This window comes from Natator depressus, chromosome 13 (assembly GCF_965152275.1).
Source record: "Natator depressus isolate rNatDep1 chromosome 13, rNatDep2.hap1, whole genome shotgun sequence".
In the NCBI taxonomy this organism is placed as follows: domain Eukaryota; kingdom Metazoa; phylum Chordata; order Testudines; family Cheloniidae; genus Natator; species Natator depressus.
In genome coordinates this window covers 36,405,041-36,466,586 of record NC_134246.1, presented here as the reverse complement: position 1 = coordinate 36,466,586, position 61,546 = coordinate 36,405,041, and the positions used below count along the sequence as shown (strand labels likewise).

General features: G+C 50.5%; 2 protein-coding genes and 1 pseudogene across 2 annotated transcripts; 1 reads left to right on the top strand and 2 right to left on the bottom strand.

Annotated features, from left to right (window-relative positions):
* Positions 1–13,471: 13,471 nt before the first annotated feature.
* On the top strand, positions 13,472–24,035 carry LOC141997100 (mast cell protease 3-like). Its single transcript, XM_074969410.1, has 4 exons — positions 13,472–13,538; positions 20,413–20,560; positions 22,433–22,568; positions 23,886–24,035. Exons 1-4 carry the CDS (start codon positions 13,472–13,474, stop codon positions 24,033–24,035), a joined length of 501 nt encoding a protein of 166 aa, XP_074825511.1.
* A 12,986-nt stretch (positions 24,036–37,021) lies between these two features.
* LOC141997099 (mast cell protease 3-like) lies at positions 37,022–50,236 on the bottom strand (annotated as a pseudogene).
* A 6,196-nt stretch (positions 50,237–56,432) lies between these two features.
* On the bottom strand, positions 56,433–60,463 carry LOC141997098 (mast cell protease 3-like). The gene is made up of 5 exons (XM_074969408.1): positions 60,400–60,463; positions 59,167–59,311; positions 57,928–58,063; positions 57,335–57,598; positions 56,433–56,582 (listed from the first exon to the last, which is right to left on the bottom strand). Exons 1-5 carry the CDS (start codon positions 60,461–60,463, stop codon positions 56,433–56,435), a joined length of 759 nt encoding a protein of 252 aa, XP_074825509.1.
* Between the last annotated feature and the right edge of the window lie 1,083 nt (positions 60,464–61,546).

Genomic DNA, 61,546 nt, shown 5'->3' with positions numbered 1-61,546 from the left:
CTACCCCTGCCTCCCCCCCATATTGAGAGATTGTTCTCAGGTCCCCTCTTAGCCACCTCTTCTCTAGCAGAAACATACCCCTTTTTTTTTCACCTTTCCTCTTAGGTCAGGTTTACTAAACCTTTAATCATTTTTTTGTTGCTCTCCTCTGGACTCTCTCCAATTTCTCTACATCTCCCAGAATGTGTAGAGTGGTGCCCAGAACTGGACACAGTACTCTAACTGAGACCTCACCAGTGCCAAGGAGAATGGAACAATTTCCTCCTCTGTCTTACATATGACACTTCTGTAAGCACCAACCCTTCTGGGTTTCCTGACTTCTTTGAAGGTTCTGTTGCACTAAATCCATCATACACAGTAAATTCTCCTTCAGACAGGACATACTCTCCTACTGGATGTCTTCTCTCCACAACACTGCCTTCCCTAGATCCTTGAATCAAATCGTGGGTCCCCTCACTTGCCTCCCATACAGGAGATCAAAGCGGGGCAAAGCCAATAGTTTCCCGAGGAACACTTCTGTAGGCATTGTGACAAGATGGCCAATGTTAGTATGGTGGGTCCTGCACTTTTCTTGGTGGGGGGCTAAGATGCCACCCCTTGCCCCTGCTCTTTGGGCACCGAGGTTCCCCCCTAGTGACCCGGAAAAGTGGTAGAGGAGGGAAGCAGGGGTGGGGTCTGGGTTTTCTCCTCACTCTGAGCCCCAGCCCCTCTCACCCCCAGCGGGCTCTTACCCTCTTCCCCCTTGGTTGGGGTACCTGTAGTCCTTAGATGCTGGGGAAGGGTCTCCCCTACTTCAGTTCTCTGGTTTTCCAAAACACACCTCCAGGCTCCAGTCTCTCTTTTTTTGCCCCTCCTCCCCCCCTCGACTGCCTGAAGCAGGGGGTTTTATTAGGTTCCTGACAGGGCCTTAATTGAGAACAGGTGCTCCAATTAACCTGTAGCAACCCTCCCTAGTCTACAGGGGAAACCACACCTTAATTAGCCTAGGGCTTATATATTTCCGCTCTAACACTCCACCACTAACCTCCTCCTAGCCCTAGCTAAAACAGCCATTTATAAAACCAGAGAGGGGAGGTTGGCTAATGAAGCGTCCTGCGATTGTAGGGCCATTTTCCGATCTTCAGTACATTCACGTATCCGGGCGGAGTTCCTCTGGGCGGTGTCCACCGACTCCCTTGATGCCTTCGAGGAGCGGTGGGCGCTGTCCGAGGTTCTCTGCTCGGTGACCCCGTCCGGTTCCCTCCGTCTGACCCTTTGATAGAGGGGAAGAGCGAGAGACCCCAGCCCCAGCCGTTGCCACTGTGGATACCATCATCACTGTCACCTAGGAGGGGTCCTATCACATGTGGGTGTACGTCCCCCCCCACCCCCAAACCGCCCACCCCGCAGCCATGCCCATCTTGTCGGGCACTCTCAGGAGAGGAATAATCGGTGACACTGGGCGTGGCACTAGGTAACTCGAGGGGGTGGAAGACCACGAGTGTCGAGGAAGCCCCCCAGCTCTGGGCCCAGGCTAGCCTGACGACTTCTCCCTCCTGAAGGCTGCTGTGTTATACCTTGTGTTTGCTTTTGTTTTGTTGCATTATCCTTTTTGGTGATTCTTTGTAAGTGTTACATAAATAAAATTCTTTTCTGCTTCAAAAAAAATAACACTCTACCACTGCTCACTGGCCCTCCTGTCTCACAGCTTATAGAAGATAAGGGAGACACACGTCCCAGTCATTCTCATGCCTGGAGATATATATTCTTAGCATAGCTTTTAAAGTCCCATGAAATCGTTCCACAAGCCCATCCATTTCTGTATGATTGGGAGCAGCCTTTATTTGTTTTACTATAATTCCCATAACTTTTTAGAGACTGCAGACATGAAATTTGCTCCACGGTCTGTCAAGATTTCTCTGGGATCCCCCGGGGGGTGTCCCCTTCTGGAATCCCGAAGAGATGATGCTCAAAGATGTTTTTCCACACACTAGGGGGCCCCCAGAGTCGCCCTGTGAAATAAAACAAGCCACAGATGGCACACAGCTCAGTGAGTCATTCCTGATCATGCACAGCTCAGTGACATTTGTTTCAAAATCTAATGCTGCCCTCCAAAGTGTTATCAGCCCCTCCCAGCTTGGTGTCATCTACAGATAAGTACATTGTCCACTCCATCATCTAAGCCATTAATTAAAAAATTACACAGTAGCAGACCCAGGACTGACCACTGCAGGACCCCACTAGAATTGTTCTCCCAGTTTGACACACTACCACTGATAGTTTTTTAGTACGCTTTTTCAACCCATTTTGCCATCACCTTATGGTAATTTCCCTAGTTTAGTTATGAGAATCTCTTGTGGCACTGTATCAAAGGCCTTACTAAAATCAAGATCTGTTATGTCATAGCATCATAGAATCATAGAATGTTAAGGTTGGAAGAGACCTCAGGAGGTCCTCTAGTCCAATCCCCTGCTCAAAGCATGACAAACCCCAACTAAATCATCCCAGCCAGGGCTTTGTCAAGACAGGTCTTAAAAACCTCTAAGGATGGAGATTCCACCACCTCCCTAGGGAACCCATTTCAATGCTTCACCACCCTCCTAGTGAAATAGTGTTTCCTAATATCCAACCTAAACCTCCCCCACTGCAACTTGAGACCATTGCTCCTTGTTCTGTCATCTGCCTCCACTGAGAACAGTAGAGCTCCATCCTCTTTGGAACCGCCTTTCAGGTAGTTGAAGGCGACTATCAAATTCCCCCTCACTTTTCTCTTCTGCAGACTAAGTAAGCCCAGTGCCCTCAGCCTCTCCTTGTAAGCCCTGTGTCCCAGCCCCTGAATAATTTCTGTTGCCCTCTGCTGGACTCTCTCCGATTTGTCCACATCCCTTCTGTAGTGGGGGGGACCAAAACTGGACGCAATACTCCAGGTGTGGCCTCACCAGTGCCGAATAGAGAGGAATAATCACTTCCCTCGATCTGCTGGCAATGCTCCTACTAATAAAGCCCAATACGCTGTTGGCCTTCTTGGCAACAAGGGCACACTACTGACTCATATCCAGCTTCTTGTCCACTGTAATCCCCAGGTCCTTTTCTGCAGAATTGCTGCTTAGCCAGTCGGTCCCCAGCCTGTAGCGGTGCATGGGATTCTTCCTTCCTAAGTGCAGGACTCCGCATTTGTCCTTGTTGAACCACATTGGATTTCTTTTGGTCCAATCCTCCAATTTGTCTAGGTCACTCTGGACCCTATCCCTACCCTCCAGCATATCTATCTCTCCCCCAGTTTAGTGTCATCTGCAAACTTGCTGAGGGTGCAATTAATCCTGTCATCCAGATCATTAATAAAGATGTTGAACAAAAGCAGCCCCGGGACCGACCCCTGGGGAACTTGGCTTGATACCGGCTGCCAACTAGACATCGACATGTCCACTGCTTTCCCCTATCCACTAGGCCAGTAACCCTGTGCGAGAAGGAAATTAGATTGTTTTGGCATCATTTCTGCTTGACAAACCCATCCTGGCTATTTCTTATAGCCCTATTATCCTCCAGAGGCTTCCAAATTGATTGTTTAACAATTTGCTCCTGTATCTTTCCAGGTATCATCGTTAGGCTGACTGGTCTATAATTCCCTGCATTTTCTTTATTACTCTTTTGAAATATAAGTTCTATGTTTGCCCTTCTCCAGTCCTCTGGGACCTTATATCTCCTACAGAGGTTCTTGAACATACTTCCTAATGATTCCAAGATTGCTTCAACCAATTCAGTAAGTACCCAAGGATGAATTTCATCAGGCTCTGCTAACTTGAATACATCTAACCTATCTAAATATTCTATAAATTCTTCTTTCTCCATTTTGTCTTGTGTTCCTTTCCCCTTGCTAATATTAATTGTTAAGAGTATCTGTTCACCATTAACCTTTTTAGAGAAGACTGAAGCAAAACTGACATTAAACACATTTTTCATGTTCTTGTTTGCTAGTTCTCCTTCCTGGCTAAGTAGCAGGCCTACACTTCTCTGAATCTTTCTCTTGCTCCTAATGCATTTCAAGAACCTCTTCTTATTGTCTGTTATTTCCCTTGCTAGGTGAAACTCATTTTGTACCTTAGCTTTTCTGATTTTGTTCCTACATGGCAGTCCTATTCTTTTGTACTCCTCCTTAGTAATTTTTCCAAGTTTCCCCTTTTTGTGGGATTCTTCTTTGGTTTTCAGGTCATTAAAGAGCTTCTGTTGGAGCCACTTGATTATCACTACAAAAGGTTCCCCCCTCCTCACTCCCCAGCCCCCGCTCTCCTGCTGGTAATAGCTCACCTTAAGTGATCGCTCTGGTTACAGTGTATGGTAACACCCATTGTTTCATGTTCTCTATGGATATAAATCTCCCCACTGTATTTTCCACTGAATGCATCTGATGAAGTGAGTTGTAGCTCACGAAAGCTTATGCTCAAATACATTTGTTAGTCTCTAAGGTGCCACAAGTACTCCTTTTCTTTTTTCCTGTTCTTCGCGTCTTTCCTTTGCATAGGAATAGTTTGCAGTGGGCCTTTAATATTGTCCTCTTCAGAAACTGACAGCTCTCCTGAACTCCTTTAAAACTTATATTTTCTTCATGTGGGAGCTCACCTATACTTTTCTGAACTGGTTAGTCTGCTTGTTTAAAGCCCATTGTCCTTATTCTGCTGCTCTGACTCCTGTACACTTCCTGGACACTACAGTGCTAATAAACGATGGTCACATAAACACCACCCTATACCGGAAACCTACTGACCGCTTTTCCTACCTACATGCCTCCAGCTTTCACCCTGACCACACCACACGATCCATTGTCTACAGCCAAGCTCTTCGATACAACTGGATTTGCTCCAACCCCTCAGACAGAGACAAACACCTACAAGATCTCTATCAAGCATTCTTACAACTACAATACCCACCTGCAGAAGTGAAGAAACAGATTGATAGAGCCAGAAGAGTTCCCAGAAGTCACCTACTACAGGACAAGCCTAACAAAGAAAATAACAGAACGCCACTAGCCGTCACCTTCAGCCCCCAACTAAAACCCCTCCAACGCATTATCAAGGATCTACAACCTATCCTGAAGGATGACCCAGCATTCTCACAAATCTTGGGAGACAGGCCAGTCCTTGCCTACAGACAGCCCCCCAACCTGAAGCGAATACTCACCAGCAACCACATACCACACAACAGAACCACTAACCCAGGAACCTATCCTTGCAACAAAGCCCGTTGCCAACTGTGCCCACATATCTATTCAGGGGACACCATCACAGGGCCTAATAACATCAGCCACGCTATCAGAGGCTCGTTCACCTGCACATCCACCAATGTGATATATGCCATCATGTGCCAGCAATGCCTCTCTGCCATGTACATTGGTCAAACTGGACAGTCTCTACGTAAAAGAATAAATGGACACAAATCAGATGTCAAGAATTATAACATTCATAAACCAGTCGGAGAACACTTCAATCTCTCTGGTCACGCGATTACAGACATGAAAGTTACGATATTACAACAGAAAAACTTCAAATCCAGACTCCAGCGAGAGACTGTTGAATTGGAATTCATTTGCAAATTGGATACAATTAACTTAGGCTTGAATAGAGACTGGGAGTGGCTAAGTCATTATGCAAAGTAACCTATTTCCCCTTATTTTTTCCTCCCCCACCCCCCGCCCATCAGACGTTCTTGTTAAACCCTGGATTTGTGCTGGAAATGGCCCACCTTCATTATCATACACATTGTAAGGAGAGTGATCACTTTAGATAAGCTATTACCAACAGGAGAGTGGGTTTGGTTTTTTGGGGGGAGGGTGTGGAGGGTGGGGGAGAAAACCTGGATTTGTGCTGGAAATGGCCCATCTTGATTATCATACACATTGTAAGGAGAGTGATCACTTTACATAAGCTATTACCAGCAGGAGAGTGGGGTGGGGGGAGAGAAAACCTTTTGTAGTGATAATCACCCATTTTTTCATGGTTTGTGTGTATAAAAACGTCTTCTGTATTTTCCACAGTATGCATCCGATGAAGTGAGCTGTAGGTCACGAAAGCTTATGCTCAAATAAATTGGTTAGTCTCTAAGGTGCCACAAGTACTCCTTTTCCTTCTGACTCCTTCATTTCATTAAGATAAGGAATTCTATATTTCAGGATCACTTCCACCTAAATTGCCTGCCACCTTCAGATTTACAACCAATTCCTCCTTGTTGGTCAGAATGAAGTCTAAAATGCCTCTCCCTCCCAGCATCTTTCTCCACCTTCTGACATAAAAAGTTGTTCCCAAGCCATTCCAGGCACTTATTGGAAATGTGTCTTGCTTCATTACTTTTCTAGCAGATGTCCGAGTAGTGAAAGTCCCCTTTTCTCCCCACCATCTGACCTCTTTACTTGTTAATTTCACAGGCTGGTTTGTGTCCTCTGGAATCAACACAGAGTTTTATGAAATCCCATCCCTGTGAGTGTTTCCTTCTCTCCTGGTGCTCTGTCAGCCGGGCAAGGGGAGCCCCAGCCTCTCAGTGGTTAAGCCCAGCAGTCTGAGCTGTCTGTCAGACCAGGGCTGTAAGAAAAACAAATCACTAGGATCCAGCCACTTGATTTGCATCCACCTATGCTGTCAGAGGTAATGGGGAATACGAGATGGGGTCTTTCCCCTCTGAGTGGCACTGGCTCTGATTAGGACCCATGTCCGGGGGACTGACTGGCTTGCGGGGAGCAGGGAATGCTACAGAATCTCAGCTGAGGCCTGGAATCCACAGGTCAAAGCCTGCACTAAGTTGCTCTTTCTAAATCCCCATCTGCATCTCCAGTTGGAGCCGCATCCCGTCCCCTTCATGTGAGTAAGCGGGCGGATGTCTCACGTCAATAAAGAGCATTAGCCACATTCATCATCAGACCAGTGCGGGTGGGGGTGCACTTGTGTGTGGAAGGACCTCCCATGGGCTGCAGAACTGCCCGAGCTCAGCTCTAGGTAGGCCTGGCTCCAGCTGTGCAAGGCCCCTGCTGTGCATTCCAAAGCTCCAGCTGTGCATGGCCCCTACTGTGTGTTGTATACCTCCGGCTGAGCATTGCATACATCCAGCTGTGCATGCCATAGCTTCATCTTTGCATGGCCCCAGCTGTGCAGCGCTCTAGGCTGTGGGCTGTTCCTTACCAAGTGGCCTTATCCCCTGCATCTTGAATGTGAGAAAGAAGGAACCACAGCACTTGCATGATGACTCAGAGGTTTCTGAGGGTTTCATCCAGAAGCCACATCCATCCCCTAGAGGACTGTGCATGTGTCACCTGGGTTTTCTGAGGGGCTGAACTTCTCCATTTCCTTCTTCCCCTGGCTGGGACTCTTGCGTGGGAGGCATTGTCCCAGTTACGTCTGACCCAGCCCTGCCATGCAGGCTCTACCCCGTCGCAAGCAGACCCACGTCCGACCCTCACATGCTTGCATGTCAGATGTATCTGGGCCAAGCCGAGCCACTGTCCCTAGCTGTGGGGCTCCCAAGGCAGGCTCACGGGGTCAGGCCTACCACCAGGCACCTTTCCTAGTGGCATGCGATACCTCATTCCAGCTGCACTGGACCAGTGCTGTGACCACAGCAAACACCTCCCATCACTCTTCAGAGTGCACTGGGAGCTTCCTGTGACAAGTTGGACCACCTGGGGTGTCACTTGGGGTGCTGGGACACCCACTGAGCCAGACTCTCCTGCTAGCATGGGCCTCCTTTTCACCTGGACTTGCTGGGCTAGGTTCCCTCCAGCTTTTTCCAGCGAACCACACACAGGCAGAGCCACACCCAGCTGCACATAGAGACAGAGATGTACTCTGAGAAGACTCAGCTTGAGGGACTTGCCCACAGCACCCAAATGTCCACCCCTCCTAGGAGTTCAAGCCCAAAATTATATTAAATTCGCCTCCCCCCTCCGTGTGGAAGAGAATATGCACAGACTCCTTGCTCCACCCCAGGTAACAATTACTTACACTGGGTTTATTAATAAACAAAAGTGATTTTATTAAGGATAAAAGGTAGGATTTAAGTGGTCGTAAGTGACAGCACACAGAACAAAGTAGGTCAGTAAGCAAAATAAAACAGAACACGCAAACTAAACATAATACACTAAGGAACCTTGTTCCATGTAGACGAGTTTCAGAGTGGTAGCTGTGTTAGTCTCTTTCAGCAAAAGCAATGAGGAGTCTTGTTAGTCTTTAAGGTGCCATAAGACTCCTTGTTGTTGTTACGTGCAATATGTCACCCTCACAGTTGTTCTAAGAATCTTTGCACAGGCTCCAGGCCCTTCCAGTCTGGGCCCAAGTGCTTGTCCCCAGTTCAGTCTTTAGTTGTTTCTAGCCGTCATCTTGGGTGGGGTAGCAGGGGAAAACTGACAACCAAGACAGGTTTCAGAGTAGCAGCCGTGTTAGTCTGTATTCGCAAAAAGAACAGGAGGACTTGTGGCACCTTAGAGACTAACCAATTTATTTGAGCATGAGCTTTCGTGAGCGACAGCTCACTTCATCGGATGCATGCAGTGGAAAAATGAAGTGAGCTGTAGCTCACGAAAGCTCATGCTCAAATAAATTGGTTAGTCTCTAAGGTGCCACAAGTCCTCCTGTTCTTTTTGACAACCAAGAGTATCTCACTTCCCACCCTTAAATAGGATTTGCATAACGTGAGACTCCTTTGTCTCCCAACTCCCTTCTAGTGGAAAAGTACAGAATTCAAGATGGATTCCAGCATCAGGTGACATGGTCACAGGTTGTTGCAGAGCCAGTAGCCATTTCTGACAGGCTAATCCTCACGCTTACAGGAAAACCAAGTTTTTGCATAATCCGCTGTCTCTCTTGCTAACGGGCCATTAGCTCTGTGTCTGGCTTCTTCATTGTTGTACCTGAAGGGCCGGTAATTGGCTCTTTCCTACATGAACTCATTGATAATAAATTAATAGTCAATATTCCTGACTCCAGATACAGAAATGATACATTCATACAAATAGGATAAACATATTCAGCAAATCATAACCTTTCCAATTATACCTTACATCAAGTATATTGCATAAAGCATATTCCAGTTATGTCATATTCATATTCATATGCATATTTCTATAAAGAATATGGAGTGCAAAATCACACTGCTGTCCCCCTGACTTCCCATCTGGAGCCAATTTGTGTGCAGGACAGAGGAACTAAGACTGGAGCCGAAATAGAGAAGGGCTGTGAGGGCGCTCAGGGGACCAAAGAGCCGGTCCAAAGAGAGAAGAGTGAAAGAGCATGGTTGGATTAGCCTGAAATGCAGGCTGAGATGGGGTCTGATTATTCTCTATGTTGGTGGCGTGGAGAGTGGAAGGTTTGTGGAATATCAGTCTATCTTCTAAGGGGAGAGGGGACTGCAGAGTTTGGATGGCCTCCTCCTCAGGAGAAGGGGGACCAATCTCCATGGGAACAGGCTGGCTAGAGGAGCCAAGAGGGGGCTAAACTAATAGCCAAAGGGGAGGTTAAAAAGGGGGAAGAAATGAGCTCTCAGCACCATAGGTGCTGGCTTCCTCCGGGCCCTGGAAGTGCTCAACCCCCCACTCCATCCCACCTCTTCCTGCCCTGCCTCTTTCTGTCTGCTCCCCTATGCATTCCCCATCCCCGCTCCTCCCGCTCCCTCCCAGACCCTCATGCATGCCGTGAAACAGCTGATTGTGGTGTGCAGTAGGCATTGGGAGGGAGGGGGAGGAATTAATCGGGAGGGCCGCCGGTGGGTGGAAGGTGCTGGGGGGAGGGGTTGGCTGCCAGTGAGTTCTAGTCAGTGCCTATGGTCAGTACAAAATCAAGAACAAAAGTAATCCAAGAACCCCAATTAAATGAAGACAAGAAATTCTTAACTCGCCTCTGCATCAGTGCTAGGAGTCTGGGGAACAAACAGGAGGAACTGGAATTGCTCCTCTGGGAGCATCACTTTGCTCTAACTGGTATGACTGGATCCTGGCGGGATGACTCCCCTGAGTGGATGATTAGAATCCATGATTACCACCTAGTCAGGAAGGGTCATGTGGACAAAAGGGGCGGGGACATCCGCTCAATGTCAAAAATGCCACCAGCTTCTTCCAAGTCACTGGTAACTCAGAGGAAAATGACCCTGGATGCTTGTGGAGCAATGTGCTACCAGATAAAGCACAAGAGAGGACATGAGTTGGTGTCTGCTATAGACCCTCACATCGCACTTGGGAAGAGGATACCTGGCTCCTTGTGCACCTGGCTCTAATGTGTAGGGGGAAAAACATGTGACCTGTCCTGGGTCCCAGGCTAGTGCATTAACCATGAGCCCAGCCTTCCCCTGTAGGGTTAATTCCCTCCTGAGCTCTGGCAGGTTTAGTGGCTGCTCTGGATTTTGTGGGCTGTGTTGCTCGCTCATTGCCAGAATCACTTTTTTCTTTGCTGGCTACAAAGCAGTGAGTGAAATGCATCCAGCCATGCAGCAAAGCGTAGCATGGGAGGTAGGAAGGCGATCAGCGACGAGGATTGATCTGTGATCAGTTCTGTGTAGCCCTTCTCTGAATTCCCTGCAGTTTTAATATGACTTATCAGGTCAAGGTAATGACTCGACTGGCTGAGATGAGGGAAGAGCTACAAACTTCTGGGTCTTTCTCAAGGTTTCATTCATGTCTGTTATCCCAAGGGAAATAAGCAAGCTGTTTCCCTCGCGAAGAGGCAGCCTAAGGGTTGGGATTTCCAAGGGAGCCAATAGGAACTGGCTTTGAACCTGGCTCCTAACTCCTCTAGGCTCCCTGCCCTGAGGTTCATGGGTTGGTTGCTGCATAAATGGAGCTATGGCTTGACAGGGGCTCTGTCTTGGAAGGTGGGGCGGGGGGCTCAGCCCCTCTGCAAGGCAGGCCCTACATCTGGGCCTCTCTGAAGGACATTTGGGAATGCTACTTTTGGGAATGCTACTTCTCAGCTAATACCTGTAAACATGCTTGAAGCTTGTCACAGCAGAGAAACCATAATAATCCTGGTCTGCTGTGTGGAAGGGGAAACTGAGGCATATCACCTCATGACATAGATGACTAAATGCCAAGATACCTACACTTTAGAAAACATTAATATAGGCACTGAGTTAACACCACTTAGAACAGAAGAAAGGTTAACAATGCTGCATATTTACAAGAGATGCTTTCTAGTAACCCAGAGAAGGCACACTGGCTAACTTCTGAGCTCTCTAGGCTGATTCACAAAGGGTTAAAAGGTACCCAGAAGTTTGTAAGAGCTCATGTGGGTAACACTACAATGTTTAGCAACACTCGGGAGTTGCATGGTCAAAACCTAAAAAGGACTTTGGGCCCACTGCCTCCACATTGTTCAGTTGCTAACACTCTTTTAATAAACTAAGGGGGGAGGTGTGACACTCTGCACTGAAAGTAGCACCCTGGAACTCACAGAATGGCCACTGGCTTATAATTATGATGTCTTTTGTTCAAAGTGTGCCTTGTTAGGTATCATTTTAAAAGTCTTCATCTCTTGAACATTAATACCCTGTGGTATGTGCTATCATTAAATGGGAAGTTATGGAGTATTGCTGTATGAGTTTGTGAAACATGTGGTGAGGTTGGGAACACCCACAACCAGCCTTTCACTTATAACCAGGGAGTAGCCATTAACGACATCTGGCCAGATGGCGTTAATGGCTCATCAACACACAATCCACTATCACAGAAGCTTTTCTGACAAGGCCTGTATGCCATGGGGCGGACTAACCCACATTGCAGCATAGACCTATCCAGCAAGCTGGAAAGAAAGTATAAAAGAGGGTAAGTGACATTGTCACTTGCCATCCCCCCGCCCCCATCCAAACACCTGGAAAGACGTCTGGAAAACAAAGACTTTGAAGTGGGGGAGGGAGGTCCCAGGCTGCAAAAGAGACCCAGCCTGTGTACTGAGGAACTGTAACCTGCTTGTATCATCTGTCAGGATGAGAAACTGCTTGATTCAAATCCTGTTCAGTTTCCTTGCCAGTGAGTTTGTCTAAAGTGCTTAGGGAATCTCAGCTCAGTTACAAAGGCTGGTGCATGTCCACTTTCCTGTGAAGAAGCAGGGAACTAGGTAATGAACTTACTCTGGCCAGGCTTCTGACCAGTTCAAGGTGGTACAGTTCTGGGGTGCAAGGCTGGAGAGCTGTAGAATAGCATGTTGTGAGGCAACACTGTGCCTCACAACATGAAACCGCCACATCCCCTTCTCATGGTCACAGACTCACTTGGGGTCTTTCTGGGCTGCACTACACAGTTAGGTCAGTGTAAACTAGCTTACGTTGACCTAACTGTGTCAGTGAACACACTACAGCCTTGTCGTGCTGATGTTAAGTGCCCTACTATACCGACATAACTCAATCTCTACAAGAGATATAGGGCTTATGTCGGTGTAGTTAGGGGGACACAGTGTCTGTGTAGACACTGTGTTCCTTACATTGGGTGTTGGCTCTCTTGTGAATTTCATAGCTCCACTGGATCCATGAAATTGACAAAAAAGCCTGGCTCCTGGCTCCCCACTCCCCAGAGAGGTTGCTGCCAGCTTTCTGCTCCAAGCCAGGTTTTCACAGAGGCTCCTGGCTTGGGCTACCACCTGGGATCCCTGCTACTGGCAGGGAACAAAGCTGCACCGAGGTTCCCAGCTCCACACTCTCAGCTGGGAACCTAGCCACCCCGACAGGATCTTGGCTCCTTGCTGGGAGGATGGCAGCTGGCCAGACTTGGGCATGGATCTCCCCACTGGAGGTGAGAATCCCTGAGTGGCTTCCACCCTGTTCCCAGCTGGCACCAGGAATGCGAGAAGCCCAGGGAGCAGCTGGACTTCCAGCAGGGAGCTGCGTGGAACTGAGATCCCTGGCTTTCAGACCCTCCCTCTCACACTACCCCTCTTCAATCAGTGGAAGTGCTCCTGGTGAGGACGTGCACCACAAACAGAAGTGTGGACATCAGCCACCACAGTAATTACTGCAGTGGCTGTAAGTCAGCCTAACCTAGTTTGACTTAAGATTGTAGTGTAGACATGCCCATCAAGAAACCCTCCTGCCACTGTCTCGGTGATCAGGGCTGACAGCTGGTCTGCCCAACCCCAACCTGCTCACGGCTGGGCCACCCTGAGAAAGATCAAGGGGCCATGTTTTCACTTGCCACCAAGATCAGTCAGTCCCCACCACAGAGACAAGGTCAGGGAGCTGAGTGAGGATGGGACTGGGTAAGTAAGAGCCCCAGATGTGCCTAGCTGCCCATATGTGAACTGGTACCCAGCCCTGGATCCTGATAGACACGTCCCCATCGGGGTCTTCTCAGTCCAGTGGTGTTTCATCCATCCAGCTGTGAAGGGACCCAGACATGCAATATCCAGCCACCTTTGGAGGATCCCCAGCTGTCCCCCACCTGATCTAGATGACTGTCTAGGTGACCCTGAGGTTTCCTCCCCCTGCTACTCCCCCTTTCGCAAGCAGATGCACTGTCCCTGCACTGACTCCAAACATGCAGGTACAGATCTTGCTCCTGCTCCCCGTAGCCTTTCTCCTGTCCCCAGGGCTTGGGCTGGTGAGTACAGCAGGGATCAGGGCCTCCTGGATTTGGGGTGAATGGGGGCCATCTCAGGGATTGGGTTCAGTGGGTGGTATCTAGGGGCCTGTGACAGTCTGTACCCCATCTTCACACCTTTTACAGGACTATGATAAATTTCATACAAAGTAGACCTTGCAAGGTTGTGACGGGATCCCCCCAGGGTGCAGCTTGGGACTGTGGGAACACTGGGCCCCCTGAACTCTCTCCAGCCTGGGTTGTCTCTCACAGTGCCTTGCTAATGACCAGCAGCAACCCCTCCAGGTGCTGTTATCACTCAGCACAACTACACGTGGAGACCCCACACCCAGCTAGATTGCATGAATCCTCCCAGAGCCACTCATGAATCACACAGAGAAAGGCACCAGCCAAATCCTCTCTGCTGCCCCAGCTCCCAGCACTGTACCTCAGGAATATATCGTCTACTTTATTAATTGGTTCACCACTTCATCAGTGGAAAGTGGATATACACCAGCCTTTGGTACTTGAGCAATGTACCATTCACTTCAGGCAAACTCATTGTCAAAGTTAAACAGTTTATTGACCAAAAAAATATAGATTTTAAGTGGTATTAAGTGATAGGCAAAAAGTCAGAGTAGTTGCCGAAATAAAATAAAATATAAGCACGGAGTCTAAACTCTCAACCCTATTACACTGGGCAACAACTAGACTAAGCAGTTTTTCTCACCCCACTGGATATTGCAGTTCATAGTATACAGATTTCACCTTTGAAATCTGGGCCAGTCCCCTCAGTTGGAGTCTCAGGTCTTCAGCGACCTTCTTGCTTGCAGCGTAGGTGGGTGAAGGAGAAAGGCCCCACATGTGGCCACTTTGTTCTGTTTTATACCCTCAGTCCCATGTGCTTGGCAAGCACAAGTCCAGGCATGTCTGGGGGCCTTGCTGAGTCCCCAGGCCAGGCTGAGCAATTCCCCTGGTGTGGCTTCTTGCAGGTGAGTCATTGATTTGTAACTCGCTTGCTGGACAATGGCTGTGATTTCTGTTCAACAGCACCCACCAGAGTGTTGGTTACCTCCCTTGTCATTGTCTCTGTAGAGCCAGTATCTGGGCACCCCCAAAACCCACAACATATTTTAGTAACAACCATATAACTCAATCTCATAACTTTTTATGCATTAAAGATATGCATATTTAGATAGAACAGTGACTTCAAGCCGATCAGAACCCTTCCCCAGATGCCTCACAGGGCCTGCTTTATATGCAATATCACAACTAGATACAGATGAGGAATATGGGGGTGTCATAAATATAAAGGGAAGGGTAAAACCCTTTAAAATCCCTCCTGGTCAGAGGAAAAACCCTTTCACCTATAAAGGGTTAGGAAGCTAGGATAACCTCGCTGGCACCTGGCCAAAATGGCCAATGAGGAGACAAGATACTTTCAAAAGCTGGAGGGAGGGAGAAACAAGGTCTCTCTCTGTCTGTGTGTGTGATGCATTTGCCGGAAACAGAAAGGAATGGAGTCTTAGAACTTAGTAAGTAATCTAGCTAGATATGTGTTAGATTCTGTTTTCTTTAAATATCTGAGAAAAGAACTGTGCTGAATGGAATGGATATTCCTGTTTTTGTGTCTTTTTCTACCTTAAGGTTTTGCCTATAGGGATTCTCTATGTTTTGAATCTAATTACCCTGTAAGGTATTCACCATCCTGATTTTACAGAGGTGATTCTTTTATTTTTTCTTCTATTAAAAGTCTTCTTGTAAGAAAACTGAATTTTTTTTCATTGTTTTAAGATCCAAGGATTTGGGTCTGTGGTCACCTATGCAAATTGGTGAGGAGTTTTATCAAACCTTCCCCAGAAAGCTGGGGGGGGTAACATTTGGGAGGATTTCTTTGGGGGGGAAGACGTTTCCAAATGGACTCTTTCGTAAGAATAATACCGAATAGAAGTTTGGTGGTGGCAGCGAAAGTCCAAGGGCAAAAGGTTGGCCCTAGTTTGTACCTTGGGGAAGTTTTAACCTAAGCTGGTAAGAATAAGCTTAGGAGGTTTTCATGAAGCTCCCCACATCTGTACCCTAGAGTTCAGAGTGGGGAAGGAACCTTGACAGCAATTCAGCCAGTAAGATTGCAGAAACCTGTGGTGAGAAAGACCTCACAAGACCTAATTTCTACAAAATTTATCACCATCCTGTAAAGTGGTGAACAGACTGTCACAGGGGATCAGGGCTGTTGTCTCACACCCCCTCCCCTCCACCCCCAACACTGATACCAATCCTAGAAAGCCCCTTGGTTCCCCATTCAGGATTGCATTTTGTGCTCAGTTGGCAAGCCAGCTTTTAACCCATTTCACATGGGCCATATTGATGTTACAGTTTCTCAGTCAGAAACTCATGTGGCACTTTGGCAAATGCCTTCCAGGAGACCAAATCTCTCTCTTCCCTCAGCATGGTCGCCTCTATCAACCAGCCTTGTAATGTTGTCCAAGAACGACATCATCTTCATTTAACAAGGCCTGATGTCCATGGAATCATATTTATTGGTATCATTTATATCGCTCTCCCTTAGTATCTCTACTGATGAAGTCCCATCTCAGCAATTCCACTACTTTGCTTGGGATTCTGCTAATGGACTTGGCATGTCTGACAGATGACAGATGGGATCAATCCATTGCCATGTAGACCCACGATTGCCCATCTAGAGCCATTCCAGACTCTTTGAGATCCATGTTTAAGCAAAGCAGATGCATAAATATGCTGCTGGATCCATTTAGGTCTATTCGAGATTCATCTTGATCAAGCAATTCCTGTCTAGATCGAGCCACATCTACAGATACGTGTACATCAGATCTGGATCAATTCACATCTATGTGCTTCCATTCTAGATCCATCTAGACTAACACCATTAGTTTCTACACCTATCTCCCCACCCTGTCAGTGCTGGACCTGCTGCTATCTGGATCCCACAGGCAGCTACAGTAGGGGTCACCAACTGTGCTCCAAGGCCACCAGGGGATTGGATGGGAGCATCCAGTACTGGCCCCAGTGGAGGCGGGATGGAGGAATGGCTGGACCACTGATGCTCCCTGCTCTGTGTATGTGAATCCCACCATGGAGAGGGCACCTCCAGTGACAGGGAGGGAGGGAGGCTGTGGATCTCAGGGAAGCCTGAGGGATTGGGTGGCCTAGCTCCCACTGGCTCCTTTGGGACCCCACTGCCATGCCATGCCCCACACAGGGAGGCTGGCCACAGGACTAAGGCACCGGGCTGGGACCCAAGAAATTTGGGACCAGTTCCCAGCTCTGCCAGGCTCCCTGTGGAGACCTTGGACCAGTCCCTGGGGCTGGGATTTTCATGCACTGCTGATGGGAACTGGACACCCAAACCCCTCAGGCAGGTTTTGGAACAATCTCCCTGGGCCTCAGTTTCCCCATCTGTACAATAAGAAGAATGATTCTGTCTGTGTCTCTTGATCAGGAGAAGGCGTTCGATAGAGTGGACCATGGGTACCTCAGATTCGGACCTCAGTTTGTGAGTTTTCTCCGGGTGCTGTACGCTTCTGCGGAGTGTCTGGTTAGGCTCAACTGGACCATGACCGAACCGGTCAGCTTCTGGCAAGGAGTACGGCAGGGTGCCCCCTCTCAGGCCAGCTGTACGCTCTGGCGATCGAGCCCTTCCTCTGTCTCCTCCGAAGGAGGTTGATAGGGTTGGTGCTGTAGGAACCGGAGCTGTGGCTGGTCCTGACCAACCTCCGGACATTGATTCTAGAGTTCTTTTGGTCAGGAATGCACTGGGCCCCTGTTGGGGTTCTTCATCTACCCCTCAAAGAAGGAGGGCAGGGCCTGATGTGTCTGCACACTCAGGTCCGTGTCTTCTGCCTCCAGGCCTTACAGAGGCTCCTTTATAGTGCAAGTAGTTCGATGTGGAGCATACTGGCGCACGCCTTCCTGAGCAGCTTCCAAGGGCTCCAATACGACCGGCAGCTCTTTTATCTCTGTCCGTGAGGTTTTCCGCGAGACCTCTCCAGGCTGCCTGTCTTCTACCAGGACCTCCTCCGGACCTGGAAACTGTTTTCAACGACCAGGTCCGTGGCGGCCACCGTGGGAGCAGATCTCCTCACGGAGCCCCTGCTACACAACCTTCAGCTTCGTCTGCAGGTGGCAGAGTCCCACTCGGTGCGTCAGAGTTTGGTCCTGGTGGAAGTCACGAGAGTCGGAGACCTCCTGGACTATGACCGGGGAGACTGGCTGGATCCCCTGATGCTCACTCGGTTCATGGGGCTCTCCAGACCTCGTACCCCCGGCACGTACTTCAGGAGGTGAAGGCCGCCTTGACACCCGCTGCTCGGGCTTATCTCAAACGAGCCCTGCATGAGGGCGCACCCCGCCCACCTTCTACCCCAGGCCCTCCAGAACTTTCAATTGGGCCCCTACCCCATAGATCCCAACAAACCCCTCACCCTTTCACTGCAAGCCGGCTGCATGAACTGCAGCCGGTCAGCTTCCAAATCGCGCCATGGAAACATCTATACACACTCACGCTTCACACCCTTCACGCCCACACCCTGGTGTCCCGCCCCGATACAAAGTGGCGGAACCTCCTGCCACCTTTAGAGGGTGAGCAGCCCCGGTGGGCCAGCCTGTATTCCACCTTGGTCCCGAGGCCCGTCGGAGACATTAGTTGGCGGCTCCTTCACGGAGCTGTGAGCACGGGCGTGTTTTTGAAACGGTTCACCCCCATCCCAGATACTTGCCCTTTTTGCAACGTGAGGGAAACCCTGGCACACATATATTTAGAGTGTGCCAGGCTGCAGCCCCTTTTTCAGCTCCTCAAGAATATTTTATTAAGCTTTTGGCTACACTTTTCCCCTCACCTTTTTATCTACACACTCCCCATCCGTGGCCCCACAAAGTCGCGGGATCTCCTGGTTAACCTTCTCCTAGCCCTAGCTAAAACAGCCATCTATAAAACCAGAGAGGGGAGGCTGGCCAATGAAGCGTCCTGCGACCGTAGGGCTGTTTTCCGATCCTCAGTACATTCACGTATCCGGGCGGAGTTCCTCTGGGCGGCATCCACCGACTCCCTTGACGCTTTTGAGGAGCGGTGGGTGCTGTCCAAGGTTCTCTGCTCGGTGACCCCATCTGGTTCCCTCCGTCTGACCCTTTGATTGAGGGGAAGAGCGAGAGACCTCAGCCCCAGCTGTTGCCGCTGTGGATACCATCATTACTGTCACCTAGGAGGGGTCCTATCACACGTGGGTGTACGTCCCCCCACCCCCAAACCACCCACCCCGCAGCCGTGCCCATCTTGTCAGGCACTCTCAGGAGAGGAATAATCGGTGACACTGGGCGTGGCACTAGGTAACTCGAGGGGGTGGAAGACCATGAGTCTCGAGGAAGCCCCCCGCTCTGGGCCCAGGCTAGCCTGAACACTCCTCCTTCCTGAAGGCTGCTGTGTTATACCTTGCGTTTGCTTTTGTTTTGTTGCATAGTTTTGCTTTATCCTTTTTGGTGACTTTTTGTAAGTGTTACGCAAATAAAACTCCTCTCTGCTTCAAAAAAAAAATTACTCTCCTGTAGCCTTCTGGCCCGACCCTGTCACAGCACCCAAACCCCTTAGGAACAATCTCCCCTGGTCTCAGTTTCCCCATTTGTATAATGAGAAGAATGATGCTGCCTGTGTCTGTTTGAACTGGATGCTCTTGGGGGCAGTGACTGTGGGTCTGTGCAGCACCCGGAACAATGCGTGCCCTGATCTCAGTCTCGGTGCCACCCTAATGCAAATGCAGTAGAAACTCAGAGTTGCGAACACCTTGGGAATGGAGGCTGTTCATAACTCTGAAATGTTCTTAACTCTGAAATGTTCCTAACTCTGAACAAAACATTCTGGTTCTTTCAAAAGTTTACAACTCAACATAACGTAATCCAGCTTTGAAACTTTACTCTGCAGAAGAAAAATTCTGCTTTTAACCATCTTAATTTAAATGAAACCAGCACAGAAACAGTTTCCTTCCCTTGTCATGTCTTTTTTTTAAAAAACTTTCCTTTTATTTTTCTGTGATTTACATTTAACACAGCACTGAGGTGTATTTGCTTCTTTTTTCTTTTTCTTTTGGGTTCTCTGCTGCTGCTGGATGGCACATTGCCTGTTCCAAAGGAGGTGTGTGGTTCACCGGTCAGTTCCTGACTCTGGAGTTTATAACTCTGCGGCTCTACCCTAGCAGCCATGTGTTACAGGTGGGATTTTCCAACACATCCGCCCACCTGGGTGAAGACTTGTTGAGAGCTGATCACAGAAGGTTTATTATTTTTCCATGGGAAAAACCCCAAAGTGTTTCTTTTACAGTGAGCAAAAACTGAAAACTTTCCCTTAAAAATTACCAAAACCAGCGGCGGGGAGGGGAGTCAGTTTCACCACAATAATTCAGACAGGTTCAAGATGAGGCTTTCTGGGGAAAAAATACCTTTAGTAAAAACCACAATTTTCCACTAGACCAAATGTTTGGCAGGTCATCCTTGGAGCAGCCCTGGCTGGTCACTGTGGGCTGATGGAGAAGGAGAAGCCTCCACAAAGGACCTGTCAGTGCCCTTCTGGGGCTGCCTGGCCTAATCTGGAGTGACTTTGCCCCCCAAAGCTGTTAACTCAAGGCAATGTGATTACTGATTCCCTCCTGGTGCGTTTCGCACCGATTCTCCACCCAATAAGATCTGAGCTTTAGATTTACCCTCCGGTCCATGGAGTGTCCAGTCTGGGGCAGAGCTGAGCAGGGGGCAGAGTTCCAGTCACAGGGATCCCCCAGGGAGAGCATCAAAGAGGGTGGGTTGAGGCTGTGGGGAGCTTGGTCCCAGCCTGGCCCAGGGAGACGATGGGGCCTCTTTTTGTGAACCTCGTCTCACCCCAGGTGAGATCATCGGAGGCCAGGAAGCCAAGCCCCACTCCAGACCCTTCATGGCCTGGCTGGATATACAACGCAGAAACAAGCATTACAGATGCAGAGGGTTCCTGGTGGTGGAGAACTTCGTGCTGACGGCCGCTCACTGCAATGGAGAGTAAGCGCCTCTGTGCTGGGGATGTCGGGGCAGGTCGGTGTTAGCGGGTAATGGGGGAGCCGGGAGCTCTGGTGCTGTTGTAGGTTGCAGGGAAGGAGCAGTTAGTGCTACAGGCTGGGAGAGCAGAGCCCAGGGGTCTGATCTGCTCAGGGGGCATCGCCGTGTCTCTGGGGGCCTCTACAAACAATGGTCCAGATCCAGCGCTGGGTAAATCAATGGAACTACGGCCCTAGGGTGACCAGACAGCAAGTGTGAAAAATCAGGACAGGGGGTGGGGGGTAATAGGAGCCTATATAAGAAAAAGACTCAAAAATCGGGACTGTCCCTATAAAATTGGGACATCTGGTCACCCTATACGGCCCATTGACACCAGCTAGGGTCTGGCCCCATTGCCCAGATTGGAGAATCATAGAATCATAGAATATCAGAGTTGGAAGGGACCTCTGGAGGTCATCTAGTCCAACCCCCTGCTCAAAGCACAACCAATCCCGATCTAAATCATCCCAGCCAGGGCTTTGTCAAGCCTGACCTTAAAACTTCTAAGGAAGGGGATTCCACCACCTCCCTAGGTAACGCATTCCAGTGTTTCACCACCCTCCTAGTAAAAAAGTTTTTCCTAATATCCAACCTAAATCTTCCCCACTGCAACTTGAGACCATTCCTCCTTGTCCTGTCATCTGCTATCACTGAGAATAGTCTAGATCCATCCTCCTTGGATCCACCTTTCAGGTAGTTGAAAGCTGCTATCAAATCCCCCCTCATTCTTCTCTTCTTTAGACTAAACAATCCCAGATCCCTCAGCCTCTCCTCATAAGTCATGTGTTCCAGACCCCTAATCATTTTTGTTGCCCTTCGCTGGACTCTTACCTATTTTTCCACATCCTTCTTGTAGTGTGGGGCCCAAAACTGGACACAGTACTCCAGATGAGGCCTCACCAATGTCAAATAGAGTGGAATGATCACGTCCCTCAATCTGCTGGCAATGCCCCTACTTATACATCCCAAAATGCCATTGGCCTTCTTGGCAACAAGGGCACACTGTTGACTCATATCCAGCTTCTCGTCCACTGTCACCCCTAGGTCCTTTTCTGCAGAACTGCTGCCGAGCCATTCGGTCCCTAGTCTGTAGCGGTGCATGGGATTCTTCCGTCCTTAGTGCAGGACTCTGCACTTGTCCTTGTTGAACCTCATCAGATTTCTTTTGGCCCAATCCTCCAATTTGTCTAGGTCCCTCTGTATCCTATCCCTACCCTCCAGCATATCTACCTCTCCTCCCAGTTTAGTGTCATCCGCAAACTTGCTGAGGGTGCAATCCACACCATCCTCTAGATCATTAATGAAGATATTGAACAAAGCCGGCCCCAGGACCGACCCTTGGGGCACTCCGCTAGATACCGGCTGCCAACTAGACATGGAGCCATTGATCACTAGAAGGAGGACAGCTCTGCAGGGCTCTGGGCTGGGGAGAGCTGGGCATAGAAACCTGACTGGATCTAGCTAGGGAAGGGCCACTGGGATGGAGAGGAGCTGAGACCCAGGGGTGAAGCAGCTCATGGGAACAGCACAAGGGCAGGTAGAGACACAGGCTGGGACCCCAATGCCACTGGGCAGGTGCTATGTGCTGCAGCCAGCACCCCTAGAGGGGAAAGGCCTCTTGTGTCATTTCCCCCCTTCCTGAGCCACCCTTTCCAAGCCCTGGGGCTTGATGAGAGCTGGCAATGTGTACAGTGGTTTATATGTTTTTCCAAGCCAGAAGCTGAGTTGTCTGCCCCCGCATGTCACTGTTCATGAGTCAGACTCACATGTGCCCATCCCCCACCTCACGTATGCTCCTGTCCCCAATGCCCTGTGGATTGCACTTGGCTTTCACAGCGAGATCACTGTCACACTGGGAGCCCATAACATTAGAGAATGGAAACAGAGCCAACAGACAATCTCCATGCGCCACCGGATCCCCCACCCACAATACAACAATGAGACCTGTAACAATGACATCATGCTGCTGCAGGTCCTTCCCCCACCCCATAACCCAGCCCCCAGTGACCTCACACTGCTGCATGCACCACCCCCATCCATCACCTTGCCCCCAGTGACCTCACACTGCTGCAGGTACTGCCCCCTCCCATCACCTTGCCCCCAGTGACCTCACACTGCTGCAGGTACTGCCCCCTCCCATCACCCCGCCCCCAGTGACCTCACACTGCTGCATGCACTGCCCCCATCCATCACCTTGCCCCCAGTGACCTCACACTGCTGCAGGTACCGCCCCCTCCCATCACCCCACCTCCACTGATGTCACAATGCTGGAGGTTATGCTCAAGGTGGCACATAGCATGACAGTGTTGCACAGTTGTCATGAGGATGCCCCACCTGGTCTCATCTGGCCCCTGCCCTCCAAGAGGAGTTTGATTCCCTTCTCTCTCTCCCCCATCACAGCTGAGTCACAAGGCCAGGTTGACCCATGCTGTGGGAACCATCCCCCTGCCCAAGTGAGAGGTGAAGTAGGGGGCTGTGTGCAGTGTGGCCAGCTGGGGCCAGACTAGTACCAAGGCAAACATCCGGCCCTCCCTGACACTGCAGGAGGAGGAACTGAAGGTAATGGGCAAGGACATCTGTCTGTCTCAGCCCTATATGCACTACCACCCATCTAGGATGATGTGCATGGGGGAACCCTAGGAGAGGAAGGCGTCGTTCTGGGTGAGTGTGGGACGGGGCACACAGTGCCCGGGACAAGGTGCTGCTAGAACAGGAGACCGACAGGGCTGGGCAGAATCCCAGGGAGAGTCAGGATCCATGTTGAGCCAGGCACATCCTAGGAATCAGGGATGGGAACCAGCAGGATAACAGAAATCAGGGACAAGAATCAGCCACATCCTGGAAATCAGGGATGGATTTTAATGGTCAGGGACAGATCCTAGAAATCAGGGATAGGAATCAGCTGGATCATCAGAGTCAGTGAGGGGAATTGCTGAATCAAGAACCCAAGGGTGGATCTGAGAAATCAGCAGGAGATCCTAGAAATCAAGGGCAGGAGTCAGCCAGATGTGGGAAATCAGGGTTAGGAATCAGGGACAGGAACTGAGCAGGTTAAAGAAATCAGGGATGGATGCTAGAAATCAAACACCGGAACTTGCCAGATCCTAGAAATCAGGAATAGGGGCCAGATGGATCCCTGGACCTTTTGGTGGAAGCGTCAGACAGGTCTTGGGCCATGAGTCCCCGGGAAGCAGGATACAGAGGTGGATTTCAGAACATGAATAAAGAATGCAGCCCCCCCTTTGCTTGTACATCTGTAATAACCCCACACATGGAATTTGCTTCTCAGGGCGACTCTGGGGGCCCCCTGGTCTGTCATGGGAAGGCCCAGGGCATTGTATCCTACAGCAGATTTGGTGGATCCACACCCAGGGTGTTCACCAGGGTCTCCAAATATGTTTGCTGTATCAAGAAAATTCTGCACACTCTGAAACCTTAGAGGGGAGCGTCCATCTCCTCTAGTGTGACTGGAGAGAGAGCTGGGTATTGCAGAGGGCTGGCTGGCTGGGTAGGAGGGATGGATGGATGGACGTGTAGCCAATGATTTTAGTTTATTGTTCATTTACTGTGTGATGCTATGATTAACTAACAAGTCATGTCATATATAATCTTTGTATGCTTATTAGAGTTAAATTGTAAGGTTACAGAAGTATAAAATTGATCAGTAAAATTAGAAGGGATAATTAAGTTTCAGGTGTCTAAGTAAGAAGGGCTCAAATGTAAGACCTATAGGCTGTAAGATTTTAGCTTAGCCGTACTAGGCCATTAGCTTAAGAAATGTTTGACATAAGTATGTGACCAAAGAATGATTCTATGCCACAAGATTACAGGAAAAGATGCACCAATTTGAAAGAGTAGGGCAGGCAATCCCCAAAGCCAGTGTTTATTCTTATACTTACATTATCAGCCCAGCAACGAAACAGCTTCTACAGTACCTTACTGGATACCCAGAAGCCCAAAACACAGTTTTCTTAAAGCAACCCAGCCTTGGCTCCCACCCAGACACACATGTCAAATATGATGAGGACTACTGAAAATCTTATTCATCATATAAAATTTCTACTAATCCCAAAGGATTGGACACATTCCCCTTCAGGTTAATGAATATCTCAGATCTTACCCAAATACACGCTTACAGCCACGTCTTATTAACTAAAATAAAATGTATTAAAAAGGAAAAGAGAGAGAATAGTGGTTAAAAGATTGTTATACAAAGAAACATGAAAAGAATTCTTTGGTCAGTTTCATAGTAAAGATGGTGATCTTTAGAGTTACAAAGAGGTTTTTTCCAGAATTAGTCTATAGGTTCAGGCCAATGTTCAATTTCAGAGTGCTCCAGAATGGAACTGGAGACCTCCATCGTGGGGCTCAAGCTTCCCTGATGAAGCATGGCAGATTTGAGATAAAAAGGATCAGGTCCCAAGCATTTTTTATAGATTTTTTTGTAGACCCTTGACATCATACAATCCTTGGGTGAACAAATGGCTTTTCAAATAACCTTCTATTTCCTAAGCATCACTGGTAATTAGCTACATGGATTAACATAAGGTAATTGCCTATCTCCCACCATTTGCAGGTGGTTTGCTATAGACTTCAAAAAGAAATTAAGTCAGTGACATCACTACAGTCACAGTTCATTTAAATGTTAATATCTTCTTTTGATCTCTGAATTAACAGAATACAGAGATAGATAGGAATTATTTGGTTACATTATCAACCTCAAACAATATATATGTAAACACACAAAAACACAAACATCTACTAATATGTTTCTAAATGTTGAATCTGGATCAATTAGCCTAGTAACCCTGCCTGGCCCTGTCTACATGAGGGTGTTTACCTTGTATTGGGGTCTTCTGGCATGATCCTTCTCGAATGTGTTTACATAAATACTTAGTGCCTAGGAGTGCTTGTGTTTTTGCCATGCCAGCCCTGTTTTTGGAAAGTTCAGGTATCAGATAATGAACCTTTAAGCAGGCATCTGCTTAGGAAGAAGGCCTGACTTTTGCTGATAACCTGCCTATTGCTAACTTTACTTTACCTTAGCAGGGCCTAATTTTAGTTCAGGCCTTAGGGCTTACACCAGGCCCCGTATAGCAGGCTTCATGTCTCAGGATCTCTCTTTCTCCTACATCCTCCATGTCTATCCACCCCTTCCATCTATCCCTACCTTTCTCCCTCCCCATCCACACCCTCTATTAATCCATCCCCTGACAGTGTTACCCACTGCTGTAATATCTCAGCCCTGTTGGCGCCTTCACCTTCTCCTTGTTTGCTTGTTAATTTCACTCCCTGTCCTCTGTTTGCCAGAGTCAATGGAGTGTAGTGATGTTCAGCCTTCCTGAGCATTTAATTCCTTCCAGGACCTTTACAGCTGACCACTGCTATCGCACACAGCCAGGCTGGGATGTTTAAGGCCTCCTGTGGAAGTGAGGTGTCAAAATCCCATCCTGCCAAGTGCTGGGAGATAAAACGAGAGGAGATAAAATACCTGGGCAAGTTAGCCTAAAACACAGGCTGCGTGGGGTTTGATTGCTCTATAAATACACGAGGAGGGGGCAGGAACACCCGGGAGGGAGACGAGCTGTTGAAGCTAAAGGTCAAATCAAATGTGAATAAATGGGGCAGGGATCAATGATGGCTAGAGGAGAAGGTTTCTAACCATCAGAGGGGGAGGTTCTGGAACAACCTCCAATGGGAGCAGTTTGGGGGAATAACCTAACAAGGATGGAGACAGAACTTGGTAAGTTTACGGATGGGACGATACAATAGGGCTGCCTGGGATAACGGGAACTCGACTCCATGACACAGTACGAGACGTCCGGTCCTGTGTCCCCACAGTGGCATGAGGCTCCTGAAATACAACTCCGATGATGCACCATAACTAGACATTTTTGGGCTTTGAGTTTTTAGCAAAATGTTCCAGGGAAAATGTTAATGAAAATGGGGAACACCCCCCTCCCCTCATCATCACCACATTTTCTGAACCTCTCTCCCCTCTCGATTTCATTTCAATTTTCTTAAAGCAAAAATCAAAAATTGATTGTTTTCTGTGGAAAATTTCAATTTTGTAGAAACTGCCTTTTCCATGGGCACATCATTCTGGCCAGCTCTAGATTTCTCTCTCTGCTGACCCATTTCGAGCCTGGTTCTGTTTGTTGGCAAGGGCTGGGCAGTCACCAGCAGAGAACAAATGTCCCACATGCAATCTCAGATCTCTGGAAGACAGGCTGGGCTGGGTGATGTCAGTCCCTGATGTTATTCTCCTTATTAGCAGGGCAATTCCAGCAGGCCCCTGGTGTTCGATGGGGTGGTCCAGGACATCATCTCCAATGGAGATCCAGATGGGTGCCCCACCCTCACCCCCCGGCAGTGTATACACGAGAATCTCCAAATTCATCCCATGGATCAATGAAACTCTGCAGAAACTGAGTTAAAGGAGATGCTCCCCTTGAAAGGGCCCATTTGGCCATAATGGGCTCTGTGCCTACATGGAACCCCCAGATGCTTTAGATCAGAGTATTTTTTTCTAGTGTTAGAGAAATGCTACAAATGGCTCAGTCCTGAAATCCTTTTGTGGCTAGAAATACCCCATTGATGTTTGACATTTTGTTCTAGTCTATTATCTCCCCAAGTGGCTAATCAATGTTTGGGACCGTGTGGTGTTCCAGCTAGGAGCAGTAATTGATGATGGAGTCTGGCATTTCCTTTGGTACGATCTGGTTTATTTACAAGGACTATCCGAAGTCCTGTTTCCCTGAAAAAAGTTGTAATCAAACAGCAGCAGACAGCTCCTCTGTCCCAAACCTGCCTCTTCAGCCAAGACTGTGCACAAAAAGCTACTTCTCTTAGCTGTTTCTCAGGGCCACATTCCTGTGCTCCCAGGTCATATATGCCTGGCTTTTTATCTCCGTCTGTCTCTCTTCTGTCTCCACGTCTCTCTGTATTGTATCTGTCCGATCCACATGCCCCATTATTCCAGAACAATATTTGGTGACGACCTTTCTTCTTGAATCATTAGAATTCCTACGTATGCATAGGGTTTTACACAGTGATGAGCTGCCAGAAGCTCAAGAACTGGTTCCTTCACTCGCCCCAGGTCTTCGGCAGCACTTCGGTGGCACGTCCTTCAGTCCCTCCGGGTCTTTGGCGGCACTGAAGGACCCACCGCCAAAGTGCCGCCGAAGGCTTGGAGTGCCGCCAGGTCAGTACAAATTCACATGGGAGCCTCCCCAGGCAAGAGCTCAGGCAGGACGGACAGGATGGTCCCGTGGGCCACATCCTGTCCGTCCCACCTGAGCTTCCCCACCCCTTTAATAACCGGTTCTAAACAGGCTTCAAAATTTAACAACCGGTTCGTGTGAACCGGTGCAAACCGGCTCCAGCTCACCACTGGTTTTACATCAGCTTAGGGTACTCTGGAGCAAGAGTAGAATTTTCTCTGTTGAATTCTATACACCCTCTACAAATGCTGATCATTTTTATATCTTTTGCCTTCTTCAAGGGTTTTCTACCATCAAAATTCCTAGCTGCAAAGTGACATTGGTGTCTTTAAAACTTTCTTTCACCCAACCAGAGAGCAGGAGCGGGGCCATGTGGCTTTAGTGGCCAACATATCACCACGAAGCATAGCTAGCCAAATTAAATAGCATATGAGAATAGGACATTGAAATGGTTCTGTGAAAAAAATTGAAATTTTGAATGTTTTGTTTCACGTAATATGAAGGGCACCTGACTTTTATGTATTTTCATAGAATCATAGAATTATAGAATATCAGGGTTGGAAGGGACCTCAGGAGGTCATCTAGTCCAACCCCCTGCTCAAAGCACGACCAATCCCCAAGAAATCATCCCAGCTAGGGCTTTGTCAACCCTGACCTTAAAAACCTCTAAGGAAGGAGATTCTACCACCTCCCTAGGTAACACATTCCAGTGCTTCACCACCCTCCTAGTGAAAAAGTTTTTCCTAATATCCAACCTAAACCTCCCCCACTGCAACTTGAGACCATCACTCCTTGTTCTGTCATCAGCTACCACTGAGAACAGTCTAGATCCATCCTCTTTGGAACCCCCTTTCAGGTAGTTGAAAGCAGCTATCAAATCCCCCCTCATTCTTCTATTCTGCAGACTAAACAATCCCAGTTCCCTCAGCCTCTCCACATAAGTCATGTGTTCCAGTCCCCTCATCATTTTTGTTGCCCTCCGCTGGACTCTTTCCAATTTTTCCACATCCTTCTTGTAGTGTGGGGCCCAAAACTGGACACAGTACTCCAGATGAGGCCTCACCAATGTCGAATAGAGGGGAACGATCACGTCCCTCGATCTGCTGGCAATGCCCCTATGTATACGTCCCAAAATGCCATTGACCTTCTTGGCAACAAGGGCACACTGTTGACTCATATCCAGCTTCTCGTCCACTGTAACCCCTAGGTCCTTTTCTGCATATTCTCCTAATCCCGTTGACCATCTACAAGTTTTTGGAAGGTGGTGGGTGCTTTCCGCAGCCCGAAAGGGAGGACATTAAATTCATATAGCCCAACATGGGTGGTGAAGGCTGACCTTTCCGTGGTGGATTCATTTAGCAATACCTGCCAGTACCCCTTGGTTAAGTCCAAGGTAGAGATGAACTGGGCCCGTCCCAGTTTCTCTAATAGTTCATCTGTGTGTGGCATTGGATAGTTGTCTGGGCAAGTTACAGCATTTAGCTTATGGTAGTCCACACAAAAACGTATCTCCCCATCTGGTTTGGGAACTAGAACCACTGGAGATGCCCATGAACTGCCGGAAGGGCGGATTACACCCATTTGTAACATATCCTGGATCTCCCCTTCTATAGCAGTTTTAGCCTGAGGAGACACCCGGTAAGGTTGGACTTTAATTGGGTGAGCATTACTTGTGTCAATGGAGTGGTATGCCTGTTCAGTCAGCCCAGGGGTGGCTGAGAACATCGGCACGTAGCTAGTGCACAGCTCCTTGATCTGCTGTTGCTGCATACGCCCAAGGGTCATGGAGAGTTTCACCTCTTCCACGCCACCAGCACTTTTCCCTTCGTAGTAGACACCTTCAGGCCGCTCAGCGTCATCTCCTCCCTGGGCTGTAAACTGACAAACCTTTAATTCTCTGGAATAAAAGGAGAATTAATATGGTACACCTTAGGCTTTCGGTTGGAGGTTGGGAATCCTATGAGATAATTAACAGCTCCCAGGCGCTCCTGGACCGTGAATGGCCCTTCCCACGACGCTTCCATTTTATGGGCCTGGAGCGCCTTTAAGACCATGACCTGGTCCCCTGCTTTGAAGGAGCGCTCTCTGGCATGTTTATCATACCAGGCTTTTTGCTCTTTTTGAGCATCCTGTAAGTTTTCTTTAGCAAGGGCTGGAGAGGTTCGGAGGGTGTTTTGTAGGTTGGTTACAAAGTCCAGAATGTTAGTTCCTGGAGAAGGGTGTAAATCCCTCCCATTGCTGCTTCACCAACTGTAATGGCCCCTTAACCTCATGGCCATATACAAGTTCAAATGGGGAAAACCCTAAACTGGGATGTGGTACAGCTCTGTAGGCAAAAAGCAACTGCTGCAACACTAGGTCCCAGTCATTGGAGTGCTCATTTACGAATTTACGTATCATGGCCCCCAAAGTCCCGTTAAATTTCTCCACCAGGCCATTTGTTGGTAAGGGGTGGCAGTCAAGTGATTCACCCCATGAGCTTCCCAAAGGCTTTCCATAGTTCCTGCCAGGAAATTGGTTCCTGCATCTGTGAGGATGTCGAAGGGCCAACCTACCCTGGCAAAAATGTCTGCTAGTGCCTGGCACACACTTTTAGCCCTGGTGTTGCTTAGAGCTACTGCTTCCGGCCATCGGGTGGCAAAATCCATGAAAGTCAGTATGTACTGCTTTCCTCTGGGTGTCTTTTTCAGAAAAGGACCCAGAATATCCACAGCTACTTGCTGAAATGGAATTTCAATGATGGGGAGTGGCTGGAGAGGGGCTTTGACCTGGTCTTGGGGTTTTCCCACTCTTTGGCATACCTCACAAAACTAGACATAGGTAGAAACATCCTTGCCCATTCCCTCCCAGTGGAATGACCCCCCCAAATGGTCTTTGGTCCTGTTCACCCCAGCATGGCCACTAGGATGATCATGGGCTAAGCTCAAGAGCTTGACCCAGTACTTAGTTGGAATTACCAACTGTCTCTGAGGATGCCAGTCTTCCTGGTGTCCACCAGAAAGAGTTTCCTTGTATAAAAGTCCTCTTTCTACAACAAGCCTGGATCGATTAGAAGAGCTGAGAGGCGGTGGGTTGCTCCGTGCCGCTGTCCAAGCTCTCTGGAGGCTTTCATCTGCTTCCTGTTAGGTCTGGAACTGTTCTCTTGATGCTGGAGACATCAGTTCCTCATTGGATTGTGGACCTATGCTTGGTCCCTCTGGAAGCGATGTAGGGGATTGGGCTGTTTCCGTTGACTGTGAACCGCTCTCTGCTGGGGCACTATGTTGGGGTTCAGGCTCCAACTGAGCCTCTGGTGTAGGGTTATCGGCTGCTGCCGGTTCAGGTTCGGTGGGGCCCTCTGGTGTTGGGGTTGCAAGTACTGGATTCAGTGCGGGCAATGGGTCTGGTGCTAGTAGTTCCGCCGGTTCCGGTTCTGGGACTGGCTCTGTCTGGGTCTCTGGGACTGGATCCACTACTGCTGTTGCAGACATTGGCCTGGGGTCCGGGTCCATCACCTCTGATCGGGTCCTGGTAGAAGTTTCCAGAACAGAGCTAGGTGTCACGGCTTGTTTAGCCTGGCTGCGGGTGGCCATTCCCACCGTCTTGGCTAGCTTCACACTATTGGCCAAGTCTTCTCCCAACAGCATGGTGATGGGATAATCATCATAGACTGCAAAAGTGCACGTTCCTGACTAGCCCTGGTACTGGACAGGCAACTTGGCTGTAGGAAAATTGAAAGAGATGGACTTGAAGGGTTGAATCGTCACTTGGATCTCTGGGTTGATGAAACTGGGGTCCACTAAGCAAGCATGGATAGCTGACACTTGTGCTCCGGTGTCCCCCCACGTGGTGACCTTCTTCCCGCCCACACTCACAGTTTCCCTCCGCTCCAAGGGTATCTGGGAGGTATCTGGGTCTGAGGATCTCTGGTGTGATTCCGGTGCAATGAACTGTAATCTGTTGGGGTTCTTGGGGCAGTTGACCCTTACATGCCCCGACTTGTTACATTTAAAACATCGTCCAGCTGACGGGTCACTGGGGCAAGGTGGGTTGCTGGAGAATGGTGTGGCGGGACGATAAGGTGTCTGTAGGGTTCCTTGGGGGGTAGGTGGGTCCTTGGGCAGATCCCAATAGTAGGGTGTGGTCTGAGGATGTCCCTTCTGGTATCCGCTCCAATTGCAACCAGTTTTTTTCTTTTCTGCCACCTCCACCCATTTGGCTCCAATCTCCCCTTCCTCGACTACAGTTTTGGGCTTCCCATCTAGGATGTATCCTTCTATTTCCTCAGGAACACCCTCTAAGAACTGCTCCATTTGCATTAGGAAGGGCAAATCTTCTGGAGATTTAACACTTGCTCCTGATATCCAGGCATCCCAATGTTTCACAATGTGGTAGGCATGTCAGGTAAATGACACGTCTGGTTTCCACCTTAGGGCTCTGAACCTCCGACGAGAATGCTCAGGTGTTATCCCCATTCTGACTCTCGCCTTGGTTTTAAATACTTCATACTCGTTCATGTGTTCCTTAGGCATTTCAACCACCACCTCAGCTAAGGGTCCACTGAGCTGCGGCCTCAGCTCTACCATATATTGGTCTGTAGAGATGCTGTACCCAAGGCAGGTCCTTTTGAAGTTTTCTAAGAAGGCCTCGGTATCATCACCTGTCTTGTAGGTGGGGAACTTTCTGGGATGGGAAGTGGTACCTGGAGAAGGATTGCTAGGGTTTGTTTGTATATTCTGCTGAGCCTTTGCCTTCTCCATCTCCAATGCATGTGTTAGGGGGCTTATTCCTTCACCCACTCACTTCCCTGGTCCTTCTCGCATGAACAGAGAGCAACAACACCCGAAGTCCAAAGGTGCAAACAATTCGATGTTTATTGGGGTGAACTTCCAGCAAGCATGATTCCAGTTTCCTTCCTTAGTATCCTCCTTCCCAGCTCTGACATCACAGAGCCTTACACCTGTGTCCCTGTTCCCATTCCTGCCCTTAGCCAAACATTATTCCAATTTCCTTACTCCCATTCCCTGTTCCCATTTCCCCCTTTAGCAAAACATGGTTCCAATTTCCTTACCCCCATTCCCTGTTCCCATTTCCCCCTTTAGCAAAACATGGTTCCAATTTCTCCACCCCCATACCCTGTTCCCATCTCTCTCTTTACACACACCCACCCCCTCCCACCAAGGCCCCCTCACTTCCTCATTGACTACAGATTATATAGTAAAACTTCAGTTCTGCTTAGCTATACCTTAACCAATCATTTTCCTGAAATTTAGCTAACCAATCCTAACATATTGTAACATGATTATGTAACCAATTATATCCCACCACCTTAATTAGTTTACACCCAGCAAAATTAATTATACCGCAGACAGGAACAATCACAGAGCCAGACAGAGATTATACAGACAAACAATAGCAAAGTAGGAACTATAATGACAAAACAATACAGAAGTGAGGATTTCACATCCCAGTATTGATAAGTGAGTTCTTGCCAGACAGGATGCTGTTTCCTTTTTACATTTTCTAGGCACTTCCCTTTCTCTGGAGGTGATAGGCATTATCAGGACAGGATTGTATTCCTAACAGCCCAATAGCACCTTCTTTCAATGTGACTAGTTTGGAATGTGAGGATGTGACCTGTCGCTTCCTAGCTTATGGCTGCCTCTGCTGCTTAGCCAAAGACCTTAGCCTAAGCACAGGGCCTCAGACTGTCACAGTAAGAGAGGGCCCTTACACCAGCAGACAGTGATTTTGATTCTTTCTTTTATACTTCTAGAACTAGCCAAGTGATAAGAATACACCTAAATTCTTAGAGTACAGGCCTTTACAGACAGGCCTGAATATCTATATCGTAACAGCATGCTTCCTCTCTTTTTCCTTCTCCTCCAGTTCTTTGTCCCTTGCCTCCATTTCTTTTCCCCTTGCCTCCATTTCTCTCCTGTGGGCAGCCTCCATTTCTTTTTCTTTGGCTGCTTGTGCATCCATCTCCATCTGTTTGAGTTCTACCCATCATTCATGTTCCTTTTGTCTTTCCTCAGCCTCAAATCTGGCTAATTCCAGCTTCTGTTGAACAGTGCAGTCTGTCATCCTAACCTCTCTGTTTTTAACTAACTTTACACCCGAGAGTTAGAAAGAAAACAAAAAAACCCACAAATTTTGCTGTGCTGTCCAGATACCTATGTTCTCTGATAGTGATTATCAGCCCACAGAAAAATCCTTAAAAAAACCGCTAACACCTTTGTCTCCAGATAAATAGACAGAAAACCCCTCTAGTTGCTCTTAGGTAAAAAAAAAAAAAACTACTTCAGGTCTGTGAAGACTGGTGAATTTCCCTACAGGAGGTTAACTACTCTGCCTTTAGGTAGAGAAAACTCCAGCTCACAAAAGACAATCCCCTGTTGTCTCTGCTCTGGCCCCCAAGAAGACAAAAAAAACCCAACCTCTAACTGCTTTCAGCTTAAAACCTGCTTTCCAGCAGCCCAAAGGAAAAAAAATTCCTTTTCAAATCTGTGCTTCTAGTTCAAAAAATCTCAAATTGATCTCAAAATGATTTCAAGTTAATCCCACCGCTCTGCCACCATGTCAAGGTTCCTTCCCCACTCTGAACTCTAGGGTACAGATGTGGGAACCTGCATGAAACCCCCTAAGCTTATTTTTACCAGATTAGGTTAAAACTTCCCCAAGGTACAAACTATTTCACCTTTTGCCCTTGGACTTTGTTGCTGCCACCACCAAGCATCTAAGAGATATATAACCGGGAAAGAGCCCGCTTGGAAATGTCTTTCCCCCAAAAATCCTCCCAAACCCTACACCCCCTTTCCTGGGGAAGGCTTGATAAAAATCCTCACCAATTTGCGTAGGTGAACACAGACACAAACCCTTGGATCTTAAGAACAAGGAAAAAGCAATCAGGTTCTTAAAAGAAGAATTTTAATAGAAGAAAAAGTAAAAGAATCACCTCTGTAAAATCAGGATGGTAAATACCTTACAGGGTAATTAGATTCAAAACATAGAGAATCCCTCTAGGCAAAACCTTAAGTTACAAAAAGACAGAAAAACAGGAATATCCATTCCATTCAGCACAGCTATTTTATCAGCCATTTAAACAAAACAGAATCTAACGCATCTCTAGCTAAATTACTTACTAAAAGTTCTAAGACTCCATTCCTTTTCTGTTCCCGGCAAAAGCATCACACAGAGAGAACCTTTGTTTCTCCCCACAACCTCCAGCTTTGAAAGTATCTTGTCTCCTCATTGGTCATTTTGGTCAGGTGCCAGCGAGGTCATCCTAGTTTCTTAACCCTTTACAGGTGAAAGGGTTTTTCCTCTGGCCACGAGGGATTTTAAAGGTGTTTACCCTTCCCTTTATATTTATGACAGGCCATGAGTCCTAGAGAGACCCCAGGAAGAGAGGGAAGCTATCCCAGTCCCAGGAATGCTTATGGGAGCAGGAAATGAGTTGGCAGGATGCCAGGAGAGCCAATGAAAACAGAGTGTGGACTTTTGAATTCGGAACACCACCCTTTCCTCTTTCCTGTTGGCTGGGGAAGCTGTGCTGGGGGGATGTAATGAGCCAGGCAGCAAGGCATGGAGAATCCAGTGAAATCCAAGCCTAGGAAGGGACTAAACCTTGAACTACAGATATGTGAGTAGAACAGGGAATGTTTTGTCAGATGCGATCAGGTTATTTCTTTATTTTGGTTTGTTGGACTTCTCTGTGCTGAGAACATGTAGCTTCCCCCTTGTACTGTAACTTTACAAGCTGAATCTCAGAGAAGCAATTCTCTGTGGTTTTAAACCTAGAAGGTGGAGGTTCTGTGTGCATGTGTCTAAGATTGCACAACGAGCTACGAAGAAGAATTAAGAAATTAAAATTTCATGTTCATCTGATATCAACAGCTGGGTTTTTCCAAGCTCTCTCCAGAGGGAGTGTAATGGGGTGATTTAGAGAAATATTAAAGGACCCCTGCTAAAGAAAACACAGGCACGGATTATCCCCGAGTCAGGATCTGTCACCTGCTGGTTTTACTGGGAAGGACTAATAAGGAACAAATTAAAGCAAGCTAGAAGGTGGTTTATTGAACATGGGACAAGTAGGTAAATAAAAACATAACTCAGAGATTTGTGGGGACAAGTAGGTAAATAAAAACATAACTCAGAGATTTGTGGGGGCATGAAGCCCAGACCCCTTTTCACCTCAGGTATAATAGATGGAGGCATTTGGACTTTACAGATCAAAGTCCACCTCCAGGAAGGGTTTTGTCTGGTTTTCTGCCTTGACTCTGGGAGGTTGGATCTGGACCTGCCACTGTGCCCAGGATGTCAGAAAGCACAGGAGGAACTTGGACCAACAGCAGCTGGATCAGGACTGAGGTCACGACCAGGAGGTAAACAGTAGAGACGTTGCCTCTCAGAGCTCTCTCCCCCTCTCTGCGCGAGCGTTGAACGTTAACTCCACTCACTTGCACACGAGGGGTCCCACCCCCCAGACTCCACGTGCGCAGGGTTACTATACCTTTTCATGTCGGGGCAGTTTGTAAAAGAAAGGGTTTCCAAACACATGTCACAAATACACCAAATTACAGGAGGGTTAAAAGAGCCGGGGGGTTCCTCACAGGAAGGAATTCACAAGTGCGCCTTCCTAGGCTCTCAAAGGGGTTTTTGCATTTGTGTGGTGGCAGCAATAACAATCCAAGGCCAGGGAATCTGTAACCCTTGGGCAGTTTTAAGGCAAGCCTTTAGTGGCAAGTACTTTTAAGGTCTTTTGCGGGCTCCCACCTTCTGCACTCGAAGTGTCAGAGTGGGGAAACAGCCTTGACACTTACAAGTGGTATTTCACATAAAGCATATTCCAGTTATCATATTCATACTCATAAGCATATTTTCATAAAGCATACGGAGCGCCCCGTAACAAACACATTCCCTGAAGATGATACAGGGACCCACTGACCCCCTTCTACAGATAAGGTCAGAATGACAGAGTGATGGATAAAGATATTTTGATCGAATCAACAGGTACAAGGGAAAGGGTGGTAACTATCCGTGTCAGAGGGGCAATATGTAACTTGTTTTTATCAGGGTATAAAAGAGGGTCACGGAGGGGTGTCTTTGCCTGGCTGAGGGGAGTGGAAAGTCCTGCCCCTCACTGAGCCGAGTACATTGTCCCAGACATACACGTGCTAGTGTACCTGCAGCACACGTGTGGCACTAACCCTGTGCGTTGTCAGTAATAAGCCTGGCCAAGCGCCTTCGCCACGTCGGGGTCTTCTTGGGCAGTTCGAGCGAAGTCTGCTGTACGGGCTACCTGGCCCGAGCTGGTGCAGCACACGCAGAACGCACAGGCAGCCAACAACTGACAACACGGGCGACCCCGACCGCGGATCTGGTAAGTAGGTGACTTATCCTCTGTAAGAATCATGATCGAACATGGCAGAAAGCTACAAGCTAGGGAATCCCTTATCCCCTCCCTGCAAATCCCCACAGAGTTTGATGAGATGTGGACACACTGGTTTGCCAGCAAAGGAGGTCCATATGAATTTAAGAAAGATAGTGGGGAAGAGACATAGAATGGAATTTGTATAGCTAGGGCAGAGACTGTAGCCTTGGAAAATAATAAGAGTAAGTTCTGACTGGAGGGAGATCTCACGGCAGGCTTATCTGGCAGTTTGTTCATTTCTCTTGAACATCAGTAGCTCTCTGTCAATCTTATCCCCAATTTCTTTAACCTGATAAGTTCCCTCCCCTGATTCTGAATCTTGATTTCCAGCTTCTGGCTGACTCCTGCCCTTGATTTCTGGATTTCCTGCTGATTTCTCAGATCAAACCCTGGGTTCTTTGTTCAGCAATTCCCCTCTCTGACTCCTAGGATCCGTCTGATTCCCAACCCTGATTTCTGGGATCTGTCCCTGACTATTAAGATCCATCCCTGACTTCCAGGATGTGGCTGATTCTTGTCCCTGATTTCTAGAACATGTTGAACATCCAGATGATTTCTGTCCCTGATTTCTGTGATCTAGCCAGTTCCTGTCCCAAATTATTCGGATCCATTCCTCATTTGAAAGAACTGCCTGGTTCTTGCCCCTGATTTCTAGCCTCCATTCCTGATTCCTAGGGTCTGGCCAATTCTGGTTCCTGGTTCCCAGGATCTGCCTGGCTCACCATGGACCCTGACTGTTCCCATTTTGCCCATCCCTGTCAGTCTCCTGTTCTAGCAGCACCTTGGGCCTCCACGTGCCCGTCCCACACTCACCAGGAATGGTGCCTTCCTCTCCAGAGGGTCCCCCATGCACAGCATCCTGGATGGGACATAGTGCAGATAGGGCTGAGACAGACACATACATTTCCCCATGACCGTCATTTCCACCTCCTGCAAGGTCGGGGAGGGCTGGGAGTTTGTCTTGCTACTGATCTGGCCCCAGCCAGCCACGCTGCACACTGCCCCCTTCTTCACCATCTCCTCGGACAGGGGGATGGTGCCCACAGTCTGGGTCATCTGGGCCTTATCCCTCAGCTGTGATGCAGGGGAGAGAGAGAAGGAAAAGCAAACTCCTATTCAGGGATCAATCAGTCATGGGGGGATGGGGTTAGATGGGACCAGGTGGGGTATCCCCATGAGAACTGTGCAAATCTGTGATGCCCACTGGGGGCTTGGTGATGGGATGGGGGTGCAGTAGTGTAGGTTACTGGGGATGGGGTGATGGGCGGGGTCGGTACCTGCTGCAGTATGTGACAACTTGAGGGGGGGGAGGAATGAAAGTGGTACCTGCAACAGTGTGAGGTCACTGGGGGCAAGGTGATGGGATATGGGTGGCACTTGAAGCAGTGGAAATTCACTGGGGTGGGGATGGCATTATGCCCCATATTCTTCATAGTAATATTGGTATATGAGTATAGCACAATTGTGAAGTATCTTGTGAAAGATAAGGCATGTGAGATATCATGAGAAAGATTATGATTTACTGAACATGATTATCATATTTGTATGCATGTATCATTTTTATAACTGAAGTTAGGAATATTGTCTATGCACCTATTACAAATGTGTTTACACCTGGGGAACACCCACTAGACAGAATGCAGTCAGATTGCTGGCTGGTAAATTCTTAGAAGATGCTAATCTCTCACCAGGGAGCCTTCCTAGGCAAGCCTTCCTGGGAACACTGCAAATTGCCTTTATGTTATAGTGGTAGGATCATGTGATCAAGCCACCTGGTACTGGACTCCATGATAATATCAGTATTTTTCCACTGACCAGGGGTGGGAATCACACTGGAAGACAAAGGATTCCCACCATATATAAAACCTATTTAAGGCAGGGGAGTGACGTAATCATGGTTCTTTCTTCACTGAATCCCCGCCAGGATGACTGCTGTAAATATCTAAGAAACAAAGACTGAATGAGGGCAAGGACTGAGCTCAGGCTGGAAGGCTGTCTAGCCTATAAATGAAATATCTGAAGTTTTAAGCTGCAGGCAAATGCAACTGGCCTTTAAAAATCTCTGCAATCTGCCTAAAACAACATTTAGGGTTGGAATTTGCTACTTATAACCAGTTTCTTTAGTATATTAAGCTTAGATTGCATATTTATCTTATTTGCTAGGTAATCTACTTTGATCTGTCTGCTATAAAATCAGTATTTGCACTATAAGGTGGGTAGAAAGTGCTAGATTGTCGGGCTCAACAGGTAGTGATCAATGGCTCCATGTCTAATTGGCAGCCAGTATCAAGTGGAGTGCCCCAAGGGTCGGTCCTGGGGCTAGTTTTGTTCAATATCTTCATAAATGGTCTGGAGGATGGTGTGGATTGCACTCTCAGCAAATTTGCGGATGATACTAAACTAGGAGGAGTGGTAGATATGGTGGCAGGTAGGGTTAGGATACAGAGGGACCTAGACAAATTGGAGGATTGGGCCAAAAGAAATCTGTTGAGGTTCAACAAGGATAAGTGCAGGGTCCTGCACTTAGGACGGAAGAATCCAATGCTCCACTACAGACTAGGGACCAAATGGCTAGGCAGCAGTTCTGCGGAAAAGGACCTAGGGGTGACAGTGGATGAGAAGCTGGATATGAGTCAACAGTGTGCCCTTGTTGCCAAGAAGGCCAATGGCATTTTGGGATGTATAAGAAGGGCATTGCCAGCAGATTCAGGGATGTGATCGTTCCCCTCTATTCGACATTGGTGAGGCCTCATCTGGAGTACTGCGTCCAGTTTTGGGCCCCACACTACAAGAAGGATATGGAAAAATTGGAGAGAGTCCAGCGAAGGGCAACAAAAATGATTAGGGATCTGGAACACATGACTTATGAGGAGAGGCTGAGGGAACTGGGATTGTTTAGTCTGCAGAAGAGAAGAATGAGGGGGGATTTGATAGCTGCTTTGAAACAGGATGGTTCTAGACTATTCTCAGTGGTAGAAGATGACAGGACAAGGAGTAATGGTCTCAAGTTGCAGTGGGGGAGGTTTAGGTTGGATATTAGGAAAATCTTTTTCACTACGAGGGTGGTGAAACACTGGAATGCGTTACCTAGGGAGGTGTTAGAATCTCCTTCCTTAGAAGTTTTTAAGGTCAGGCTTGACAAAGCCCTGGCTGGGATGATTTAATTGGGGATTGGTCCTGCTTTGAGCAGGGGGTTGGACTAGATGACCTCCTGAGGTCCCTTCCAACCCTGATATTCTATGATTCTATGATTCTATCCCTTATAATCATCTAAAATCTATCTTTTGTTGTTAATAAACTAGTTTTGTTTTGTCTAAAACCAGTGTGTGTGTGTAAATTATAACTTGCGGCACAAAGCTGTGCATGTCCCTCTCCACATTGAGGGAGGAGGTGGATTTCATGAGCTTACATAAGTATTCTTCACTGCAAGGCCCTGTGAGCCAGTGGCTGCTCCCATGGACCCAAAGTGTGGCTCCCTGATCTCTGGAAGCTCAGAGGGGCACGCCACTCCCAGAAGCAGCCAGCATGCCCCCGTGGCCCTGCATGGGGGAGCAGAGGTCTCCTTGTGCTGCTCCTGTCGGCAAGCACCACCCTCGCCTCTCCCATTAGCTGGGAATAGAAAACTGTGGCCAGTGGGAGTTGTGGGGGTGGTGCTTGCAGAGAGGGGCCTCAGGGGTCCATTGGCCCCTTCTGGAAGTGGTGTGGGGCTGGGGGCCCCTGAAGCAAGTGCTGCCCCCTCCTGGCCCCAGCACCTCAAACCCCCTCCTGCACCCCAACTCCCTGCCCCAGCACTTAGTCTGTATCCCATACCCCCTCATGGAGCCAGCCCCTCATACCGCCTCCTGCACCCCATTCCCCCTCCCAGAGCCAGCACCCCATACTCCCTGCTGCACCCCAACACTCTGCCCTAGACTGGAGTTTCCTCCTGCACCTAAACACCCTCCCAGAGCTTGAACCCTCCCCCCAAACCCCAAACCCCTGCCTCAGGCTCAACCCGCAGCCCCCTCCCACATTGTGAACCGCTTAGCCCCAGCCAAAGCCCACATCAGCTCCCACACCCCAACACACTACCCCAGCTCTGAGCCCACTCCTGCACTCCAAAACTCTTGGCTCCAGACCAACCCCCCTCCTGCACCCCAAAGCCCTCATCTCTGGCCCCACCCTGGAACCCGATCCCATACCCCTGCCCCAGCCCAGTGAAAGTGAGTGAGGGTGTGGGAGAGAGAGGGAGGGAGGGGGGATGGAGTGAGCTGGGTGGGGCTTTGGGGATGTGGCTCTCACATTGAAGGTGTTTTGCCAAAATGGCCCCCTTCCCATGCAGGGCTGATCTCAGCATCGGTGTCAAGCTGCAGCTGGATGGGTCCCTACCAGTATCCATGATGGAGGGGGCGTGAGAGACTGTTGCAGCAGTACAGTGTAAAGGGAGCCCGGACTGGTGGTGAGGAGGCTCAGGTGGTCCCCCAGTTCAAAGTAGCGATGAAAATATCGGTTAAAAAAGTTAACCAGTTAAATGATTAAAATTATATTGGTTAACTGGTTAACTATTAACCTAAGTTAATGCAGGGGCTGGGGTCCTGCTGGGGCTGGGGTCCCACAGCTAGGACCGGGCAGGGCTGAGGTCCTCTGGCTGGCCCACCCGCCGTGGCCTGGGCTCCATCTGCCCACCGGCAGACAGGCCACTACTCTTGAGTCAGTCACGGGTCGCTAACTGTGTTAAAGTGGGTGTGTGTAGATGCTGCCTGGCACTCCGGTCAATGTTCAGACGCCAGCGCTCCAGGGCCTTTCCCCTGCTGGGGTGGGGGGGCAGCTTTGACCTGGCCCAAGGTTAGGAGAATGGCTGGCTCAGGGGCAGGGGCTCTTGCATTTCTTACCCCAGGTTGCAGTTACAATGAGCCACCGTCACCACCATGTCCTCCCGGATCAGGAACCCTCCACACATGTTTCCTCCTTTTCCTTCTCTCTCTATTTTCACAAAGGCCATGTAGGGTCTGGCATGAGGCCAGGCTTCCTGTCCCCCGATGATCTCCCCTGGCAGAGCCCCAAGAGAAGGAGTTAGTTCAGGCCCCCAATCCAGCCAGCAGGTGAACCGCTCCCCTGACCGAGATCAGGGCCCCCATTGTCCTCAGCGCGGCACAGACCCCGACGAGACCAGGGCCCCTGTTGTGCCGAGTGCTGCGCAGACACCGCCTGAGATCAGGCCCCCATTGTGCCCAGGCACTGCAGAGAAGCAGAGGGAGAAGCCCTGCTCCGGAGAGTTCACGCAGACACAGGACGGATCCTCATCCCCATTTCACACACTGAGAAATCCAGGCACAATGAGGAAAAGCGACTCACTCCAGATCACTGGTGCAGTGTGCGGTAGAATTGGAAAAAGAACCCAGGAGTCCTGTCTCCCATCAACCTCTGCTCTAACAACACAGGCTGCACCGTTCTGCATTTCCTGTCTAGGAGTTGACCGTTCACATCAGCCCTGGTTGAGTTACTGTGTGCCAGCTCCCTCTCAGGGGATTTATTATGGTAGCATCAAACCCCTCCTTTCCCTCTGCCCCTTTAGCTCCCTGCCCACCTGCTACCAGACCCCACAGCTCCCCAGCTGGGTCCTAGGCACCGATACCGGGTCTGGGGCACCTCAGCTTTGACCTGGGCGCACACACACTGATAACTGCCCCCAGACCCCACAGCCCTGAGGCTCGCCAGTTTGGTCCTGGGCAAACACTGACATCCCCCCCAGACCCTACAACACTCCAGCTGGGTGATGGGGACACACCAAAAGCCCTGGTGGAAGCATCTGGCTCTGGGGAGGAGCTCGGGTTTGCAGAGAGCTCCGATAGCACCAGGCTCCGCTCCCTATTAGGCTGGGTGGCTGATCCCCTCCTGTACTTACCAGCCTGAGCCCCCGGGGGCAAGAAAAAGGCCCTGGGGAACAGCAGCAGCAGAAGCATCCTCAGAGGGAGTCTGGGGAAGGAGACGAATGCATCTCCCTCTGGGGTCACTTATAAGACTGGCCAGGAGAAAAGGAAAGGGAGGGGCTGGGCCCCCCACCCAGGTGACGCTTGGCTCGGGGTGAACCACAACCTCTGGATCCTGCCAGGGAGGAGTTCACTCTTAGGGTAAGGCAGTCACCAGCCACCCTGCAGAGCTAGCAGAGAGCAACCCTTGGGATGTGCATATCTGGGGCCTTCCACCCCTTTGGGCTGTGCACATGTGGCCCTGCACACCCTGGCAACTGAGTAGCTATGGGGCCTTGCATCCCTGGGGGGCTGTGCACACGTGGGGCCCTTCAGCCCTTCGGGCTGTGCACATATGACTTTCTGCACTCCTGGGACTGTTCATATCTGGGGCCCTGCACCCCTGGAGGCTGTGCACATTGGGGCTACTGTGCCCCCTCCCTTCATCAACTTGAGCCCTGTGAAGCAGGAGAATGAGCAGAATTGCCATGGCCCAGCTGGGAGTGGGGGCATCTGCCTGAGAGGTGGGTTACAGGCCTGCATGAGCAGCACAGATGCAAGGCAGGAAACCTCAGGGCCATGCACTCCAGGATGTGGATGGGGGACCTGCCATCTCAGCGCTTGGACCAGGGAGGTAAAAATTGGTTTAACCAGTTAACCAGTTAAACAATTAGAATTATATTGTTTAACTGGTTAACCATTAACCGAGGTGGGCTGGAGAGGCAGGGGATGGGGACCCGCCGGCATGGCTGGAGCTGGAGCACCCTCGGCAGTGCCCTGCAGCCCTGCTGAGCGGGTGGGAAGTGGCTCAGCTGCTAAGAGGCAGGGCCAAGTCTGAGGCCCGTGTTGTGGTTAACCCGGCTTCATCTCAGGGTCTCTCTGCAACAGGAAGGCAGACTCACAGGCTCACTTGCCTGCTCTCTTGCAAAGCAACGCCACCTCGCTCCTTGCGTCCCGGTGAAGGAGCTGGAGGAAGGTTCCTCAGCAGCCTGGTGCCCTCCACAGCTGGACATGTGACACATCTGGGCACTGGATCAGCCTGGAGCCGTGCACATCTGGGGTGGAACTGAGCCCTGTTGCAGCTTGCACTGATATCCTCCCGCCCAGGTCCGTGCAGGCACCAAGGGGGGCATGTGGCTAGGGCTGAGACATCCACAGACAGGGCTTTTCTGGCCTCTTCCTCCAGGTGCCTGGGTCGGCGCAGAGATGTGTGTGGGGGGGAATACCTCAGTGTGATGTTTCCACCTGCCATGCCTCAGCCGTCTCCGTCCCCAGAAACCCCACCACACATACCGCAGGGAAGATCAGGCCCAGCTGGGTCACCCCCGCACCCAATAGCTGAACTCCTGGAGCTGGGGGCTGCCTGTCCTGGTGCCAGGCACAGCTGTGGCCACACCTACCTGTGCGCCCCCCCCCGTGCCCCCAGCGGCCGTGCACCACTGGATACTGTGCACATCTGGAGCGGAGCTGGGGGAGGGGGCTCAGCAGCTAATAGCAGAGTCTGAGCTCTCACCCCAGCTGGGTGCTCCTGTGGTGGCAGCCGCGGTTTGACTGAGACTCGGCTCAGCTTCTTGTGGAAACCCGCCCCCTTGATCCTGCTCAGCTGTCCCCCTCCCTTGCAGAGAAGATGTGAGTCGTGGGGAGGGCCGTGAGTCAGAGAGACCAGATACTTCTGTCTGTCACAGCACCGCTTCCCACAAACACCTGGATTGGGGCCGGGGAGCGAAATGGTGAATCTGATTCACAACCCCCTCGCAAGTCAGCAAATATTGGATGGGAGTGGGTGCACCCTGGACGGGCAAGGCCTTGTGTTCAATTTCCCATCGCCCTGGAGTCACCCATTCCCTGTCCTGGGGCTGGATTGGAGCCAAAGCCCCCTGGAGGGGAAAGGCCCCATATCAATTCCCCACCCATCCTCTCATGAAGGGTCGCTGTGTAGTGTGAGGCTGGATCCCATAAGGACCTGCTCCCATTGCACGGGGGGAGGGGCTGAGTGGACTCCGATGTGTACCTGCTCCTGGCCATATGTACTAGGGGAACCCACTGCATTTTTGGCGCTTCTGAAAATCTCCCCATTTCCCCTGTTGGGAGATGCTGGGCGCTGAGCTTCCATGGGATTGAGCCCCAACACTTGGCAGGACGGGCTGGGGCTTGTAAAGGGGGGGTCAGGTTGTTAGGGCCCCAACTCCCCCTGAAAGTCAATGGGATTTCGACACCTCACTCCTGCAGAAGGCTTTGAACATCCCAGCCTGGCTGTGTGCGATACCAGCAGCCAGTTCTAAAGGCCCTGGAGAGAAGTAAGGACCTGCAAGGGCTGAATGTTGCTAGACTCCATGGATGCCGGCAGACAGAGCACAGGGAATGAAATTAACAAGCAAACAGGGTGAAGGTGAAGGCCCCAACAAAGCTGAGATACTACAGCAATGGGTTACACTGTCAGGGGATGGATGGATGGAGGGGGTGGGTGGGGAGGGAGGGAACGATGGGGACTTCCCCATGCATAGGGAGAGAGGGGTGGAGGGATGGCAGGATGGATTTATAGAAGGATGTAGATGGGGAGGGAGCGAGGGAGGGACAGATGGAACAGGTGGATGGACATGGAGGGTGAAACAGAAAGAGGGATCCTGAGCCATGAGGCCCGCTATAAGGGGCCTGGTGTAAGGCCTAAGGCCTGAGTTAAAGTCAGGCTCTGCGGGGAGAAATTGAAGTCTCTAGGATCACATAAAGACCCAGGGTGGTGACCACATTTCACACAGAAAAGGTCCAGTCTGTTTTACAAGTTTTATTAAAGTTACAGTTAAAGTTATGATTACCCAAACATCTAGAAATTCTATAAAGACCGGTGAACAAGTTACAAATATACTTCTACTCACATCCTTAATGATATTCTTTAGATCTTATGGCTGCCTGGCCAATTGATCGTCAGTAGAGGATGGTTCCTTCTGGCATTTCCCACAGGGAAGTCAATTTCCCTAATCTGGGCACCCTCTTTTTATAATGTGATTCCAACTATATCTCATTAGCTTTTATGCACATTACGCACCCTGCGATTAGGGCACGTGCTAGAGAAATGTGACTACCAGGTATCCTGTAAGCCAAAAATTACCCTTGCTGTTAATTTTTCACAATATCCCTCATGGGCACATCTTTCCCCATCATCTTGTGGCATAGGGTCATTCTTCGGTCACTTACTGATGTCAAGCATTTCTGAAGTCTATGGCCTAATATGGCTAAGCTAAAATCTGACGGGCCGCAGCCTGTAGGCCTTGCATTTCAGTCCTGCTTAGTTAGATACCTAATTATCTCTTCTAACTACTGATCAGTCTTATACTTCTATAATCCTACAAGTTAACTCTCTTCAGCATGCAATTATATATGACATGACATGGTAATCATAACGTCACACAATAAATGACCAATAAACTAAAATCATTGGCTACACATCCATCCATCCATCCATCTGCAACGCCCAGCCAACCAGCCATTGTATGGATCTCCCCAGTGACACTAGAGCAGATGGAGGCTTCCCTCTATGGCTTCAGCTTGAGCAGAGTTTTCTTGATCCAGAGAAGTATGTGGAGACCCTGGGTGCTGACCCATCAGTGCTGCCATGGGAGACAATTCCCTGGGCCTTCCCATCACAGACCAGGGGCCCTGGAGTCGCCCTGAGAAGCAAACAGCAGGCGCGGGTACCGGTGTCCAAGCAAAGGGCAGGCTGCATTCTGTATTCACGGTCCTGAAATCCAGCTCTGTATCCTGCTTCCTGGGGACTGGGGACTCAAGATCAAGTCATCCCCCAGGACTGCTCCCCACCCCCACCCCTCCAGGGCTACCACCCCACAGTCCAGGGATCTAGCTGGCCCCGTCCCGGATTTCTAGGATCTGCCCAGTTCCGGTGTCTGATTTCTAGCATCCATCCCCAATTTCTTTAACCTAGTCAGTTCCCGTCCCTGATTCCGAATCCTGATTTCCAGCATCTGGATGACTCCTGTGCTTGATTTCTAGATCTCCTGCTGATTTCTCAGATCCACCCCTGGGTTCTTGATTCACCAATTCCCCTCTCTGACTCCTAGGATCCAGCTAATTCCCAACCCTGATTTCTAGGATCTGTCCCTGACTATTAAGATCCATCATAGAATCATAGAAGATTACAGACCTCAGGAGGTCATCTAGTCCAACCCCCTGCTCAAAGCAGGACCAACCCCAACTAAATCATCCCAGGTTATGGTGGTATGCAGCAGGGTTCAAGGCAGGTACTCAAGAGACAAAGAAGTTTTGGTTTCTAGAGCACTTTTGATGTAATATTTAAGGCCCATCCCCCACCCATCCACCTAGTGGATCCCGCTTCCTCCCCCAGATGCCCTCCCATTGCCCCGGCTCGCCATCCTCCCCATCCCCCTGGCCCCTGCTGCCTCCTCTCACCCCCCATTGCCACTGTGGCCCCCCTGCCTCCCCACTTGCCCCTCTCCTGGTTCCCACCCATCCATCCCGTGGCTCCTGCTGTCCCCCCCAGACATCTCCACCATCCCCCCTGACCCCACTGCCTCCCCCAGATGCCCACCCTTCCCCTCTTGCTCCCAGTGCGTCCCCCAGCCCCCCACCCATCCCCATGTCTCCTGGCCCCTACTGCCTCCCTCAGCTCCCCACATAATCCCCCCACCCCCCCTGGATCCTGCTGCCTCCCCTAGCCCCTCAGCCCAGCCCTAGTGCCCCCGGAACCCCCTTCCTCCCTCCCATAGCCCTGAATTCCCAAGCTACCTTTGCTCACTCCAAGCAGTGTGAGGTCACAGGTGATGGGGGGATGGGATGGGGGCAGTACCTGCAGCAGTGTGAGGTCACAGGGGGTGGGGGGATGGGACAGGGGCAGTACCTACAGCAGGGTGAGGTCAGTGAGGGTAGGGTAATGGGACAAGAGTGGTACCTGCCATAGTGTGAGGTCATTGTGGGTGGGGTGATGGGATGGGGGGTGGTACCTACAGCAGCATGACGTCATTTTCATCCGTCTTGTCATTGTATTCTGGGTGGGGGATTCGAGGATGTACCCAGATCTTCGGTGTCCCCGGTTCATCTATTTCAGTGTTGTGGGCCCCCAGCAGCACGGTGATGTTACTACGCAATACAAGGGGATGCAGGTGCTGCAGACAGGCCAATACCGTGGATTCAACTGAGGGTTGTTAACCTTGTTAAAGTGGGTGTGTGTAGACGCTGCCTTGGATTCAGGATGAATGTACAGAAGCCAGCGCTCCAGGGCGACAGCTTTGAACTGGCCCAGGACAGGGAGTGGCCGGCTCAGGGACAGGGGATCTTCCATTTCTTACTGCAGGTTGCAGTTACAAGGAGCTGTCGTTACCACCACGTTCTCCCAGATCAGGAATCCCCTGCAAGCTTTTGCTCTTTTTTCTTCTGTCTCTGTCTTCATGAAGGCCACGTAGGGCCATGTAGGGTCTGGAGTGAGGCTGGGCTTCCCATCCCCCAGTCATCTCCCCTGGCAGAGCCCCCAAAAGAAAGAAAAGCCCCCGAATTCTGCAAGCTGTTGTACCCCTCCCCTGACTGAGACCAGGGCTCTGTTGTGCCAGGCACTGCAAAGACTCTGACTGAGATCAGGGCCCGCAATGTGCCAAGCGCTGCACAGATCACGACTGCAATCAGGGCCCCCATCGTACCAGGTGCTGCACAGAATCCCTGCTCCAGGACATTTAAAGGAAGCAGCCTTATCCCCATTTCACAGACTGGGAAGTCCAGGCACAAAGAGAAAAAGTGCCTCACTCCAAATCTCTGCCATCATGCGCGGTGGATCTGCAAAATGAACCCAGGAGTCCCCCCCTGCTCTCATCACAAAGGCTGTACAGATCTGCCTTTCCTGTCCTGGCACTGGCTGTTCACATACTGATGCTACTCTGAGACCTTATGGGGCTCTCCAGTTGTGTCCTGGGCACACACCAGCCCCCCACCTCCCCAGATCCCCCAGCACCCCAGCTGGGTGCGTGGGACACACCAATGGCTCTGGGGGAAGCAGCTGACTCTGGGGAGGAGACAGGCTTTGTAGACAGCTCCCATAGCACCAGCACCTATGAGGCTGGGGATCCTATTCCCCGTGTACTCACCAGCCTCAGCCCCAGGGGGGAAGGGAAAGACCATGGGGAACAGGGGCAGCAGCAGCACTGTCAGAGGGAGTCCGGGGAAGGGGGCGACGCATCTGCCTCAAGGGTCAGTTATAGACCTGGCTGGGGGAGAAGGAAAGGGAGGGGCTGCCCCCACAGGTGATGCTTGACTCAGGGCAAACCACAGCCCCCTGGGAGGAGCTCACATGTTGGGTAAGTCAATCAGCAGCTGCCCTGCAGAGCGAGCGTAAAGCATCTGGCCGGGGCTGTGCACATCTGGGCTGGAAACATCCAGGACCCTGCATCCCTGGGGGCTGTGTACATCTGTGGCCCTGTACATCTGGGGCCCTGTACCCAGAGCCAGATTAACACAGGGACTTTAGGCGCTGCTGCCCAGGGCCCTGGGCTAAGGGGGCCCCCGTAAAAATATCTCCAGGCTGCCAAACGTCCAGTTCTTTTTGCAAGGCTTCCCCTTAGCCCGGGGCCCTGGGCTGCAGCCACTAAAGCCCCTGCTGCGTTATCAGGCCCTGCCTGGCAGGGGAAGGGGAGACAGCTCCATGCGCTGCCCTTGCTCCCGCTGGGCTGGAGCTGAGAGTGCCAGCTCGCTTCCATCAGGGAAGCTCCGTCCACACGCTGCCCTTTCCTGCAGGCGCTGCCCCCGCAGCTCCCATTGGCTCTGATTCCCAGCCAATGGGAGCTGTGGGGTAGGTGCCTGCAGGCAAGGCCAGTGCTCAGAGCCTCCTGTACCCCCACTGGGCCTCAGCCAGGGACACGCCAGTAGCTTCCGGTAGTGTCGCAGACCACGGCAGGCAAGGAGCCCTGCTGTGCCACCTAATGGGAGCTGCCCCAGGTAAGGACCCCAGACCCCAACCCTGTGTCCCAGCCCTGAGCCCCCTCCCACACCCTAACTCCCACCCAAACCCCGCACCATCGCCCTGAGCCCCCTCCTGCATCATAACTCCCACCCAAACCCCACACCATAGCCCTGAGCCCCCTCCTGCATCGTAACTCCCACCCAAACCCCACACCATAGCCCTGAGCCCCCTCCTGCACCGTAACTGCTGCCCAGACCCCACACCATAGCCCTGAGCCCCCTCCTGCACCATAAACTCCCTCCCAAACCCTGCACCATAGCCCTGAGCCCCCTCCTGCACCATAACTCCCACCCAAACCCCACACCATAGCCCTGAGCCCGCTTCTGCACCGTAACTCCCACCCAGACCCCACACCCCCACCACAACCTCCTGCCCTGAGCCCGCTCCCACACTCCAAACCCCTTGACCCCCCAGCCTGCAGCCCCCTCCTGCACCCCAAATCCCTCATCCCCAGGCCCATCCCAGAGCCCGCACGCCCAGTCGGAGCCCTCACACTCTCCTGCACCCCAATCCTCTGCCCCAGCTTGGAGTCCCCTCCTGCACTCTGAACCCCTCATTTTTTGCTCCACCCCAGAGCTTAGGGGAAGCACCGAGCCTCTGCCCCCCCATGTGATCATTTTGTTTTAAATTAGGAAAAATACTTGTATACAGGGGCCCCACAAAATCTAATTGCCCCAGGCCCACAGAAGAGTTAATCAGGCCCTGCCTGTACACCTTGGAGGAGGTGCACGTCTGGAGCCCTGATGCCCCAAGTCAAGGTTCCTTCCCCACTCTGACCTCTAGGGTACAGATGTGGGGACCTGCATGAAAACCTCCTAAGCTTACTTTTACCAGCTTAGGTTAAAACTTCCCAAGGTACAAACTATTTTACCTTTTGCCCTTGGATTTCCACTGCCACCACCAAATGTTTATCCGGGTTTATTTTATTAGGAAAGCGTTGTCTGGAAACGTCTTTCCCTCAAAAATCCTCCAACTCTTGTACCCCACTTCCTGGGGAAGGTTTGGTAATTTGCATAGGTGACCACAGACCCAAACACTTGGATCTTAAGAACAATGAAAAAAGCATTCAGTTCTTGAAAAGAAGAATTTTAATAGAAGAAACAGTAAAAAAGAATCACCTCTGTAAAATCAGGATGGTGAATACCTTACAGGGTAATTAGATTCAAAACATAGAGAATCCCTCTAGGCAAAACCTTAAGTTACAAAAAGACACACAGACAGAAATATTCATTCTATTCAGCACAGCTATTTTCTCAGCCATTTAAACAAACAGAATCTAACGTATCTCTAGCTAGATTATTTACTAAGTTCTAAGACTCCATTCCTGTTCTGTCCCCGGCAAAAGCATCACACAGACAGACCCAGACCCTTTGTTTCTCTCCCTCCTCCCAGCTTTTGAACGTATCTTGTCTCCTCATTGGTCATTGTGGTCAGGTGCCAGGGAGGTTACCTTTAGCTTCTTAACCCTTTACAGGTGAGAGGATTTTTCCTCTGGCCAGGAGGGATTTTAAAGGTGTTTATCCTTCCCTTTATATTTATGACACCCCCCTACTCACCAGCCTGAGCCCCAGGGAGCAGAAGTAGGAGCAGCACTGTCAGGTCGTGGGGGCATCTGCATGGGAGGTGTGTTATCCGGCTGATTGGATGAAAGGCAGGAAACCTCAGGGTCATGTGATAAGCACCTTGAGTGGGAGTCTTGCCATCTCAGTGCTTAAACTCCCTATCACACCGGCTGTGGGGGGAGGCGAAAAGGGGGAGTCACCCTCTACAGCCCCTCAGCCGTTGAGTTCATTCTGGTGGGGCCATGGGCATCGCAGTACTGTGCTCACCCTGGGCAGTGCCCTGCAGCCCTGTTGAGCCGGGGGAAGTGGCTCAGCCACTAAGAAGAGCTGGGGGAGGGGGCTCAGCAGCTAATAACAGCGGCTGAGCTCTCGCCCCGGCTGGGTGCTACTGTGGTGGGAGCCGCGGTTTTATCAAGATGCAGCTCAGCTTCTGGTGGGCCCCTGGATCCTTCTTAACAGCCTCCGTCCCCTGCAGAGGGGATGTGAGCTGGCGGGAGGGACATGGGTCTTATTATCTATCCCTTTCCTAATTATTTCCAGTACTCTGTTAGCTTTTTTGATTGCCATTGTACATTGAGTGGGTGTTTTCAGAGAGTTATCCACAATGACTCCAAGATCTCTTTCTTAAGGTGACCGTTCACATCAGCCTGATTGAGTTTCTTTGCGTCAATTCCCTCTCAGGGGATTTATTATGGTAGCATCAACCCCCTCCTCTCTTCCTCCCACTTTAGCTCCCTGCCCCCAGGCCCCACAATTCCCCATCTGTGTCCTGGGCACACACTGATGCCCCTAAACCCAATGGCTTTGGGGCATCTCAGCTTTGTCCTGGGAACACAGTGATAACCACCTGCAGACCGCACAGCCCTGAGGCTTGCCAGTTGCGTCCTTGCAAACACTGTGTGTCTCCATCACCCAGGTCCCACGGCACCCAATGATCTCTCTGCACCAGGAAGGCTGCTGTGTCCAGCCGGGGCCTTCACAAGCCGCAGGCTCACAGACTCGCTTGCCTGGTGTCTTACAAAGCAACACCGCCCCTCCACCCCCGATCCAGCATCCAGGTGAAGGAGTTGGAGGAAGGTTCCTCTGCGGCCTGGTGCCTTCCACAGTTGGGTCTGCAGCACATCTGGGCACTGGCCCAGCCTGGAACTGTGCACATCTGGGGAGGAGCTGAGCCTTGATGCACCTTGCACAGAAATCCCTCCCCCGCATTCCCCTCTCCATGCATGTCCCCGGTAGAGTATGTGTCTAGGGCTGAGAAGTTCTCTGACACAGCTTTGGTGGCCTCTCCCTCCAGTTGCCTGGATCAGAGCAGAGATGGGAGTCGGGGAGGGGGCACCTAAGGATGATGTTATCACTTGCCAGGTGGGGCCTCAGCTGTCTCCATTCCTAGAAACCCCACCACACAGGCTGGGTTTGAGGTGAGATCAGGCCCAGCAGGGTCACCCCCCAACCCTAGCTCTGCCCCAAGAGCCCTGCTCAGCTGGGGACTGCCTATCCTGGTGGTAGACTCAGCTGTGGCCACACCTGGCTGGGACTCTGCTCTGCCACTTGGCAGCCATGCACCACCGGGTACCACGCACATCTGGAGCGGAGCTGGGGGAGGTGGCTCAGCAGCTAATAACAGAGCTATTGTGGTGGGAGCCGTGATTTGACCAAGACTCAGCTCAGCTTCTGACGTGAACCCGGCCCCTTGATCTGGCTCAGCTGCCCCCTCCTTTGCAGTGTGGGTGTGAGCCGGGGAGAGAGACTTCGGTCAGGGAGATCAGATCTGGCCAGTCTGTGACCGCACCACTTCCCACAGACACCTGAATTGGGGATGGGGACAGAAACAATTAAACTGATTCTCAGCCCACCTGAGCCAGCCAGTCTTGGATGGGAGCTAGAGGGGAAAGCCCCCTCTCCCATTCCGCACCCCCCTGACCCAGTACCCCATCATGGGTCTAGGTTGCAGCCAATGCTCCTAGAAGGGAAAGGCCTCATGTTTAATCCCCCACCCCACCCCCAGAGCCAGCCATTCCTCATCCTGGGGCTGGTTTGAAGCCAACACCCCCAGAGGGGAAAGACCCAGTATCCATTTCCCACCCACCCTCATATGAAGGGTCGCTGTGTAGTGTGAGGCTTGATCCCAGGAGGAGCTGCTCCCATTGCACTGGGAGAGGGGCCAAGAGGACTCCAGTGTTTACCTGCTCCTGGCCATACATCCTGGGGGGGCCCATTGCTTTTTCAGTGCATCTGAAAATCTCCCCATATCCCCCCATTTGGAGATGCTGGGCACTGAGCTTCCCTGTGATTGAGCCCCAGCACTTGACAGGATGGGCTGACCATTATAACGGGGGGGGGGGTTAAGGTTGTTAGGGGCCCGACTCCACTGAAAGTCCATGGGATTTAGACACCTCACTCTGCAGGTGGCTTTGAACATGTCAGCCTGGCTCTGCGCAATAACAGCAGCCAGTTCTAGAGGCCCTGGAAGGAATTAAACACTGACGAAGGCTGAATGTCACAACACTCCACTGATGCCGGCAGACAGAGGACAGGAGTGAAATTAACAAGCAAACACAGCTGAAGGCACCAGCAGGGCTAAGATAGGGCTGCAATGGGTAGCACTGTCAGCGGATGGATGGATGGAGGGGGTGGAAGGGAGGGAGGCAGGGATGGAGACTTTCAAATGCATAGGGAAATCAGGAGGAACAGATGGCAGGATGGATTGATAGAAGGGTGTGGATGTGGAGGGAGAAAGGGAGGGACAGAGTGAAGGGGTGGGTGGACATGGAGGGTGTAATAGAAAGAGGGATCCTGAGACATGAGACCTGCTATAAGGGGCCTGGTGTAAGGCCTAAGGCCTGAGCTAAAGTCAGGCCCTGCTGAGGTAAATATAAAGTTAGCAAGAGTCAGGCTACAGGCAAAAGTGAAGCCCTGTGACCAAGCAGATGCCTGCTTGCAGGTTCACTATCTGATATATGAACTTGCCAAGCACCGGGCTGGCATGTCAAAAACACAAGCACTCCTAGGCACAAATATCCACATAAAGAAATTCCAGAAGGATCGTGCTGGAACATCCCAATGCAAGGTAACACCCCCGATACATGTTAAACACACTCACCGAAGATGATACAGGGACACACCAATCTCTCCTAAAGATAAGGTCAGGATGAAAGGGTGATGGATAGAGATGTTTTGAGCAAACCAACAGGGACACAGTAAAGCAGGGTAACTAACCACATCAGAGGGCAATAGTTAACTTGTTTGTATCAGTGTAAAAAGGGGGGTCACAGAAGGGGTGTCCTTGTTCAGCTGAGCGGGGAGCAGAAAGTCCCTCACTGAGCTGAGTCCTTTGTCTCGGGTATACATGTATTCACATACGTGTAGCACGTATATGGCACTAATACCGTGCTTTGTTGGCAATAAACGTGGCTGAGCGCCTTCGCCACTGAACCGAGTCTGTGGTCTTCTTGGACAGTTTGATAGAAGCCTGCTGTATGGGCTACTTGTCTAGAGCTGGTGCAGGGCACACAGAAAACACACACACAGCCAACAACTGACAACACTGGTAACCCCGACCGCTGATCTGGTAAGTAGGTGAGCTAGCCTCTGTAGGAATCACAATCAAACATAGTAGAAAGTTATGAGCTAGGGAAACCCCTTATCCACTGCATGCAAATCCTCACAGAGTTTGATTGGACGCACTAGGCTGTCAGCAAAGGGAGTCCATATGACTTTAAAAAAGATAGTGGGGAAGAAACATAGAATGGAATCTCTAAGGCGAGGGCAGAGATTAGAGCCTTGGAAAATAATAAGAGTAAGTTCTGACTGGAGGAAGATCTCATGGCAGGCTTAACTGGTTCTTTGTTTATTTTTCTGGAACACCAGTAGCGATTTGTCCTTCTTTCCTCTTCAATATGCAGTTGTCTGTCTTCTTAGCAGCCACATTCATCCATCCATCCAATCTTCTTCAACATCTATTTATCATCAGTCCATCCATTCTTCTTCAATATCCATCTGTCCATATTCTTGCAATATCCATCCATTCATCCATCTATCTATCCATCCATTCTTTTGTAATATCCAACTATCATCCAGCCATCCAACCATCCATCCAGCCATTCTTCTGCAATATCCATCCACCCATCCGTACATCCATACATCCATCAGCAATATCCATCTGTCCATCTTCTTGCAATATCCATCCATCCTTGCATCCATCCAGCCATCCTTCTGCAACATGCCTCTGTCTTCTCATTTGCCATATCCATTTCTCCATTGTTCTGCAGTATCTATCCATCATCTGTCACCCATGGGTACATCTTTTCCTGTAATCTTGTGGCATAGGGTCATTCTTTTTTTCACTTACTTATGTCAACCATTTCTTAAGCCTATGGCGTAGTATGGCTCAGCTAAAATGTTACAGGCTTCAGGCTGTAGGCCTTGTGTTTTAGCCCTCCTTACTTAGACCCCTAATACCTAATTATCCTTTCTAACTACTGATCAATCTTATACTTCTATAAACCTACAACTTCACTCTATTCACCATACAAAGATTACATGTGACATCACATGTTAGCTAATCATAACGTCACACAATAAATGAATAATCAGCTAAAATTACTGGCTACTCTTCCATCCATACATGCCTCTGCAATACCCTGCCAGCCAGCCAGACATCTGCAATACCCAGCTCTCTCTCCACTCACACTAGAGGAGTTGGATGCTCTTCTCTAAGACTTCAACTTGCACAGAGTTTTCTTGATCAGCGAGACGTATTTGGAGACCTTGGTGAACACCTGGGGTGCTAACTCATCAGGTTTGCCGTAGGATACAATGTCATGGGCCTTCCCATCACAGACCAGGGGGCCCCCGGAGTCGGCCTGAGACACAAACACTTGGTGCAGAGTTACAGAGATCCAAGCAAAGGGCAGGCTGCATTCCGTATTCACATTCCTGAAATCCATCTCTGAATCCCTCTTCCTGGGGACTCATGGTCAAGTCACTCCAGGTGCTCACCTGGAGCTCCCACCCTCCAGTTCAGGGATCCAGCTGACCCCTGTCCCTGATTTCCAGGATCTGCCCAGTTCCATTGCCTGAATTCTAGCATCCATCCCCAATTCTTTAACCTGCCCATTTCCCAGCCCTGTTTCCTGACTCTGATTTCCAGCATCTGGCTCACTCCTGCCCTTGATTTCTAGATCTCCTGCTTATTTCTCAAATCCACCCCTAGATTCTTGATTCAGCAATTCTTCTCTCTGACTCCTGGGATCCGCCTGATTCCCAACCATGATTTCTAGAACCAGTTGAACATCCAGCTGATTTCTGCCCTTGATTTCTGCGATCCGGCCAGTTCCTGTCCCAAATTCTTAGGATCCATTCCTAATTTGAAAGACCTGCCTGGTTCTTGTCCTGGATTTCTAGCCTCCATTCCCGATTCCCAGGATCTGGCCAGTTTTGGTCCCTGATTTCTACCCTCCATCCTTGACTCTTAGGAACTAGTCAGTTTTGGTTCCTGGTTCCCAGGATCTGCCTGGCTCACCATGGACCCTGGCTCTCTCCATTCTGCCCAGCCCTATCAGTCTCCGCTTCTAGAAGCACCTTGCTCTGGACGCCGTATGCCCCTGTCCTACACTAACCAGGAATGGTGCCTTACTCTCCTGGGGTCCCCCACGCACAGCATCCTAGATGGGCTGTACTGCAGATACTGCCAAGATGGACACATGTTATTGCTCATGACCTTCAGTTTCACCTCCTGCAGTGTCAGGGTTGGCTGGGTGTTTGTCTTGCTACTAGTCCAGCTCCAGCTGGCCACGCTGCACACAGCCCCCTCCTTCACCTCCCGCTGGGGCAGAGGGATGGTGCCCACAGTCTGGGTCAGATTGGTCTTGTGCCTCAGCTGTGATGGGGGGGAGAGAGAGAAAGGAAATCAAACTCCTCTTGGGGGATGGATCCTGTCCTAGGGGAATGGGACCAGATGGGACTAGGTGGGGCATCCCCATGATAACTGTGCTACTCTGTGATGCCATGTGCCCACTGGGGGTGTGGTGTTAGGATGGGGGCGGTAACTGTAGCAACGTAAGATCACTGGGGGCAGGCTGATGGGATGGGATAGGGGTGGTGCCTGCAGCAGTGTGAAGCCATTGGGGGTGCGGGGATGGGATGGGGGGATGGTACCTGAAGTGATCTGACATCACTGGGAGCCGGATGATGCAAAGGGGGTGGTACCTGCAGCAGCATGATGTCATTTTCATACGTCTCATCATTGTATTCCCCATGGGGGATTCGGTGACGTACCCAGATCTTCTGCCTCCCCAGTTCATCTATTTCAACATTGTGAGCCCCCAGGAGCATGGAGATGTTACTGTGAAATACAAGGGGATGCAGGTGCTGCAGGCAGGCCAATACTCTGGATACAGTCCTGGGTCATTAACCGTGTTAAAGTCGGTGGGTCTCACAGTCGTCTTGCCTCAGGATCAATGCCCAGAAGGCATTATATGCTGGTTTATGTAATGAGGAAGCTGAGTGACTAGAATCACCAGCCATCACACAGGCTGGCCTACACCTCAAATGTGCCTCACCTAGTGGTGCTGGCAACCCCACAGTGTTGGGGTAGCTCTGTCGATGGAAGAGGGCCACTGGTGACGTAGCTAACATCATTCTGGGGAGGTGGTGTTCTTACACCAGCAGAAAAACCCTGTTTGTCAGAGTACGCTGCATCTGCTCTCGGGCGCTGGGCTGATACAGGCTGTGTCATGTAGATATAATCACAGGCACATCAGAGGAGTACAAACTGAGCCATGTGACCCAAGGGGTTTCCCTGAGGACTGATGTAGTAAACACAGGGGCTGGGCTGGGGCATTGACTGGTGGATCTGTGTGTGTCTGAGAGAAGCAGCAGAAAGAGAAAAGAAGCAGCCAGAGAAGGCACCAGCCACAGCCCAAGAAGCCATGGGTAGCATGATCCTGTGCTAAGCCTGGGGAGAGAGCTTTTGGGCAGAGTGCTGGCTGAAGGAGGCTTGGGACTGGGAGTAAAGAAACAGTCACTTGTTTAATTCTGACTGCATTCAGAGAAACAGGAATTTGGACATTCTTTGTAAATAAATGGTATTGCATGAAAGAATATGCCTAATGCCACCCGCAATTTGTCCTCCTAATGGAAACATCCTGCAAGCTCTGCACTCACAGCTCAGCTCAAGGGAGGTTACAATACCATTCTGGGAGCAGCAGATCAGGGTCTCTATTGCCAACACCATCTCTTCTGTACCCAGCACAACAGTGCCTCAAATCATTCGTGGCTGAAAATGACAAGACGACAGCCCCAAGACAGGGACTGGCTGGCTCAGGGGGGCAGGGAACAGGACATGGGAGTCAATGGGACATTTCCTCTCTAGGGGGTGCTGGCTCTGATCGAGCATCAGGGAAAAGGACTGGCTGGCTCAGGGCTAGGGGATGGCACATATTTCACCCTAGGTTACAGTTACAATGAGCTGCTGTCACCTCCATGTCCTCACGAATCAGAAACCCTCTGCAGCTTCCTTCTACCCCAATTTTCACAAAGGCCATGTAGGGTCTGGAGTGAGGCTGGGCTTCCCATCCCCCTATGATCTCCCCTGGCAGAGAGAGGGGAGGGGTAAAACTCACCTGCTTTGGGACAACATGGGGCTAGAGAGTTTAACCAAGGACCCCACTTCCATCCCTACCCTCATTCTCAACCCAGCCCTCTGCTGTCCCAGATCGGCCCCTCAACCCAGCCAGCCCACTTCCCTTCCCACTCCTCCTGGATTGTGCCCTTGACCCAGCTAAGGTGGAGATCTCTGACAATCCTGTCCCACCCCACTGAGTTCACTGGAGAATCTCATTGAGACAGATGGTTGTGGAGCTCTGTTGTAATCCTGTCCCACATGTCCCAGGTCAGACCTGCCCCTCACCCACTGGCCATGAGGGTTTTGGTCTTTCCAGACCCACCCTGCCCTTGCAATGCCCGCCCCATTCAACAACTGTAAATGCAATCCCTCTGGCACGCCCCTCCCTGCTTCTTCTGTTGGTCCCCCCGCGCGGTAGCGTACAACTGTGGGGGGGAGCAGATCTATGCCAAGCCCTGGAGGTGCCTGGCTCTGCCCAGCTACCAGAGTGGCCCCTTGTGGCACAGACAGGTTCGGGCAGCCCCGAGGATGCTGTGCCCTGCACAGATGACCAGAGGAGTCAGCTGTGTTTGGAGCACTGCTTTGCTAGCTATTGGTGCAGGAAGAGCTGGTCTCCACCCAGGACTGGAAATCTGGGTGGACTCCCAAAGGAGCTGATGCAATCACCTCCCAGCTATGTGGTTGACCCCAGCCCTGGCGCAGAGTCCTTGAGCTAAAGGGGTCAGGTTGTTAGCCAGCAGCAGTAGGAGGTTGTTATCTTGAATGTGGCCTCAAGGGAAAGTCACAAACCCACGATCAGGGGCTGATGTTCATTGGTGGGAAGCTTTCCTAATGCAGACAGGATCCAAAAGAATCTATGGAAACAGCTTCCCCTGCTCTTCTCCCCACCCGCACCAGCCCACAGATGCCTCGGCCCTGGGGCACCCCACGAAGGGGTTGGGGAGATGGCAAGGAGAAGCTGAGCCACCCAGGATTACTGTACTGGGGAAGCAGCCTCAAGCCCTTCCATCAAGCCATGTGCAGGTTCTGCTCCCTATGGGGTTCCCCATACTCACCAGCCCGAGCCCTGGCGAGGGGGGGCAGGAGAATGGTCGTGGGGAGCAGGAGTAGCAGCAGCATCCTCTGCACCAGAGCAGGGAAGAAGAAGGTGTTTTTCACACAGCCCTGGGGGTTTACAGACAAGGCTAGGGTGGGGACGACAGGAAACCTCAGCGTCAAACTCTCTGAGGTGTGGCTCTCTGGAGAGCTCCCCGCGTGGGCTGGGGGGAGGGTCAGGCCCAGATAAGTCTGCACAGCTGGGCATCTTCTGGGGATGTTCAGCAACTGGAGCCTGGCACAGCTGGAGCTGGTCCATGCCCCATTGTGCCCAGCTGGGACCCTGCAGCCTCTGTCTCCATGCACATTTGGTGCTGAGTTGGGGGACGTGAGTTCCTTGCTAACACAAGAGACACTAGAGTCTCTCCCCGCCTATTATAGTGGGGGCTGTGGTTTCCCTGAACTCATCTCAGCTGCAGATTGGAACCCGGCCCTTTGATCCTTCTCACGTCTTCCCCCATCGTGAGAGAGACAGGGGGAGGAGCTGAGGTCAGAGAGACCAAACACTGCACTTCAAGGTGTCGGTCATAGCAGGGCCTCTCCTACGTATCGTGCGGAGGCTGGGAAATACAACCCACTGAGGCAGCTAGTTCTCTTCCTTGGGACCAGATGGGAGATGGTGCCCCCTAGAGGGGAAAGGCCCCATGTCCCATTCCCTGCCCCCTCACCAGGCTAGGGTCAGTGGGCCATAGCTCGGCTGGAGTCAATGGGACAGATCCCAGCTGGGGTCAGTGGGGCATAGCAGTGCAATAACCCACAGTGTAACTCTCAGCGGTTAGGGGTCTCCCCTACCAAGCGGTGGGAGAACCCCGCGGTGTTTGTTACACAGCCGGAGACAGACTCTGTTGAACAGGAATTGCCCAGAACAGAGACTGAAACGCCGGGAGGGTGAAAAGGTTTCTATCATGTCAATGCTGCGATGCTGATAGAGCTAGAGATCTGACAGTCAGGATGGGCCATTAGCCCGTCTCCTCTGCCCTCCTGTACTGCACGGGCCGGAGCGTCCAGCCCAGGGGATCTGAATGATGTTGTCTGGGAATTTCCCATTCAAATCCCTTCGGTGGTTGGGCCCGGATCAGGCTCGGAGACACTGCTGCCAAGGGCTGC

Excerpts from the sequence above, each read along its gene's own strand:
- LOC141997100 (XM_074969410.1), top strand. The coding sequence starts at position 13,472 with ATGCAGGTACAGATCTTGCTCCTGCTCCCCGTAGCCTTTCTCCTGTCC. Across the intron at positions 13,539-20,412 it reads CCCAGGGCTTGGGCTGGTGA|GTGAGATCATCGGAGGCCAG; the intron begins GTACAGCAGGGA and ends GTCTCACCCCAG. Across the intron at positions 22,569-23,885 it reads ATGACATCATGCTGCTGCAG|GGCGACTCTGGGGGCCCCCT; the intron begins GTCCTTCCCCCA and ends TTTGCTTCTCAG.
- LOC141997098 (XM_074969408.1), bottom strand. The coding sequence starts at position 60,463 with ATGCTGCTGCTACTCCTGCTCCCCACGACCATTCTCCTGCCCCCCCTC. Across the intron at positions 59,312-60,399 it reads CCTCGCCAGGGCTCGGGCTG|GGGAGATCATAGGGGGATGG; the intron begins GTGAGTATGGGG and ends TCTCTCTGCCAG. Across the intron at positions 58,064-59,166 it reads CATTGTAACTGTAACCTAGG|TAACATCTCCATGCTCCTGG; the intron begins GTGAAATATGTG and ends TGTATTTCACAG.